This window comes from Brassica napus, chromosome C3 (genome assembly GCF_020379485.1).
Source record: "Brassica napus cultivar Da-Ae chromosome C3, Da-Ae, whole genome shotgun sequence".
Taxonomy (NCBI): Eukaryota; Viridiplantae; Streptophyta; class Magnoliopsida; order Brassicales; family Brassicaceae; genus Brassica; species Brassica napus.
Window position 1 is genome coordinate 60,758,363 of NC_063446.1, and position 72,089 is coordinate 60,830,451.

Below are 72,089 nucleotides of genomic sequence, written 5' to 3' on the forward strand. Positions count from 1 at the left end.
TGTTTTAAGCCCCATTTAGGTCTCGACCGGCACTGAGCAACAAAGGCTTTAAAATCAATTTTGTCTAAGAGGGATAGCTAATAATTAACTAAAAAATAATGCTTTACATAATTAGGATAAACATGTCTCTTAGAACATCTCAAAAAACGTTCTATAACTTCAAATATGAAGTTTTTTGCTTTCTAAAAAGAAATTTTAAAACTTCAGATTTGAAGTTTTTAGTAGTGAAAATTTAAATATAGAGTTATACTACTCATAATTTCAAATTTGAAGTTTTATTTTTATTTTTTGCATTTAGGTCCTTACAATTATATATTACATTTTATGATTCTTAAACATTTTGTTGTTTATCATTTTAATTTTTTTAAAAATTATATCTCATAAATATTTCTAATTTTTTTTTCATAAATTTAAATTTTACACATAAAACTAAATAAAAACCTCTAAATAAGACTTCAAATATTTTTAAAATAGAATCATAAAACAACAATATTACAAAAAAAACTTTACAAATGCACTAATTGATCATATAGGAAAGTATTACATTAATACTCTTACAGAATAATGTGATATTTTACTCATAGTTTAGTAGTTACCTATGTATTCTATGTAAAATTTTATATTTTTGTGTATCTTTATATTAATTAATATTGATGTAGTATTTTTATATATGTGCTAATTATTTATATATTTTTATTAATCTAAATTAATTATGATAAATAGAAAGACCATAATATAAAATATAAGTATTTTTGAAGTTTAGTTTGAAGTTTTGCTTTTGAAAAAGAACATCTTTAAATTTCAAATATGAAGTTTTGCAAACTTCAAAATAAAGTGTCTTTTTGGAGATGTTTTTAGTCTTTAGTTAACAAGTTATCAAATTTATTATTCCTTCTTGGTAAAGTATACTTTTTTGCTCACTATTTACTTCAAATTTGCAGTTTTTTCATTCTACAATTCTTTTTTTTCTATACTAATCATTTATATTTGTTTGAGTATGTCAATACAAAGAATTGAGTCATTTAATTGTTTTAGTTACAAAAACTAATAATTATAAAACTTTATTATGAAAATTTGGTTATGAATATTGGAGCATAAACGTAAACATATTATATTATATTTTAAAAAATTTAGCTAGTTTATTTCTTTATTTATTTGTTATATAATAATGTTATTTGTTATTCTAAATGTTTTTAATGATTCAACTTTTATGTTTTGATTCGGGCATATTTATATGTTGACATGGCACTGCTGGTTACACATGCTTTTAAAAAAATTAGATATACTACTGGGTAATTGGTAGTAAGGATTTGTTTCTAATTCATTTTAAAATAAGAAGTAACAAATTAAGACAGAACAGAAAACAAAAGAATGACAGCAAATATTTTTCTGTTTCTAGTGCCGAATTCTAATAAACTACTGGGTAATTGGTGAATATGTATAAAAAAAGGGTCCCCTACTAAATAAGTTTCTAAAAATAAACGCAAACTGTTGAGTTAAGCCCGAAGAAAAAAGAAACTTAAGAAACAAGCAATTTACCTAATCCTATCATGTTGAGGAAATGGAAGTTATAATATATTTAGATAAGTCTTCTAGATATGTTATCTAATAGGATTAGGAAATATAGCTCTCTATATATATTGATGTCGATGATAAGATGAGTGTGTGAGAGCTTGATCGAGTTGTTGTTTAAGCTTTGCTTGATTGATTGAATAAGAGAAGGACTTCTTATTAATTATTGCTTTGTGATTCTATATAGCTTTGTGATTCTATATTTGGTATCAGAGCCAAACAAGAATTCATTCGAAAGTCCGAAAAAAGGCACATACGACAATGGCAGAAGTTAAAGAAGAACCTACGGCAAACAAAGAGACTGGGCAAACCTCTATAAAGTTTCTGATGTTAACTACATCAAACTATACCGGCTGGTGTATGAGGATGAAGATAGCACTCAAGGTTAGCGAGGTTTGGGAAACAATTGATCCTGGAGTCAAAGATGAGAAGAAGAATAACATGGCGATCGCATTCTTGTTTCAATCTATACCTGAGGCACTGATTCTCCAAGTTGGCGACTTGGACACGGCAAAAGGCGTATGGGATGCAATAAAGGCACGAAATCTTGGAGCAGAGAGGGTTAGAGAAGCGAGATTGCAACGTTAATGGCGGAGTTTGATAGGCTTAAGATGAAAGACGGAGACATGATTGATACCTTTGTAGGAAAGCTATCTGAGATCTCTTCTAAATCCACAGCATTAGGAGAAGTGTTAGAAGAATATAAGATTGTTAAGAAGTTCCTTAAAAGCTTACCTAGGAAGAAATACATCCAGATCGTTACTTCGATTGAACAACTTCTTGACCTAAATTCGACAAGCTTTGAGGACATCGTTGGAAGGTTGAAAGCCTATGAAGAAAGGATCACCGAAGATGAGGAAGAAGAACAAGAGGACCAGAATAAACTTATGTACGTAGACTCTGGACAAGAAAGCATCGGAGGTTATGGAAGAGGTCGAGGACGGAGCGGTCGCTCATCTTGGAGAGGAAGAGGCCGTGGCCGTCAAGGAACGTTTCAAAGCCAGAGAGAGGCTTATAAACGACGTCTATCCGGAGATATTTCTCACATCACATGTTTCGGTTGTGATAAGCTTGGCCATTACGCTTCGGACTGTCCTGACAAGCAACTCAAACTCAAAGAAACGGTTGAAAAAAAGGAGGAAGACACTCGTGAAGCCGATGAACTGATGATGAACGAGGTAGTCTATCTCAATGAAAGAAAAGTAAATCTAAACGCATTCGAAGCCGACTTGGATACGATGAACGTATGGTATCTCGACAATGGTGCGAGCAACCACATGAGCGGAAACCGTTTGTTCTTCTATGAACTTGATGAAACCATCTTAGGAAATGTGAGGTTTGGAGATGATTCTCGAATTGATATAAAAGGAAAAGGATCTGTTCGTTTTAACTTCAATAATGACGAGAAGAAGGTACTAAACAATGTATATTACATTCCTGGACTTAGAAGCAACATAGTTAGCCTAGGGCAAGCTACTGAGGTTGGTTGAGAAGTACGAATAAAGGATGAGACGTTAACATTATTTGACCGCAATGGTAGGCTTATGGTGAAGACCACACGGACAAATAACAGACTATACAAAGTAGTCCTACAAGCCGATCAATTGCACTGTCTGCAAATAGCATCAGCAGGTGGACCATCGATGTGGCACGCTTGTTTAGGCCACATAAACGGTGAGAAGTTAAAGATGATGATCAACATGGAGCTCGTTGTTGGCGTACCTAAGCTCACTGATGGCGAAGAAACTTGCATCTCTTGTCTACTTGGAAAGCAAACAAGGAGACCGTTCCCGAAAGAAACTCAGTATAGAGCTTCTAAGCCATTGGAGCTAATTCACGGCGACCTTTGCGTGCCAATCTCACCTCCAACTCCTGCACAAAAACGATATGTTTTTGTCCTTATCGACGACTATACAAGGTATATGTGGACTATCTTACTGAAAGAGAAAGGTGAAGCATTCGAAAAGTTTAAGAAATTCAAGAATCTTGTGGAACAAGAAACGCAAAGTAAGGTCAAAACCTTTCGAACAGACAGAGGTGGAGAATTCTTGTCTCTTGAGTTTGAAGACTACTGTGAAAATAATGTTATTAGGCGACACCTAACGGCACCATATTCTCCGCAACAGAACGGAGTAGTCGAAAGACGTAACCGGACCTTGTTGGAGATGACGAGGAGCATCCTAAAGCACATGCACGTGCCAAATTTATATTGGGGTGAGGCAGTAAGACATTCTACTTACCTTATTAACCGTGTTTTGACGAGATCTCTGGACGGGAAGACACCATATGAGGCTCTACGTTTGTACAAACCGAACCTCACTCATCTCCGGGTGTTTGGATGCGTGTGTTATGCACGGACGGAGAGAGCTGGTAGAAACAAACTTGACGACAGATCAAGGGTACTTGTGCACTTGGGAACGGAACCAGGATCAAAGGCTTATCGCCTTTATAATCCATCGAGCAATAGAATCATCGTGAGTAGGGATGTTATCTTCGATGAAGCTAAAGAATGGAGCTGGAACAAAACAGAGAAAACAGAGCATAATGGCGAAGGAAAACTTATTGTTCCAATAAAAACAATAGGTGATAAAGAGGACATCACGGTCGAGGAAGAGAACGAAGATGTTGAGGTTATCGAAGAAGAAGAAGAAGAACTCGAGGAAGAAGGAGATGAGGTACAGCTTAGACAATCTCAAAGGGTGACTACAAAGCCTTCCTATCTAGATGACTATATTATGTTAGCTGAAGTAGAAGGAGAACGTCTATTGATGATGATAAACGACGAGCCTTGAGACTTCAAAGAAGCAAAGGAGATAAAAGTGTGGATTGATGCGTGTAAAGATGAGATCTTTTCCATAGAAAAGAATGATACATGGGACCTTGTTGAGCTCTCGGCTGGAGTGAAGCCAATTGGGCTTAAATGGGTGTTCAAGATAAAACGTAACGCCGACGGAAGCATTAGCAAGTATAAAGCTCGTTTGGTGGCAAAAGGATATGTCCAAAAGAATGGAATCGATTATGATGAGGTGTTTGCACCAGTCGCTCGTGTCGAGACTATACATTTGATTATTGCTCTCGCAGCTTTGAATGGATGGGAAGCTCACCAACTAGACGTAAAGACCGCATTCCTCCATGGAGAACTAAAGGAAGATGTGTATGTTGTGCAACCTGAAGGGTTTGTTGTTAGAGGAGAAGAGACCAAGGTTTATAAACTAAAGAAGGCTCTCTATGGTCTACGTCAAGCACGTAGAGTTTGGAACATCAAGTTGAACCAAATCCTGTGTGGGCTTAACTTCAAGAGGTGCTCGAAGGATCCGTCTCTTTACCGGAAGGAAGAGAGTGGAGAGCTTCTTGTGGTGGTTGTGTACGTAGATGACTTACTTGTCACCGGCTCTTCACTTGAGATGATACTAACTTTCAAACGTGGGATGGCAAAACAATTTGAGATGAGTGACTTTGGTAAATTGACCTATTACTTAGGAATCGAAGTTCATCAAAGAGAGGATGGCATTGTCTTGGTGCAAGACAGATATGCAAAGAAAATCCTTGAAGAAACCGAGATGAGTATATGTAACCTTACACATGTACCGTTGGAGATGAATGCAAAGATGTCCAAGGCAATTAATGAGAAGAGGATCGACGAAACGAGGTACCGTCGGAGCATCGGTTGTCTCTGTTACTTGTTACATACACGTTCGGACTTGTCTTTCTCCGTTGGACTACTCAGTAGGTATATGCAAGAGCCCAAAGAATCGCATGGCGCTGCATTAAAACAAGTCTTAAGATACTTGCGAGGTACATATTCTCTTGGGTTATACTTTGCGCGTGGTAAAGGTCTAAAGCTTGAAGGTTATAGTGATGCTTCTCACAATGTGGACGATGATGATGGGTCATGTATTTTATCTTGGTGATAGCCCTATATCTTGGTGTTCAACTAAACAAGAGATAGTTACTTTGTCAAGCTGTGAGGCAGAGTTTATGGCCGCGACCGAGGCTGCAAAACAAAAGATTTGGTTACAAGAACTATTAAGTGAAGTTCTTGGCGAGGCTTGCAAACGTGTGGTCATACGAGTTGACAATAAATCTGCGATTGCACTTACTAAAAATCTTGTGTTTCATGGCCGAAGTAAACATATACATCGAAGGTTCCATTTTATTCGAGAATGTGTTGAAAACGAGCAATTGGAGGTTGAGCATGTTCCGGGGAATGAACAGAAAGCAGACATCCTTACGAAGTCGCTTGGAAGGATTAAATTCAAGGAAATGAGAAGTCTGATTGGAGTACAAGATGTGTGTGAAAAGGAGTTCAAGCTTAAGAGGGAGAATGTTGAGTTAAGCTTGAAGAAAAAAGAAACTTAAGAAGCAAGCAATTTACCTAATCCTATCATGTTGAGGAATTGGAAGTTACAATATATTTAGATAAGCCTTCTAGATATGTTATCTAATAGGATTATGAAATATAGCTCTCTATATATATTGATGTCGATGATAAGATGAGTGTGTGCGTTGTGTGAATCTTAGAGAGCTTGATCGAGTTGTTGTTTAAGCTTTGCTTGATTGATTGAACAAGAGAAGGACTTTCTATTATTGCTTTATGATTCTATATAGCTTTGTGATTCTATACAAACAGCTATTTTTTCCTTTTCTAGAAAAGCTCCAATTACACCATAAATAAGTGCACTGAACTAAAGATGTGAACAGCTAATAGATTTATGGGTTGGCCATATTAATGACTCGCCAACGAAGTGTCACAGACTCCCATGTAAAACTTTTATCACTCTCTCACTCTCTCACTCTCTCACTTGTTGGGTAGGAAAGAGAAAAATGGTTGGGAACATATGTGATATGTGGGGGAGGTATGAAGATTGGAAGCACCTTTACTTAATAACCACGAGAGACGTGGATTGAAAAACGGCAGTATATTAAACTTGGATTTTTTTTTTGTGTGTGTGCACGATTAAACTTGGACCTATAAGTCTCGATCAATGGCATTGAATTCGTAATCGCTTAACATATTTTAAAAGGGGTTGGAGTTGGATTAAACCAACTCGTGAATTTACACACAGAAACAAAATAATTTATGGATAAAAATGATTTTGAAATAATGATGGAAAACTAAAATATTAGAACTTTATACTTAACATAAGAGGAAAGCTTAAATTTATTTTGAAATAATGTTAAATTGATTCAAATAAAATATGTTTTTTACAAAGGATGTAGCATTGTTTCTGAGTTTGTGGTCTACTAATTATTAGTGGTTCTATCTATAGCAAAGCCATTTTGACTGTCCTCCTAAATTATTATTTCTATCAAATCTAGTAGTGTACAGAAAGTAATGACTACCGTATTTATGTTGGTCCATGCCTTTACATGCATCTCACAAAAAAAATAATTAAATCTTAATGAACAAAATCATGCACTAATTGACTCTCAAATGTCAAATCTCTACAATTTGTAACACTTCACATGGACTATAAGCTTTTGTACACTTTTTTTTTGGCGTACGTACCACAAAGCTGAAAGCATGAGCCGCACGTGTCAATAGCATCTATGTACATAATTGATTCATGTTTTATTTATACATCCGAAATTTATATACATAATTATATTATTTTGATACATAATTGGTCAAGGAATCTAAACCACAATAGAACAACCAATAGAAAATAAAAAATAATAACTATAAATGTTTGAAAAACTCATATTAAATAAAAAAATGATGGTATAATATTCTTATTTTAAACCTAATCACAATAAATGTTTGATGAACTTCAACTAATACTAAAAATCTTGTGTTAGATAACTAAGAAAAAAATCAAAGTAGTGAATTTAAATTAATGTTAAATAATAAATTACTAGGTGGACCGCTGGCACGCATATGCGGACATTAATATGATTCATGTATTTTACGTATAGCTATTAATTATATATTACAAGTGAATAAGTAGATCGCAATTCTCTCTCACTCTCTGTGTATCTTTCTATCTCACTCTTTTAGGTTCTTTCTATCTTAATCTTTCAATTCTCTCTATTTCACTCATTTCAAGTCTTTTTATATATCTCTCTTGTTCTCTTTCCCCTGGTCCCTCTCTCTCGTAATATTTACTTTCTCTCTATTTCACCTCTTTATATATATTAGGGGCTTAGCTTCGTGCAAGCGCAGGGTTGTTAGACATAAAAATGTACATTTGTTTTTCAAGATTTCGATGGAACTTTATCTTGTTATACACATAACATAATTGATAAATCAAGTCGAGAAAATCCTAAACTATAAGTAAATTGGAAGTTATAAAATTCTTTTATCTCTATTTGTATTTTACTAAGTACACTAAATTAATTATACCATTTTAGTAATGAAAAATCACACAAACCCAACCTTTAAAAAAAAACAAAAAACAAAAGCACAAACCAAAGAAGCATGATTAATATAATTCCAAAAATGTCCCAGAATGTCCAACAAAGCAGAGTAACGAAACAAAAACATAGGAAAGTAAAGGTCATCATGAGGCTCACACTAAGACCTGCAACTTATTGAAGTGAAAAAATCAGTGAAGAAAATAGAACAACAATGCATAAAAAACACTAAAACCAGATAAGTAACAGAAGAACATTACCTCTAATTCTAAGATTCTCATGAAATTTGCAGAGTATCTACACAATGAAATAGAAAGACAGTCACAATCAGCATTGGAAACATATGAAATATTAAAGGAAGAAGCCAACTGATTACCTAATGACTCCTGATTCAATGCCCTCTCTAAGTAGTTCATCATTGTCTTCACAGCCTCACATCTACATAATAAGATGAAAAATTCAAGTTAGAGAGAAAGAGAGTATCAACAGACAAACAAAAGACACTTATTACTGACTAAACCTTCGACCTTAACCCACCCTAAACGTCTATCCATCCCAACTCATTATTCAAGACACTCTCACACTGCTGAGTAATAAACAGAACAACAATGAACAAAAGACACAAAAGCAGTTAAAAGACAGAAGAACATTACCTCTAATTCTTAGATTCTCCTGGAATTTGCAAATTCTCTACACAATGAAAAAGAAAGCCGATCTTTTCTTTCTAACAGAAGGATTTTCTCCTGATTCAATGCCATATCCAAGAAACTCATCATTGTTACAACCTGACATCAACATAATAGCGTAAAGATTTGCTATTGTACTGTCTATGTGGTTCTGCAGTAGGATTTGCTCTTATACTGTCTATGTGGTTCTGCAGTTAGGGAAAAAAATCTTTTGCTAAAAAGGAGAAACAGTAATAGCGTAAGCACAAGCTTCGAAAACAATGAAAGCTGCCTACCGTAAGATTTTTGGCTTTCTCATACTTCTCCTTGTCACTCTAACCTTTCAAGGCACTGCTAGCTGCCAAAAATACATACTTGAACTCTTTTGGGTTGATATTTGCGTTAAAGAGTTACAGAAAAGGGTTTTGACACATACAATAACATTTTTTAGACAAAGAAAACAAACCTGCCCATAAGCTTGAACATCAGGGAGATCATATCCTCTCTGCTTGATGTACTCTGAAAACTCGGGAGATGTAGTTTAGGAGCTCTTACAGTAGTCGCTGATGAGCACTTTGCCTCCTGGTTTAAGCCACTTGAAGAAAGCCTTGAACAATGCTGGTTTGTCATGTTAAAGAAGAGAGAATGAATGAGTTAAGCATTCACAGTGATAAACTTCAAGAGAGAACAACTTAGATTAAGTTTGTGTACTTGGATGTGCAGAATAGTGTCACGGAACGAATTCTCCGGGTAATGTTTTGTGGTGCAATCCGCAACCTTAAACTCAACCAAGCAGTTGAATCCAATAGCACGTTCCAATGCAAATAAAATCATGTTGACGAAGAGATTGATACCAACGACATGAACATCGAAGTTCTAAGCCATGTAGAAGTTACCTCCACCAGTGCCACAACCAACATTTAACACTTTCTGTCTTGGTTCCAGATCCATTTTCTCCATAAATTCTTTGGTTGTCTCTGCCACAATAAACATAACACAAACACACATAAATATTGATACATGCAGACACAGGACATCTCTCACACACAACAGAAGCAAAAGAAAATAGGGATTTTACCGATTCCACCAGTGCTCACATACCCTTGTCCAAAGACACGCTCATAGCGTAGGATCCCGCTGGATTTGTACTGAGCATTGTCCAAGAAACACTGGAAACCTTTGTCATTTTCTGAGCTGACTTTCTGCCAAATCCAACAAATCTGCATTCCACATCACAAAGAGTGTTATAAATGGTTAAGATCTTGGAGTAGTAGAAGACAATGTTGATAGACAGAGTCTTGATTTACAAAAGACCGTACGGACATTCTGGAACAGGAACACCTTTCCCAATGTCCATGGTGATATCAGATGGATGGATACCATTCTTTGGTTTTACCATCTGAAAAAACAGACAGCAGGCAGGTTTTGAGAGAGAAAACAAAATAGACAATGCCTTACCCAAACCCACAACAACAAGGTATACTGATCACAAAAATAAGTCGATAAGAAAGAGAAATAACCTTGGATGCTCTCCACGGCTCTGAAAAGATAAACAGAAGTTTGAGCGAGGAACTCTGACTTGGGAACATGACAACGCAATGGAGAAAATTACCTTCTCTTTAACACCGTCAACAACAACCCACATATATTTCTGCTCTTGCTTCAGTTTTTCTTCTTCCAAAGATTTTTTGTCCTGCAAATTTAAAATTTCAACATACTCTGTGCTCCTTTGTTTCTTTAAGATGGAATTATTTATGACAAAACCAAGGAAAACCACAGCAAGAAAAAAAATCTGTCTAACTACCTCTGTGCTCATTTGTTTCTTCTTCTCTTTTTCTCTCAAATGCCACTCATATAATCAGCGTGGAAGATAATACCCTATTGAAATAACATAAGAAAAGAACACTGGATATTAAGATGAACGCAGGAGACGGAGCAAAACCTCTCGAAATCAAAATCAAAATCAAAAACTTGCGAACAACCACAGGTTAGATACATTACAAGTACAAAACAGAAGACTTTGGTCATCAGTAAGATAATTTACCTGACGATGACTGTATCGAGATAAGGGCAATCGCGGCAAACTTCAATGCGGCGTGAATTCTTTCCACGAACCTTAAAGGCGTTATCTTGGTCGTCTGTGATATCATCCAGTTGTGGAGGTGATGAAGCAGCAGCCCACTCCTTCTCTCTCTTCCGCTTCAGCGCTCTCTCATCCTCCTCAACACCACCATTCTTGACTTCTTCTCTCTCACTTTCCATCCTAAGAATGTCCTTGCACAACAAACACTCTAGATTTCGAATGAGATGAGTTGATGGTGGTGAAGCCAATCGAGCATCAAAGAACTTCAAAAGGCTGAATAGTGTGAGATATGCAAAAACATTAGTGAGAGATCTCCAAAAACGAATCTTCGGTATTAGTTAAAAAAAAAAAAATCTGGAGAGGCCGAAGACGGTTTGGAAACGTAAGAGACTACACGTCATTTTTAGTTTTCCAGTCGATAGAGAAAAAACAAAAATAAATGTGGGGTTCACAATCTGCCACGAGCAAAAACTCAATTATTATATTATAGATTTTAATAATAGATGAGAAGCCCAATAATACTCAAATCCGTGTGTGACGTGCCAAAAAACAACCTCCCTATTGGACGATTTTCTAAGTTGACGTGGACGTCTTCTATGAGGCTCATATTCTCCTTTTATTACTTGTTTGATATATGTATCTCTTTTTCATTTTAGTAACTAAAATAAAATTAGAGATTCTAGTAATAAACTAATGAATTAGGGTTTAACTAAATTTTCTCCAAAAATTATTATAAATATTAATAATTATTTATAATAATTGCTTATAATATTCCTTAAGGTTCTAACCAGTGGTACGAACGCGTTGATGTGAGCAGAAATCAGAGTACACTACTGATTATGGCCGGGAAAACGATTCTATCGGAGCAAACTTGCATTGGCGTTTTTTGAATCTCTTAATGAACTAATTGTAAGATCATTTGGTATGATCATATGTTAAGGAAATTGTGAATAGGACCATTAATTAATTAGTCTATTTAAGTGGTCAATATTGTGAATAAGATAAAGATTTGAACATGAGTGTTATGAAACATTTATATGTGGATACTCTTTTTTAGTTTATATATATCGAAATTAGATATTCTGTATATTTAAAAATAAAATATTCAGTTAAAAAAATATATGTATATAGTAATTTTACACTAAAAGAATTAACAATATGTCATTCTATTTATACTAAAATAATATAATTTTTCATATACACTACACTATGTATATATATATGATGACAAAAAAAACAGTATATATATATAATTTATATAATACACAATATAACTATAGAATTTATATAAAAAAAGAGTAAATAATTTTTTTTTGTTTTATAGTAAAATTTTAATCAACAATGATTTATTATAATATTATATTAATAATTACGAAATTAATTAATATGCTATTTATAAAAATATTTAAAATTTTAAGTAAGATTTTGTTAGATTCTTTTTCAACAGATTTTGTTATAATTTAAAAAAAAACAAATTTATAGTTAGCTTATTATTAATGTAAATAATCAAATATGTCATATTAACTAACTTTTAAGTGGTTGTATTTTTTTTTTTGGTCATCAACATAAACAGACTCATACAGACTCTGTAAACCAAAACGGGAGCTCTCCATCCATATGAACGACGAAAGACGGTTGTTTCCTGGCACTGCGTGCTAGACTATCCGTCTTTGAGTTTAGCGTTCTTGATACATGGATGAGCTCAGAGCTAATGAAGCTTTCTTTAAGGGTCTTTATATATTCCAAATAAACTACAAATGATGGCCATTCATCAGGTTCCGAAACCATCTTCACCAATTGAGAACAATCTGTTGCAAATGTGACTTGATACTGACGCAAATTCCTCATACACTCCATTGCCCACAGTAAGGCTTCCATCTCTGCATGAAGAGGAGAGAGATTAGCCCTGACATTTCGTGCCCCTATTAAACCATCAAAACCTTCTAAAGTACTGTACCAACCCTGGCCTGAGAAGAAGTCATTTTCTTTCCAGGACCCATCTGTGAAACACCATCGTCCCAAGATCATCGGTAGGGTCGGAACGCCAGCCTGATGTATTGCTCCCTGTGTTTTAACCATTTGTGCTTCTGCCCAAAGTGTTGATTTTGTTTCTGCTAATTTGAGTGTTTCCCTCGGATCAATGTTTAAATTACTGAAGACTTTATTATTTCTTCCTTTCCAAATGTACCACAATATCTATGCAAACTGATGAGTGTCCATTTGGGGAGAGACCCTCCAAAAAAGGTGGTCCATATTTGTGAAGAGAGAACCAGTTGGAAAAATATTTGGATTTGATGGTATCTTTGAGAGCGCCCAAACCTGAAGTGCTGGAGGACATTCAAAAAACACATGGTTTACTGATTCCTCTGAGGCTCCGCATCTCGAACAACATATATCCCCTTGTAAACCTCTTGCTCGCAGATTCTTCTTAACTGCTATATATCCAGACACCAGTTGCCATAAAAAATGTTTCATCTTCGGTGGACACCAAACTTTCCAGCAAAATGCTTTCAATAAATCAACTGTAGGTCCAAACACTGCTGGTGGTTTTTCCTTATCTGGGTAAACCAGTTCTACTTGATATCCTGATTTGACCGTGTATTTTCCATTTTTTGTGAAATGTCATCCATCCCTATCCACCATCTGAGTTCTGCTTAGTGGTATATTTTCTATGATTTTCACATCCTGAGGGTCCACCAAAGCCTGAATTGCCTGTAAATTCCAAGTTTGCGAAGCGGGATCTATGAGAGAGTCCACGGTGAGGTCTGGGTAGTTGTCATGTTGATTTTTATTTGCTGGTCTGGGGCGAGTGGTTGGGAGCCTTGGATCATTTCATACAGATATAGATGATCCCGATCCCACCCTTTTGATTAGTCATTTGCTAACCAGAGATCTAGTAGAAACAATACTTTGCCAACCATATGACGGAGAGTATGATCGAATCGGTTCCAAGGGTGAGGCATTCATGTAGTACTGTCCTTTAAAAACTCGATAAAATAATGTATGGGGCTTCTCTATCAGACGCCATAACTGTTTAACAAGCATCGCTGTGTTAAAATCAGTGATGTCTTTAAAACCCAAACCTCCTTCATCCTTATTTGTACATACTTTATCCCACGATTTCCAATGCATACCTTTTGTACTACCCCCGGGGCTCCACCAGAATTGTGCTACCGCACTCGTCAGTTTTTTAGTTGTTGCCTTTGGTAACCGATAGCATGACATCACATGATTTGGTAAGGCCGTAACCACTGACTTAATGATCACTTCCTTCCCTCATTTAGTAAAAAACTTAAAAGTCCAACCATTGACCCGGTTATTTAAGCGTTCCTGAACAAATCCAAACACTTGTATCTTGGAGCCACCAAGATTCTCCGGCAATCCCAGATAGGATCCCATACTCCTAGATTCTGTATCCCCAAAATATCCTTCACTTCTTGTCGGCTAGATTCCTCAATCTTGTGTCCAAATTGAATCGAAGATTTTTGAAAATTTATTAGTTGCCCCGGGACAGCCTCATATTCCTTTAAAATCCTGAAAATGGTTTGACACTCGTCCTTATGTGCCTTACAAAAGAAAAGACTGTCATCTGCAAAAAGCAGATGAGATATCGATGGGCAGGCTCTGGCTACCTTCACCCGTTAATTGTTTCTCTCTTTCAGCCTTATTTATGTTTGCAATTAAGGAGATAGAGGATCTCCTTGCCTTAAACCTCGATGTGGAATTATAAGACCACGTGGTTGACCATTAAGCAAAAACCGATATTGAACCGATGATATACACTCCATCATTAGTTTAATCCAGTGAGGATCGAAACCCATTTTCTGAAGGAGCGCCTGAATAAAATCTCATTCCACCCTGTCATACGTCTTACTCATATCCGTCTTGATTGCCATATACTTTCCTTGACATGCTTTATTTTTTCTCAATCCATGGAACATCTCCTGAGCAATAAGGATATTATCCGATATCAACTTTCCTGGCACAAACGCCGATTGCGTTTCAGAAATGAGTACGGGAAGACAAATTTTCAATCTCTGACACAAAGCCTTTGAGATAATCTTGTATCCTAGATTACACAAACTTATTGGTCGTAGCTCTGTCATCCTTGTGGGCCTCTCCGTTTTTGGAATCATATATATGTTAGTAATGTTTAACCTTGAGTCTATTTCTCCAGAGACCAGAAAATTATTTACCATCTCAACTACATCGTTTTTAATAATGTGCCAAGAGTGCTGAAAGAAAAGAGCTGTCATTTCATCCAGTCCTGGAGCCTTCTCCGGATGCATCATAAACAGAGCCTGGAGAACCTCATCTTCCGTCGCAATCTTTAGCAGCCTTTGATTCATCTGAAAATTGATTGATGGTGTAACCTCAGCCAGGAAACTATCGAACTGTGATGGTGATGTTGTACTAAATAATTCTTCGAAATAGTCCACTGCCACTTTTTCGACTCATGTTTCCTCTGTAATCCAATTTTCAGCTTCATCATGTAGTCCCACAATCCTATTACGAACCCGTCATTGTTTTGTTAATGCATGATAAAATTTTGTGTTGAAGTCCCTTGATGAGTACCACATATTCCGACTTTTCTGATGCCAGTATTCTTCTTCATCCTTGTAGGCATCCTGCAATTTCCTGGATACCTCTAAAATTTCCTCCTGAGACCTGTTATCATCTATTTGTACCTCTTCAAGAGCTTTTTGAAGATCATTAATTTTATCCTTTCCATATGGGGGATTGTCTTTACGTCACTTAGCAATTTCATGGCGACAACTGCTAATTTTTGTAACAATATCCACTGTTTGACCCTCATTACAATCCGACCAGCCCATAGCAATTGATTCCATAAGACCTTCTTGTTCGATCCATCGTTTATCAAACCGAAATTGCCCTCTTCTCCTGGGAACTTTGTCCTCGAGATAGGCCACCACTGGCCGGTGATCAGACCCAACCAGCCGTAGATATTTTGTATAAGAGCATGGGTAAAGTGTGTGCCACTCTTCGTTTGCTAGAGCTCGATCTAGACGACATCTAACCGTCATAGCCCTTTTCCCTTTTCCTCTTCTTCCTTGCCATGACAGTTTGTTACCTCGTGCCGGAAACTCTAATAGTCCACTATTTCTAATCATGTTATTAAAAGGGATAAATGAATCTGCGCTGCGCAGCGAACCTCCCTCTTTTTCATGATTGCCCGTAATCTCATTTAGATCCCCAATGATAAACCATGGCTCAGATCGTGAGAGCTCATACCTAGTCAATCGTTCCCAAACTTGTTCCCTCAGTTTTGGAACTGGATCTCCGTAAACAAAGGTTAGGAAAACCCTTTTCCCAAGAGCCACAGCCTCCACATCTATCATACGATTGCTTGAATATAAAATCTGAACCTGATACTCGTTGTTATAATAAAGAGCTAAACCCCCACTCCTTCCAATTGGGTCCACTGTAACCACATTATCATAGGCGAAATGTGTTTGAAATCCTTGAACAAACCCAAAATCATGTTTTGTTTCAGATAAAAATAAAAAATCTGGTTTATGTTTATGTCATATTTTCCGAAAATAATTAATAGTCCAATAGCTTCTCATTTCCCTGCAATTCCAGCTTAGAACTCTCATATTAAAAAACCTTGATTGTGCTCATAAGAGCTAAAAACGCGGGTGTAATGATACCCTGTACTTCCAACACCGTCAAATCCCAAAGTTTTGGATACTGTTATGTCTCCTTCTCCTACATGAAGGCACGTACCAAACATTAATAATGTTTGAGAATATGAAACACATAAAGTCACTTGTTCTCCCGCATATTCACTTAAAGTCCTGTGACCACTCCACCTTAAATCCCCTTCCACTGTGTGACCCTGATGTCCCATAATTCTTAATAAAACCATAAAATTTAAGAAATTCTTTAAAACCTCGTCCACCCAGCTACTCATTGGCCACATTGTTTTCCTAGTACCATCTCTTGACCATAACACACAAACTATACCCACATGCTTACTCGCACGTATGAAAGAATATATATAAGTATATAGAACCGGTGGGAGTAAATATATGACGCTTCCTCTAACGCAACACCGCCGTAGTTCCAAATTCCACCACGGTAAAGACAAAGACCAACACTATAAAGGGAAGGAGGTAAAGATATCATAAGAAGATAGTGTTATGTTCGAAAATGCTATCTTTTACATAGCTCATAATTTAAAATAGCGTTTTTTTTTATCTCAGTGCTATAAAAAATCACATATATAAATTAAAATGCTATTTTTACCTAGGCGAAAAAATCACGCAAACAATTTTTAATGTTTGGAGCCTCTGAATATATAATTAAAACGCTATCATTTTGTGAAGCGGGCTAAAAAATTTAAAGTCCCGCTTGACTTATAGAAAAAGTAAAAAAGTGTTTAAAAACAAAAATTCTTTTGTTCTTCTTTCTCTTCTATTCTTAAACGGGGCAAGATGAAGGGAAGGCAAAGGGTTTTTCGCCTCCGTCGATGCCTCCACGTCTCCGTCATCGCATCTCCTCGTCTCCGTCACACCTCTGCTCTCTCTCTCGTCTTCGGTGGCAAGGCGGAGCTGCGTCGGAGGCAGCTGCAGCGAAGCTTATAAAGCGCAGGAAGCTTGCGAGTTTCTCCCTTGCCATAGATTTTCATATGTAAAGTCTGAAGCTTTTAGCTTGTTTTTGCTTAAAGCGTATAAATTTCTTCTCTCTGTTCTTTGTTAATGTATTGATGAAGAGAATGTTGAGAGCAGGGATGGAGATGGCTATGATTGATGCAGCTTCTAAGAGCGTTGGAGTGCCTTTGTGGAAATTATTTTTTGTCTTGAAGAGAGACCTATCTGCTTAGGTCTGTCTTTAGCTTTTGTTTCTTTCCGCATTTAGTAAGTTGAGAAGTTATATAATTTCTCTTGAATTTGTTGAGGCTGGTGATTGAAATCAACTTCTGTATGTTGTTGTTGCAGAAACTAAACTATGGCACTAAATGCTCATATCAAAAAAGCAATGACAGCTATGAAGGCTCTTGGAATAGAGGAGGCGCAGATAAAGCCTGTCTTGAAAAACCTTCTCAACCTTTACGATAAGAAGTGGGACTAAATAGCCTAGGACAACTACAGGGCTCTCGCTGATGCTATCTTCGAGAGCCAAGAGACTCAGGTATCTTTCTTCTCACATTTTATTCACTGACTGTTTATCTCTCTAGTTATTTCATTTTCGTTTGACATTCTATATTGATATAACACATGAAAGGCCACTGAAGAGAAAAAAGGAAAGGAGAAGAAGGCCGACCAAGCTGAAGGCAGCGTATGTTATTTCCCCACAACCTACCTTTTATTATTTCAATGACTGTATTTTGGTTGGTTCTTTTAATTTTTACTATGCCCTTTGATTTAGCACTGTTGTTTTTGTTTTTGGCTTTGCTAATTATGTCTTTGCAGTTGTTTTTGGTTGTTGTTATTTGCAACCAAAAACAACTCTGAAAAGGTTCTTCCTGAGTTTTAAGAAGCAGCAAAATCATTTAAAGGAAAGGTAAGAACATAGGTAGTAACTCTGATTTATTTTTGATATGCTTTGTTTCACATCAAGAAAAGTACATGAATATATGATCTTTGGAGGCAACGATGGGTAAGATTACTTCTGACAAGCCTTTGTTTCTTTCAAATTGCAACAGCTCATCTTTAATTTGTACATGTGGATGTGGATAATGAGGATTATGGGAAGCCAGTTGCTGACTACTTTGGTGTGTCTGGCGATGGTCCTAAAGTAAGTCCTTCTTTTCATATAAGAACACCACTAGCTCCATCACCACCATTGGCTTATGTATTGTGATACATGCTTCTTGACCTTTGAGTTGTACAATATTGTAGGAGAAGGCTCCCCAAGGCTGATAAGCGCAAGGTTGAGTATGAGAAGACAAGAAACTCTGTTTTTCCCGAATCATTCACAAGCAGAGGAGGAAAAAAAAAGAAAAGCTCCGGTGTTAGCCTAAGATTGACGGTGGTAGCGGCAGTATAATGTTTGTGTTTAGGTTTCTGGTTTTTTTTGTCACTTAGGTTTCTGGTTTAGTTTTGGTTTGGGTTATTTTGTAAACAATTTCAATATATAAAATTTATAAAATATTTATATCTGTATTTTTATATTTTATATATTTTTTTAATTTTTAATAATGTTATTACAGCAATTATTATCCGCAATTATAAGTTATATAATTGCATAACTAATAAATGCTATCAAACTAATATTTTAAAATTGCATACAGAAAAACGCTATCTAAAGTGCCTAAGAAAAGATTGTGGGGGAAGATACAGCGTTCGCCATAACGCTGCACTATCTTGTAATAGCGTTTTCCTCATGCTATATATGAAACGTTTTCTTGTAGTGCGAAACTTCATAAAACCATCTAACACCCGTCATTACCGAGTATCTAGAAAGACACTGCATTTGGTTTAATGAGACCAATTGCAGCATGTGTTGTGAAGAGTACAGATAACAACGTGTTTCCAAAGAAACCATAAAGACCTGTTAACTTATGAGATCCTGCAACACATAACTTACCCCATTGATCACCAAACCATAAAAAATTCTTCCCCAAATAAACCATTTCACAATAGAAGCAAACACCAAGTAAACCAGTTTTATTCCAACCAGCCTTAAGACAACAACTTGCAATGAAACAAAAGCCAACATATTGGCAGTAAAACCCCCAGGAGAAACATAAATAGATGCTCAAAGAGCTTATTAAACGATAAAAAAGAAAGACAAGATCTTTCGATTCCGTTTTAATGAGAATCGTACCATCAAGATCGAGTCATTGAAAGAAGATTGAAGAAAACTCTCCAATCCGGAATAAAACCAAAGATTTCTCTGATTCTATTTGCCTTGACCACCTAGACTTTCCAAATTTCCTGAAGTGTCTTCGGAGATCCAAAACATCCTTTATTGAAAAACCTTCCTTTTGCTTCCGTTCGCCAATTTCGGATCCGATTCCATCATAATAATGAAGATCTACTCTTCCTTTATCCCCTGAGACCATTTGCTCCCCAGGATCCCATCCTTGTCGAAACATCGTAACCCTAATTTTTCGCCATCGCCGTCGCCCAAAGAGAGAGAATTTTTATTAATCAAAAAGATTAAGTGGTTGTACTATGACTTCTTAATCGCACAAGTAATAAAAGGGCAATATACTGATCGGAGAGGACGTCCACGTCGGACAATAAAATCTACCAATCAGGAGATTCCTTTTTGACACGTCATCTCGGCTGGGGGTTGTTGGGCTTCGATTTTTTTTTTTAAAAAAGACAGAATGTTAATGTTGTTGGCCCAGTAAGCCCATCTCCGTTGTTTGGCTTCTTCTTCACGCCGTTCGCGATCTGAGAGGCGAGAGATTCGACGTTTCCCTTTCTCTTTTCTCCAGATCCCGTTTTGCTAGATCTAATCGTGAGACCCTTTGCTTTTCTTCTCTTCGTTTCCGTTTAACGATCTGATCCACGATCAATCAATACGTTCCCCATATCCTTTCTCCATTTAATCTGATTTATGGATTCTCTCATCCTTTCGCGTTCTGATTTCATTTATAAAACTTTTACTCCGAGTTTTATTTCGATCAAACTTGGATATCGCGATGAGTTCGAACGGAAAATTCACGTTGTCCGGTGATCCAAATTCGAAGAAACAAAGAGGCGTTGGGGCTGACTCCTTTCCCGGAACGAACAGGTCCATCGGCAAACACGGTGGCTCTTCCGGTCTCTCGATCGGCGATCCCCATTCAAAGAAATCCAAAGGCGATGTGTCAGTCTCCTCTCCCGGTCTGAACAAACCCATCAGCACGACGGGTGACTCTCCCGGCGTCCCCACCGGCGTATCTAACTCGAAGAAACCTAATGGTAAGTGAACCCGTGTCTTTCGTTATCTTATTATAAAATCTGAGGCTTTGTGTTTTCTCAGACAATGAGTACGATCATATTTATTCTGCAGGTCCGATAGTTGAAAGGACGAAGACAGGTGTATCCTCCGGCGTTAGGGGCAAAGCCGCTGTCTCCTCTCACATGCAACACATTCCTCAAAGAATCCACCAACTTCAGGAAGGGATTTCAGTGCACCCTATCACGGTATGTATAAGAAATGTTTGGTGATGTTAGGAGTTTTCAAGGCTCCTAATCAAATGTTGTAGTATAAAAGATTGTCGAACAATTCCTAGGTGATTCTAAAGCAAAGGGAATGCAAGTTCATGCTTAAGCTAAGTGAAATCCGGTTTTAAAGATGGTATGAACTAAGAACTAATAAGCTAATGCAATAAAGTAATGATCTTTCTTTCTCAATATGAAGCAAGAGAACTCATGGGGCTAGACATCTGATCTTGGGTGATATAGATCCAATCTAGAGGTGGCAGACTATCAATCAAACACTTTCCTTATGCCTAGACACTAAGCTAAACAAGCTCTATCTCTAGATGAATGTTCTTTTGGTAAAGCAACTCAAGCATCTAATCTATTAGGTTGAATGTTACTTAAGCAAACATGGAGAACAAGTCTAATAGAAATCTTAACTCCTTTAGCAACTAATCTCTTAGGTAAAGCAAGTTAAAAGCATTGAAGAGTTGGTTAACGCATTTCATCATACACCTTGTGGGCAGGAAATGCCTAGAGATCTATTTTATTATGATCAAGACTAAAATAGCATTGAGAACCCTTAACAAGCATGGAAACAAGGAGATCTAACACTAAACACCCTAGATCTTCTCTAATCACCCTTAATCACCCTAGCCCATGAATCCAAGATTAGTCTACTCACTAATAGACATGAATAACCCCAAAACCATGGATGATTCAAGGTTAAACATGATTAGAGAGCAAGATAATCAAACAAAAATAAGAAATTATGATCAAAATTAGGTCTTTTACCCAAAAGTGGCTTTTGATAAGATAGATAACAAGATAAGTCCTAATTTTAGGTTAATAGAGTATTTATAGGACTCCTAAAAACCTAGTGGGCTTAAAAAACAAGTCTGAGAAGCTCCAGCAAAACATGAAAAATCGACCAAATATAGATCTTGCGCGCGGGTTCGTGACCCCGCTCCAGTGGGTCGCTCCAGCTTCACAGCGGGTTCGCCACCTCATTCCGAGAGTCGCTCTTGCTTCCTTCGCACTTCATGGATTTAGCGCGCGATGTACCCACCTCGCTCCGTCTTGGTCGCTCCGGTTCTCGAAAGTTGTCGACGGGATGTTGGGCCCATAGCGGGTACGCTACATCACTCCACAAGGTCGCTCCAGGTCACAGCGGCTACTTGACCCCGCTGCACTTGCCCGCTCCAGATCATGCTCGTATCGCGATGAAATGCCGAGCGGGTTGATGATGTCGTTGCGAGAGGTCCCTCCAGGTTAGAGCGGGTTGCTCACCTCGCTCCAGTAGGTCGCTCCAGCTCCTCTACTCGCCCAATGATCATTTTCTACTTCTTTTTGAATCACAATGCTCCCAAACATCTCCAATCACTCCATAAAACTCTTCAACACCTAATAAAGAAAATGCATGCAATATGGACTCTAAAGATGCCTAATTCCTAATCTATATGATCAGAATGTACAAGATATGAAGGCTAAAAACATGTAAATATGCAAGATATCATTTGGGACATCAGAAAACACCAAACAGATAATACTCAAATTTACATTGGCTTCATGTGCTACGACCACCACGTAAGCCTTTTATTAAAACCTTAACATATACATATATATGTATTTTCCAACCCAACATATTTGGTTTAAACTACTCACTATTTACTTAATTGGTTCGGCACAACAAAATTTGTTCACATTCAGGGACAACTATTAGAAGGTCGGCTCATCGGAAACATTCAGCCAAATGACCCAAAAAATTTAACCGAGGGAGATATATATGAATTTTCAGGATTTTCTGTCATACATAATTCACGACATCGAAAACTCACCCAACTGCCGTATTACATTCAGATCGACCAAAAGACAATAACATCGAAAGTTACAGACATCGGTCCGATATTTCCAGTTCACAATTTCTCTCCTCAGAATTACAAAAATCTATTGTGCTTAGCCACTACACACACCTACTTATCAGGTAAGTAAGTCAGCTCAATATCAATTCAACAAACATCGATGTTTATTCTAACTCAAAATCAATGTGCAGATGTCGTCGGGCAGATACTCATAATACAAAAAAGAAATTTGTACCACCCAAAAATCAATATTGATGCCACGATTGGTCTACGGCTGAACAGGTAAGTCTAACACAATAGGTAAAAACAAAATCATAATTCTCTTCATACATACACCTCTATCTCAGGTCGACAATGGTTAAACTCATACTATGCGACAAGCAAGCAGCAAATTTTAGCATCCTACAAAGCAAGAAGAATAGGAAATTTAAAGTTGTCATCATCACAAGCATAATTCCTAAACTATTCCAAGGTAAATAATTTTTTTAAACACATCAAAAAATAATACATATCTAAATTTTTTTTATCAACATAACAATAATATCCAATATTTTCCAGGCAAACTACTACTCAGTTCATCACTAGCAACAAATTTCTACTTCAACAAATCAATTGATTACTTAAAAGCATTTCAAAAGGCGAATAAGAGATCATGCAAAAGCATGCAGCAAAGAGTGACTTTAATTCATGCATCATTCAGATTATTATCTCTTTCCCACACAACTTGATACCTAGGTTTATTTACTTTTTAAATAATTTTATCATTGTTTTTTTTAAATCTCTACTTTTCTATAAAATCTAAAACTCAACTTTTGTCTTTCAAACTTTGCTAAGCAATTTAAATATATAGAGAATAAATTAAAAAGACATAATCCGCGCGTAGCGCGGATAAAGGATCTAGTAGTAGATAGAAAAATAGGAACTTAAAATTAATAGATTAGATTTAAAAAAAAATTTAAGACATTATATTCAAAATGGGCGATAAGGATATACAAAAACATTAAGAGACTAAACCCACACATTGGAAAAAGTTAAGGGACTCAAAAATTGAAAACAAAGTAGCGGAGAATGGGAAGCTCGTCGAAGGAAGAAACGGAGACACAGCCAGTGGTGGCGCATCGCCTTCCAACGACGGCAGACTCCTCTCCGAAGGCGAGCGTGTTCGCGTCTACGGAGCCAAGACAAACAAACTCTCTCTCTCTCTCTCTCTCTCTCTCTCTCTCTCTCTCTCTCTCTCTATCTCGAGCCTTTCTCCGTGTTCCGTAGGATGTTGGCATAATTTGAATTCTGGAGATCATCACGCTCATGTTGGTTTAGCATTCTCTGTATTGGTTTGGTGATCGAAGCTAAGAAGATATTGTCCAAGTACCTTGAACTCAAAGGCCCTGTTCGTTTGTACATCTGGAAGATGCATCCAGATGGTCCATCTAGATGTCTTATCCAGATGCTCCATCTGAGTGTTGTTCGTTTCTTCATTTCGTCCATGCATCTAGATGAATCATCTGAATGCAACTATGTTCGTTTGCTTTTCATTTTTAACTTCCATCTACATCCAGGTGGACTTGTTAACAAAATGATTAAAATATAATTTTTTACGTTTCAGCGGAAAAATAGCATTTTAACGGTTTTGGTGGAAAATATTTTTGCGGTTTTTGAGGAAAAATGTGTTTTTGGCGAAAAAAATGCATTTTTGTTGTTTTGGCAGGAAAATACGTTTTTATGGGTTTGGCGGAAAAATACGTTTTGCGGTTTGGATGGAAAAAGTGTGTTTTCCGGTTTTGCCGGGAAAAGTTTTTTTCCACGATTTTGGCGGGAAAGTTTTTTTCGCGATTTTGGCAGGAAATGTTTTTTTCGCGATTTTGGCGGGAAAATTTTTTTCGCTATTTTGGCGAGAAAAGCATTTTTGCGGTTTAGACGAGAAAATACATTTTTTCCGGTTTTGGGTGGGAAAATGCATTTTTCCGATTTTGGCGAGAAAATGTGTTTTCAAGTTTTGGCGGAAAATGTGTTTTCCAGTTTTGGCGGAAAATGCGTTTTCCGGTTTTGGCGGGAAAATTCAGTTTTCCGGTTTTGGCAGGAAAATTCAGTTTTCCGGTTTTGGCGGGAAAATTGTGTTTTCCGGTTTTGGCGGGAAAATACGTTTTTCCGGTTTTGGCGAGAAAATTCAGTTTTCCGGTTTTGGCGGGAAAATGCGTTTTTCCGGGGCGGGAAAATGCGTTTTTCCGGGGCGGGAAAATGCGTTTTCCGGTTTTGGCGGGAAAATTCCGTTTTCCAGTTTTAGCGGAAAAATTGTGTTTTCTAGTTTTGGCGAGAAAATGCATTTTTCCGATTTTGGCCGGAAAATTGCGTTTTTCCGGTTTTGGCGAGAAAATTACGTTTTTCCGGTTTTGGCGAGAAAATGCTTTTTGCGGTTTTTGCCGGAAAATGTTTTTTGGAGTTTGGCGGGAAAATGTGTTTTTTGGGTTTTGGCGAGAAAATGCGTTTTTTTTTGTTTTGAAGGGAAATGCGATTTTTCGGTTTTGGTCGAAAAGTACGGTTTTACTGGTTTGGCCGAAAAATGTGTTTTTATGGAAATGTGTGTTTTACGTTTTTTGCGGAAAACGCATCTTGCGGTTTTGGCGGGAAAGTGTGTTTTTCAGTTTTTGCGAGAAAATTCATTTTTTGGTTATAGCAGAAAAATGTATATGCAAAAAATAGAATTTAGGGTTTGAAAATAATATTTTGATTTTAAAATGTCATTTTTGTCATTTATCATTTTGGACTGAACTAGATGCATCTGCATCCAGATGCACCATCAAGACTCACCTTCATTTGGGTGAGAATTTGAGATGAGTTTTTAAAAATTTAGCTGGGTGATCCATCTGGACATCTGGATGTAGCATTATAATTATAATGCACAAAACGAACATCGATTTGCATCTCCATCTGGGTGAGCAAACGAACAGGGCCAAAACCAAGAAGGATGGACTGTGAGTCCTGCATTCAACCAAAGAGTGTTGATTAATGCAATTTTATTATCTTCAGAATTCACATGAAGCAAAATTGTGTATTGTACAGGATAACTGATTCGGTCGGTGAAATCTTGCAAGGAATAAGGTGTTACTTCGACAAGGCATTACCTGTGCTGCTCTTATACAAGGACAATACCAAGAAGCGATCGTGGATGATGTTTCACCTTCAACTGTTTATGGCGCCGAGCATTTGCTTCGTCTCTTTGGTAAAATCTCAGTAAGTTCTTATTCAAACAGTGAAGACGTTTTATGATCTGAATCTCCTTTTTTCACCCTTGCAGTGAAATTGCCCGATCTGTTTTCATATGTAAACATGGAAGAAGAAACATGGAGTCGCATGCAACAAACACTATTAAGACTTCATCAAGTATCTAATTTAATCTCCTCTCCCTTCTCTTACCATTTCGGTCGAACGGTTAAATTTACAATTACTCTTAAACCTTTTACAGGTTCATTCAGAAGAATTTTAGAATTTCGTAATTTTCTGATGAATTCATAATTGTAAGTTTACAATTGTTGTAGCTGAATATGAAAGTTTTGACGTTTGCTTCAATGTTATAAATCATAAAATCATAATTATCGAGCCTGCACATTAGGTAACTTGCTCTTTTGTGTGCTCTTTTGTTTGTCTAATTATTGCAGAAGCATGTGAAACTAGCTGTATGTAATATGTATGATCTTGCTTCCTTTTAATTTTTAAATTACGAGAGATCATATGATTACAAAACATTTTTGATTTGCTTCCGCCTCTCTAACCATTGCTGCCTTGGCTCTATACATGACTCACTTATGAGTCATCATCACTCTACTCGATCTTCCCAATATCTATTTGGTTCACTATAAACTCTCTAAACCCGACACGACGGCTGTTTACGCTTTGCGGCATACACGAACCGCCGCCGCCGCCGATGTTCCCACGCTGTAAATCCGCCATGTAACTCCTCACCTCCGTCCTAATCATCTCCTGCACCACCGTCATGAACTCACCACCAAATCCTGATATCCCTTGCCCTTCTTCTACCTCTTCCTTTCTAACCGGAAATAGCTCCGCCGTGTAACCACCGTCAATAACCGTATCCTCGTTTAGTTGAGTTGACTCATTGACTCTAACCGTTTCCGTCTCACAACGGTTATTCCAAGGGGGAGACAAACTTAGATACGTCGGCGGATCTTCACCGGACGATGACGCCGTCATCTCATTCACAGCACCAGATCTAAACACGTGTGGACCACCACCAGATTGCTCGCTGACGTCAGATCCAGAAGGACTTCTGGGGCTCATATACATCTCAGTAGACACACCACCACCACTCGCCGTACGCTTCAACGGTTGCTCTTCTCCAAAATTACCGTCATGCCCATCAGATGTAACTGCGCTGCATTTTCGCTTGAGCGTCGAGTTCCAATGGTTCTTGATTGCGTTGTCGGTTCTTCCACTGAGGAGACGAGAGATCGTTGCCCACTTGTTACCAAAACGAGCGTGCGCTCGAACAATCGTCTCGTCTTCTTCCGGCGAAAAGGCACGGTGCTCAACCTCCGGAGATAGCTGGTTACACCACCGGAGACGGCAAGATTTGCCGGAGCGTCCAGGGATAGATTTGCTGATCAAAGACCAGTTTCTTGGACCGTGCTTCTGCACCAGACTCTGTAATAGTTCGTCTTCTTCTGGACTCCATGGACCTTTAATCCGCTCCATGTTCTTTCGGACCGAACTTGACATCGTTGGATCTTTTGTTGTGTTCTGCTTTTTGGTCGTTATAAGAGTTTTTGTTTTGTTGGGACAAAAGGTTTTAAGAGAGGATAAGAGCAAGCAAGAGAGAGTATTTATACGAGAAGGGAGTGGCGAAGGGGTTACCGCTTCAACGGGTAATCTTTCATACTCGATAAAACATAAAAGAAAATTATTAAAGTAGTTAAAACTTAAAACTATCCAGTTTGTAATTTTTGAATATTCCTTTAACTGCATAAAAAATCTAATTTATTGTAATTTATTTGTAGAAAACAAAGAAAACCGTTTTGTCTATAAATACAGAACTATATCAACGGATAAATATGATCGTTACTAACCTACTCGTTACGTCTTGACTAATTCAGTCAAAATTTTGATGAAATTAACTAATTTAACGCAAAAGAATAACTAATTTAACGCTTGCTTAGTTAATTTGTTAGGCAAGTTACTTAATGTATTATATAATAAATTTCATCAATCAAATTTTGAAATTGAAAGTAAGATTTTTGTTTCAAAATAAGTGTCGTTTTATAATTTCAATGCAATTTTTTTTTTGACATCAATGCAAAATTTATTGATTTTATATTTTAATCTATTTTTTAATTAGTTGAAATGTGGTTAAGTGTATTGGTAATGATGTTTTTATCTAGTAAATATACAAAATTAAATATTTTATTAATCTGTGTACCGAAGTCTAAAACGACAATTAATCTGAAACGGAGGGAATAAAAAAAAATCAAACATTGTTTTTTGTAGCAGGATTGTACTCATTCCGTTTCCAAATATAAGTAGTTTACATATTTCAATGCATCTTTTCATTTATTGGATATTGTGTGACCAATGATATAATGTTAGTTTTTTTATAATTGGTTGAATTAATTGATTAAATGATAGTATATTTTTTTTAAATTACAATTTTTAAAATATTTGTGTTTCTAAGCAAAACTAATTAAAATTAGAAACGAAACTAGTAACAGACATTTTAGAAAACGTCCGCGATTGAAAAGTGCATTGGTCTGAACAGCGCCTGTGTGAGGTTAATATCGAGCTTTGAGAGCAGAGAATCTTGCAGGAAAAACGGTTGGGAACTTGGGATACAGCTGTATATCAACACGTGTCAAGTAAGTATATGTACTTTGAGTTTGAGATTTGCTTTGTATTCATAACTTCAGAGATTAGTTTCTATAAAGAGTACGCTCGTACTGGAGCGTCTCTTCCACTCTCTGTTTTACAGGTGGAATTGTTTCTACCCAATCATTTCGTTTTCATAAAGTAAAGTTGTGAAACTCACACATTCGTTAACTTTTACGTTTATCCTTTTCATGTCTTTTAGTTTGTGAGCTTTGATGAATAAGTAAATTAAATTAACAAAATTCTGAAAATAATGGCATTTTATTTGAAACTCTGAATCTTCAGTTTGTATTTTTTTTTTTGTCACCTGGCTAAATTATAGATAAGAAACCATGATACAAGACCAACAGACGCGGGCATGTCCGTGATTAGCTAAGCCGACAGGCAACAGGATGTCTCCGTAGACCCACACGGGCAGCAGAAGCCCAAACATGGTACAAGGCAATGCAAATACAACCAAACTTTAAGCTTAGAGCACCATTAACCCTAGCACCCCATTTGGGATGCTTAATTTTTTTTTTTTTTTTTATAGTTTTTTTCTGATTTAAAAAAAAAACAAATTAAAAATGAACCAATCGCGGACCGTCATGTATCAGTGAGGCCCGCGAAACAGTGCTAGCACCGGTGCTTAATTAAGCACATGTGCTTAGTTTGTGTGGACCCTACCTATTATTATATTAATTTTTTGCTTAGCACCTCCCTCTAAGCATCTCTATTAATCCTGCTCTTAGTAACTAGGTTCCGAAACCACTAGCTTGAAAATTGGTAGAAATATTAAATATAGGAAATGAGAATATGCTGGCAAACACATATTGCTTTTGCAAAACAAAACAAAAGAGACTATATACAGTCAATAAAAAGTAGTTTGTTATGTTTTGCTTTCAAACTAAAGTGATGTGATGTGTTTTCTATCTTTTTATACTGCTTGTTGCATGTCACTGTCTTGTGTGTGTTGATATGTGTGGTTACAATAATGCACGTTGGACAGTCCAGTATCAAAATTTTGCTTAACTTCTACATTGTGTTGATGAATAAAAGATAAACAGTGACACACTAGAAACCAAGTTCCTGGTACATGCAACGGGTAATAGTTTTTTTTTAAAGTATAATAGTTTTACATTATAATGTGCGTGTGTAAGCAAACTGTTCAGGATGTGTTAACTTTTTTTCACAAAAGTGCAATTGGCAGAAAAAGGTTAAAAACCTATAGAACTGATATATATTGCACTAAACATAGATGATAGATGACATTCTGGAGCCAAAAATTACTAAAGAAGGTTAATTATATGAGATAATGATACAGAGAAGATAAAATGAAGATAAGGATGAAGTTTAGGGGTGTTTCAAAAAGAAAAAAAGGATGAAGTTCAGGGTTAGGTATGTGGCTTTAGTTCGATTCGGTGACTTTTCGACTGAGGAAGCCAGCCTGTATGCCATTATTAGTTTGATACTTATATTTTTGGATATTCTCTCGATCTTAACATAAATAAATTAAAAAATGCTTAAAAGATACAGTTGCTGATGTGGCGCAAAACGACAAGATAGATCGCGGGGTGATCGTTACCACTTTAAATTCGTACTTCCTCAAATTTATTTCAAAATAAATATCGTTTTAGAGTTTCAATGCAAAATTTATTAATAAAATTCTTCACTTTATTTTTCTATTAGTTAAAATATAGTTAGATGTATAGATAATTGTGTTTTTTATTTTGTAAATATACAAAATCATATGTTTTCTTAATTAACCATAACTAAAATGAAATTGAGGGATATGATATTTTATGGGTTTTTTCTTCATCTTTTATGGTTTTATAATTTGAAAGTCCCGAAGAAAGAAAAACAAACAGGCTGTACTCTGCCTTCCTTTAACGGCCACTCCCTCACCTGCCGGTCACTCTTTCTTTTTTTTTTTCTTTTTTTTTTGTCTAACACCTTCTTTTTGATTAACTTGTCAACACCTTCTTTCTTTCCTTTGTTCGACACTTTCAATTAATTAGTTCACTAATTAGTTAATTAGCATTCCTTTAAAAGCTGTGATGGAAATAAAACACTTTGGTTTGGTGATTGATCAAGAAACTCTGTTTAAAGCTTATATATATTGTTGTAAAAAACGAAGTTTAAGGCTAATTGTGCTGGTATATGGATTAATCGAGAACATAGTTAAACTCGGTTAGGCTGATTGCTAAACGGCTAAACCATGTTTATCTCTAACCTAGTGATTTATGAAAATTTGGATGTAACATCTTTGACTACGTAAGTAATAATATCACTGCGTACGTACGTAATTTTATACTATCTTCACCTATCATTGTCTCAAGCAACTTGATCACAGTAACGCACCAGTTACGTTTGAACCGCGGTGATTACACGAATCGAATCCAAATACTCAAGTGATTAAAACTGGGATCTGTCAAGTGCGAGGCAATGCTAACACACTAATACAGCCGTGCACTGCATAACACGAGGCACATCCTCAGAGTCCAAGAGCAACCACATCTCTGGGACATTTATGCAAGTCCTAAGATTTTTTTATTAATATTTGTAGGGATTTTCTTGTGGGACTTTTATGAAATTTGTGATTATTGGTAAGACTTTAGGTTGGTCCTTAGGTTAATTATTTTATTTTAAATAAGCAGAATTATAAAATATAAGAAAAATCATATAAGTAGTTTAAAATTGGATAACTAATAAGAAAAACAAATTTATTTATTTAATAGAAAATTAGAAACATTTTATTACATTCCATTTATTAAAAAAAAGACTTACTTAAAAGCAAACACACATTTTATTCATTTAAAAGAAATAAAAATATTACATATTATTATTTTGAAAATGTCCGAATTTATCTCATATATGTTCAATCAAATCTTTTTTTAATTGTTGATGGGTATGTGAATCCTGAACTTCTTTCCGACGACCAATTGCATTCCCGGCCTTTGTAGGCCTTTTAGGGTAAACGTAAACTCCTCATCTTGAAATTCCTCAATAGTGTCTGAATATCGTTCATCTTCAACAATCATATTATGGAGTATGATACATGTCTTCATAATATTTCCTATTTTTTCTTTGTCCCATAACTTAGATGGATTTTTGACAACTGCAAATCTTGCTTGTAGGACTCCGAAGGCACGCTCAACATCTTTTCGAACTGACTCTTGGTATGTAGCAAACAATGACTGCTTTTCGGTTTGTGGTAGTCGGATTGACAGAATAAAAGTCGCCCATTTCGGATATATACCATCTGTTAGGTAATATGCGAGATGGTACTCCGTTCCGTTGACATAATAGTTAACTTGTGGGGCGACCCCGTTAATAATGTCATCAAAAACAGGTGATCGATCAAGAATATTGAGATCGTTCATAGTACCTGGAGCTCCAAAAAAAGCGTGCCAAATCCAGAGGTCTTTTGAAGCAACAGCCTCCAACACAATTGTTGGTTTTCCGGTTCCCCGTGAATACATTTCTTTCCAAGCGGTGGGACAATTCTTCCACTCCCAATGCATACAGTCGATGCTTCCAATCATTCCCGGGAATCCACGGTCATCTCCATTATGTAGTAGTCTTTCCAGATCCTCCGGTGTGGGATGTCATAGGTATTCATCGCCAAACAAGGTGATAATTCCGGCGGTAAAATTGTGCAAACATTTTCTAGCCGTTGTTTCAGCAAGACGGATATATTCGTCTTGCTGATCGGCCGCACCACCGTATGCCAATTGGCGAATAGCTGCAGTACATTTTTGCAGAGGTGAGATACTTGTCCGTCCGGTTGCATCTTCTGTTAGTCGAAAATACGGTATTTCTGTAGAGAGACGATGCACAATACCCATGAACAAAGATTTGTTCATTCTAAACCGGCGCCGGAATAAACGGGTTGAATATGTTGGATTCTCGGAAAAATAATCAATCCAAAGCCTTCTATGCCCTTCTTCTCGGTCTCTCTCTATAAAAATTCTTTTTTTTCTCTCTTTTGGTTCTGGAAAAGGATCATTAAATCCTAAAAACTCAGCAGCCATTGAATCAAATTCATCATCATCACTCTCATTGTGGTAATGATAATGCGAAGATGAAGCCATTCCAATGTTTTAAAAGATGAGAAGAAATTGTCAAAGAGAGGAGAAGTTGTGAAAATTTTTGTGTAACAATGTCTTATATTTATAGAAGTGTGTCTACCTTGTGATACTAGTCTTTGTACGACAAGTGAGGAGATGTATTTTGGAAAGTTTGTCACGAGAAGTGTATCTTGTGAATGCGTCTTCCAAAATTATTAGCATCTTGTGAAGTGTATTTTGGATATATGGTCACGAGAAGTGTATCTTGTGATACTAGTCTTTTACGCTCTCGTGTTAGTAGCCTCTTGTCTTGTTATGTAAAATTATTAACATCTCGTGGTTGTTACAAAATATTACACAAGTCATTAAAAAATATTGCACAAGTCATTACAAGTCTCCATAATTCATTAAACAACATAACATTTCCGAGAGAGATAAGACCATATCCTAGTCTCCAAAATCATTAAACTGCATTACATATCCTAATACAAAGATCGCGAATCACTTAAAACAGATCACCACACCTAAGAAAACTAACACAGTGATCAGTAGGCCAACAAATAGTTCAAAACCAATGAGGTAACTTGATCTCTTCTTTCCTAACTCACAGACAAGGTTCTCAAGCCTAACCAATTTCTGCTCAGTCTCAAAGTCACTAAACAAGGTTAGATTGTCTACCTTTTCATTGAGTTGAAGTACATGTCTATCCCTTGCCCTCATCTCCTCCATCATGGCGACATCCCACCACTTCCATACATGGCATTCTGCATCGTCAGCTTGGTCACAAGTGAAGTAAAGTCTTCCTCTATCGTTAAGAGTCTTCGAAGTTGCTAGTTTTGGAGCGCCACCACAGTAGCAGGTCTGCGGAAATCCGAACTCAACTTCGGGTTGAGGTGGGTATTGAGGCGGCTCTTGGTCCCGACGGATGAGCTCTTCTTGGTCCCGACGGATGAGCTCTTCTGTAGAGCTGTATCCACAGTCTGATGAATCCCCACAATAATCCTCTGAAAGAGATGGCTGGCTGTAGTTATATCGTCCCATTTCCTGAAATAAACACACCAAATTCTAATTAAAACAGAAACTTTGATTCATGGTAAAACAGAAATAAACACAACAAATTTTTAATTAAAACAGAAACATAGCAAACACAGAAACAGAAACACATAAGAATTTAAATAAAAACAGCAACTTTCATTCATTAGATAGAAGGATACATCGTACTCACATAGAAAACAGAGACATTTAGACTTATTTCTAGCAAAGAAACATGGAAACAGTTGATTCAAAGAAACAAAGAAACATGGGAACTTAGATCTTAACAAGCTAATCCTTAGAAATACATCGCCAATAGCTTATTCTTGACAACTTCTTCAGCCTCAGTAAGTGGTTGATTCTTGGCTAGAAGTGTGTCAAGAATCGCAAGCTTTGTTAGTCTCTCCTTCATCAAGAGATCATCCTTCTTCATCTCCCAAACGGTCTGACACTCCTCCATAGACCTCACTGGCGCGGTATTCTTCCTTTTAGCTTTCGCCGCCTTGATACCTTCAGGACGGACCTCAGGATCACCTACGGGGCAGCTTGAAGCTTGGGAGCATGTCTCTTTTCGCTTTGAATTCCCACTAGGCTTAGGAGTGTTAAGGCTGAGCCATTTCTGCTCATACCTCAACACACACCAAGCATGGTCAAGCGTGAATTTTGTCTTCTGATAGGCGAAGTAGATGTCTTTGGCGAGCTTGAGAAGATCATTGTCATTCTGACCAGAACTCATCTGTCTCTCAGCTGCCGCGTATGCAGCACATAATTTGTTCGTGTAGTCATTGATTTTGTTCCACCTCTGCTTACAATGGAGATGCTCTCGTGATTCACCACTCGCTTTAGCATGGGGACTTGACGCATAGAACTCACCAACTCGTTTCCAGAAAGTCCCTGATTTTTGATCAACTCCAACTACAGCATCCTTGGATGTGTTTAGCCACCCACTTATTAACACCTCATCATCGGCTGGAGTCCAGTTCTTTCGCTCCCTAGAGGCAACTGGTGGGTTTTCGGGTGCAACTAGAGCCTGCGGTGGTTGTGAACTAAAAGCTGGGATGTCTGATGCTCCAAACTGATGAGGAGAACCATAACTTTCATAAGGAAAGGTCTGGCTGTTAAGAAAGCCGACGAAACTAGGACGAGGCTGACTAAATGGATTCAATGGATCACTTGAATCCATTGAGATTATACAAGATAGAAGAGAGGAAGAGAGGTTGTTGCGTTTCAATAAGTGAAAGATTGATGTGTTTTAATACGTGAAAAGTGAGGATGTAATAAGTAACCTTTTTAAAGACTTAACCACAAACTACCAGGGTCTAATCAGAACTTATTACAGTAATAACAACAAAGCTCAACTTTAAGCTTTATCTTAACCGAACGAGAACAACAACAAACGAAACTATAAAGAAGACAGAAGACAGAAAACAACGAAACTATAGTAAACTTGTTTTCCAACTACTTCCCGTTACACTCATCAAACCAAGCAAACATATCTCCACGCTATCTTAAACATTCTTACACAAAATCACAAACACAGTACGGTATCTTACACAAAATCACAAACACAGTAAGCTATCTTAAAGTTTTCACAGTACGCTATCTTAAATGTCCACACCAACTAAAACAATTACGTTTAAGTCATAAAAAAGATAGAAGAAATCAACTCAATGAAAACTTCTACTCTATAGGTGAAGAAAAACAAAGACTTGTCCGGTAACCAACTCTTTCAAACTACTAATCAAGTGTATGAAACAAAGAAATAACAACTTATGTAAACTACTCATCAACTTATGTAAACTACTCATCAAAGAAATAATCAACTCAATGAGGCACAGACTAATCAATAAACTACTCATCAAAAAAGAATTCTACTAATCAAACGACTAATCAATTAACTCCCTAATCAACCGATGTAAATTATCAGACATAGCTTCAGTTCTTAACCCATTGGTTCAGTTTAGAACCCTAATCAATTAACCCTAATCAATTAACACTAATCAACCGAGAAAGACAAACCTCGATTCGTTTCGATTCGGAGCACAACTGAGGCGAGATCCGTGTGGAGTGAGCGGGTCAAGACGGTTGTGGTCGAAATCGCCGTCCAGAGAAAGAGAATAGGGAGATGATGAGAAACGGCGCCGGAACTCGAGTTTCCCCTACAAATAAACATGCATAAACTAATCAAATCCAAATACGTCATAAACACAAACCCAGATCGATTATATAGTCTATACAATTCGAAAATCACAAAAGGGAGGTACGGGAAGGAACACGAACCTTCTGGGTGTTCGATTCGTCGGTTTTGGTACTCGATTAAACGAGAAAACAGAGAGGATTGCGACGACTTTCTTTTCTGCCGATATCGCCTTGTCGAGAGAGAGAGAAGAAGGAGACGAAGTGAATGAATCCCGACCAAACTCGACTCTCTCTCTCCTCTTCGGTTTGTCTTTCCCGAGCTGCCACGTACTCCTAAGGACTTTGTTAAAAACTTCTTATTCTGAAAACGTTTGTCCGATTTTACTTTATTTTTCATTTTCTTTTGGGTCAATATTGGGTCGGGACTTGGGTTTAGATACGCCTATATTGGTGCTCTAAGAGAAGTTTCTTGCGAGCTTCCTACTTTTGTCACGCAATTAAAATAATTGTATTTATGATTTAAGTATTCTAAAGCATTATTGAAGAAGGAAAAGGGATAGGATTCGGTCAGACTTAATAATGAATCCAAAATTTGTATTATGAAAGAGATTAGTGAACCAAGACAAGTGGAGATACGGTAAGAGATTTTCCGGTTTAGGTACATCGTACCTATTATAAACACACTAATATCAATATATGCTCACCTCGAATGTAGTTTCCCAAAACAGCTTATAATCTTATGGAGTACTATAATTATAACATTATTCCAGGTTCAGTGTATGTTTTGGGACCAATCAAATTAATTTTCGTTGATGCATCATTAGTTCCATCATTTTTATTCGAGAACTAGTAATCCAAAATCAGATATTTGTTTGAAACGATATTGTCTGGAATATCTCGTAATTAGGACCTAACCAGCATTTTTTCTGTTTTTAAGCCATTTGAATGTTTTTGGATATGCAGGTTTTTCAGATCTGGATTTAATATGCAGGTTTTTCAGATCTGGAAGACTTCTGGGACGACTTACCTGTTAGTCGTCTGGAAGTCGTCTGGAAGTCGTCTGGACTTCTTGGAAGTCTTCTGACAAAGTCGTCTGGACTTCCTGTAAAGTCGTCTGGACTTCCTGTAAAGTCGTCTGGAAGTCGTCTGAACTTCCTAAAAGTCTTCTGACAAAGTCGTCTGAACTTCTTGGAAGTCGTCTGGACTTCTTAGAAGTCGTCTGGACTTCTTAGAAGTCGTTTGGACTTCTTAAAAGTCGTGTGGTCTTGTCTATTTCTTAGAAGTATCAAATCAATCCACTGCCTATTTTCATCATCACAATCGTTGGAGAGCATTCAGGGACGTGATCATCTTACCCAGGATCACTTTACCTCTGATTCTGAAAGCCTAAACCACTGACAAAGTTCACATCCTCTTCTTCTTCCATGTCGCTGTTGACATCTACAGCTTCTACATCCTCTGTAAAGAAGACTTGTTTCTTGACAAGCTTGTGAACACTCTCCAGCTTGGCTTTGACATCTTCCAACTGCTCCTTCCATAGGGCAGGGGCTTATTTTTTTCTCTCGAAATCAGTGTTCTTGGTGTTGTTGTTGGATGCCAAGTTCTCAATAAGTCTGATCGCCTCCTGTGATTCCTAGTGATGAAGTTTTCATCACTAGCTGAGTCTACAGCCATCTGATATGCCAGCGCGAAAGTGTTGAGTAGCTGCACTTGATTGAATCCATGGTGTGGGCAATCTCCCTGATATGACTTGAATCTGATCCTGAAGCTTCTGAATGACTCTGTAGGCTCCTGTGTGAATGTTGTAATCTTGCTCCTCAAGTCTTCAGCGCGTGCCTCATCAAAGAAGTGGCATAGGAATGCATTCTTTATTTCGGCCCATAATGAAAGAGATCCTGGTGGTAACTGCTTAAGCCTGTGCGAAGCCTCTCCAGCAAGTGAGTACTTTGAAGAACTTGCAAAACAGATAATCCTCAGGGACTTCATTGGCTTTGATAGCAGAAACTAGATCCTCGAACTTCTCCATATGGTCCATAAGATGCTCGTGTGATAACCCACAGTAGGGTGTCTGTCCCACGAGTTTAAAGTACTAAGGCTTCAACTCAAAGTCTTGCCTCTGTGTGGCTGGAAGACGGATGGCAGATCTGTTCTCGTAGTACTGATATGGCCTGTTGTAATCACCTAATGTCCTTGGTCTAGCCTCGTCTACAGCTTGAGAAGCTGCAATATTAGCATCAATATCAGGGATTACAGTCCCCTGATCATCTATCTTCTGACCTGCTGCATTGCGCAGATGACCCTCCTGGTCATGCAGGTTTCCAGTTGCATCATGAATTAGTACTAGTGTCGCAACCATGTTTCGCGGCTTAGTGTCGATCGATGTTCTAGGTAGAATGTCGATCGATGTCGGGTGGGTATGGGAGGTCGACAAAAGAGTAGTCTCGGTTGACAGTGGAAGGCGAGTGTCGGTCGATGGACAGATGTTGTTGTCAATCGATGCGATATGTTTGCCTTTGCGGATGGTGCGTTCTAGTATTGCAGGATCTGAAAAGAGAAGTGTTTGTTCCTTGTTGCTTCTGATACTGCTGGGTATGTACCTGAAAAGACAAGAAAATATTTTATCAGTTTTTGCAAGTAACAAAAACCTAGACTAAACCTAACTAAGTTTGATCTAATGGCAATCGAAGCTCCCCGACAACGGCGCCAAATTTGATATCAATCAAATCACCTTATAAGTAATTTGTACTCTCTCAAATAAGAGGTTTAATTGTAGTACTTATGGATCGAATTCACAGGGAGCTAAGGCACACAGTAGATCTATCTAGTTATGTAATTAAGCTAGATTGAAAGGTTTTAAATCAGTAAATAAGCAGTGGTGAACAAGTAATTGTTCAGTTGATTGATTGGGTTTTAAGGTTAATATGGGAGACGTTAGACTTAGGGTTTCTATTCAATCAATCAAGATTATAGAGATATAGATTACTAAGTATATATATGGATATTTTAGAACTCAAACAATTAGAATAATCGATCAACTTCCGTATATTTGGACTATCTATCGTCGGATCTAGGACATCAGTTGTCGCTTGTTGGTCCTGAGAAAGTGTCGATCGATTCCAACAATGGGGTGTTGATCGATACACCTTTCATCATGTCGATCGATGCAACTAGTGAGTTGTCGATCGACGTTCCTTCCAGGGAGCGTTACGAACGGGTTAGAACGTGTTCACTAGGTTAACTAAATCAGCTTCTGCTTGTTTCTAGCAATCCTAGCACAACCTAAACTATTACAAACAAAGAACCAATCTTTCGAATGCGCCCTAATGTCTATAGGCAATGTCCTAGGTAGCTATTCTAGAACACATGCATTAAGAAAAGTTTAGTTGATTAATATCCTGACACATAGCAATTCTATATTTTAGGCTAATCCCTCCTGAATATATGAACTCTAAATCTAACAAGATGAACTACTCAGACATGGCTAAGCAATTCATGATAATAAAATAAGTAAATTGCATAAATAAAATAGAATAAAGACACTTGAGTTCCAATCACAAAGCTCTGAAAGAGTTCTTGGATCTTCTCTCCAAACCTAAGACTCTAAGTATTTTGCTGTATGAAAAGTAGAAAGTATGACAGCGTGTGTTGCCTAGAACAATCTCAGTGCACATAAATATTAGTTTAAAACTTGTTAGGAGAAGGAGAAGAATGATAAGTGGGTCATGCTCGTTGAAGGTTTGCATATAAAGAGGGAAGATAAAATTCCGAGACAGTTGCTTGACTACATTATGGTAGAGGGTGATAAACAACATGGATCTGGAGAGCTGAGCAGAGCAGAAGAAGCTGAGACTAGTGATCTGACCTCAGCATCGACCACCACCACTACCTCAACATCGGTCAACACAGCACCTCAGCAGTGATCGACACAGATTTTTTTCATCGATCGATACCAATCGAAATCCCTGAAAGATCGAGTTGTTCTCAGGACATTACAGACTCGACACAGAAGAGCATTGATGTATCAAGTTGTTACATGCCGTAAATGTAGAAAAAGAGATCACCATGGAAGATTTCTTGGAGCTAGAAGAATTCTTGGAGTTAGAGGATGGAGAACAACTTGGAGATTTGGATTCGAGTAGAGAGGTTACTATGGAAGACTTCTTTGAGCTGGAGGAATGGCTTGAAGATGTAGATCAGATTTGGATTTGGATTCAACACCGCCAACCAGTTACCGATCAACAGCACCCACCTGATATTGATCGATGCCCATTGCTGGAAGAACCACCAGGTTGCATAGTTGAGCTGGCACCAATTGAGGAAAGGATGCACAAGTCTGAGGTCTCACACTTTACTATCCATGAACATCTGAGACCACCTATCTGCGTAGAAGAAGCTACTGGGTTTCACAAAAGAGTGAAGAGGATACATTACCCTGTGAAGATTGTGGTCCCATGCGCTTGTAATTTGGTTGCGAGACCTTGGGACTGTGAACGAAAGAGATCTTCTCTTTGATATAGTTGTTGGGTTTATAGATACGACACACGTGAAAACTTTGATTCCCACCAAGTACCCACAGTCTCATTTTTATTCTCTATAGTTTAGTCATTCGTTATATGGCCCAAATTTAACATCATACACACGTCGGGGGATATATTTTCTTTTACATTTCATGTTAAATGCAGAAGGATAACTTAAAGTGTTGCTTTGGAAGTGAAATCATTGTAAAACGTTAGTGGTTTTAGCGAGACCAACATCTCTACACGACGTCTTTTGTTCAGAATTCTGAAAGCAAAAAAAAAAACTACACCTTGTAAATTAAATCTGCACTTCTCGAGCATCGCTGATATTATATTTAACAGCCCATTAATACATTTAAAATCATCTCTGATCCAAAACTATTTTTTTCAAATAGAATATAAAGTTAAAATGCTCCAATCTTACTCCATTTCATACTCCACTATGAAATAATGAACAAACAAAAAATAGATCATTTCATTTATAGAATAAATCCCATTATAGAGTGAGAAATGAAGTAAAGTTAAAATATTTTTTACTCTATACTCCATTTTAAAGTAAAAAATAGAGTGGAAAAGGAGATGTCATAAAACATCTTCATTGATGAGTTTCTTATCAAAGTCTCTCAATAATTATATTAATGTTTAATTGTAATTTTCTTAAAAAATTTAGAGATTCATGACATAATCTCTCATTTAATTATTTTACATAATTTTTATATTTTAAAGATTTTTTTAACTAAATATTAATATGATTGGTGGAAAATTTTGATTAGAAGTTCACCAATACAGATGACCTTTATAAGTATGGATGAAATTTTACTTCGACCGCAGTGTGGAAACAAACCTTATAGCTTAAAATAAAAGTTCACCCAAATATGTTGTGGCTGTCGTAGCATTTTTAACAGCTATTTATTCTCTTACTTTTAAAAGGTTTTATATTCCAACAGTCTTTTATCTTTTCATATTTTGAAAAAGTAAATAGTATATCTTCAAATTTAAGAATGCGCTATTTACCCCTTTAAAATACTATTATTTTTTACTTTAGTCCCTACAACTATATATCACATGAATAAGTTTTATATACTATTATATTTTAGCTTCTTAAAATTATTTCTATTAAATCTTTTTATTAACACTTGTGTACTATTTACAGTTATATTTGACTACATTTTATTATATTTTTCAAAAATATTTTTTTTAATATGTTTCATTTGATTGGTTTTTGAAAATCTAGTGACTATAATTAATTATTAATAATATTGAGGAGTAAAGCGTAAATTACTAATTTTTCTAAAAATAAATTTGAGAGTGAACTTTAGAATAACACACCTTCATCTCTTATTTTGAAGGTCCTCCATCCAAATGAGAGGCATTGTTAAAGATGTTGTTAGTCAATAAAATGGTAATACAAATATGCATGATGTCATGTTAACAGACGTTATATTCCCATAATATAAATATAAACTATGTTTATTAGATTTTCATTTTTAAAAAAAATTAATTCTTTTAGTTAACCCAAAAACGGGAATCAGATCCGGTTATAAACTCGCATTGAACAAAAGCTCCAAAGTCAAACTATTACAAACTAGCTTCGTCCGCCCATTAAACCTAACATATTATGCGAGCCCGTTTTTCAAAATTCTCTGGAATCGGTTACCGTTCTCAACCTTTGACGAACACCATGGGAATGTGAGGTTCTCCTTGTTGTCTCGGATGCCGGAATTTCCCATGTCGTCTCCGGAGTAGCTAGTTCCCGATGAATTCCACAAAGCTTATAACCGCCACTGTCTATGAAACACTAGACGACCAATAGAGGAGATTTTCAGGTACTTACTGTAACGCCAAAGCCGGGCTTGCACACAATGCCACACAGTGCTTGAAACCGAATCCCAACTCGAGCCGAACAGCAAAACATGTCGAGTTTGCTGCACCACCAGACAAGAACACCGCCATAACCTGCAGAGAAAGTCAAGAACACCACTTCGGGAAGTGTTCGATGACCAAGTGTTGACACCAAGCCGGTCAATGACTCCTTAGAACCGACTCGACACTTGTGGACTTCGAGAACCAAAACCAATAGCTGAGCTGAGAACCCCCTAACTGGTGTCGCCAGAAGAGGTACTTCTAGAACAAACCAAGAGACAAAAACTGATACGAAACCTCTGTTTCGCCACGGTTGAAATTGAAAGGTGGCTGTCAGAGGAGAGAATGAGATGACGTAGCGCGACAAGCACGCCTAACTACACGCCTAACTATATTTTAATAATGTTTGGTAAGTTCACTAGATTTCTGTTTTATTTGTTCTATCGGTAGTTTTTCGTTTTTTAATTAATCTAAATAAATTATTACTATATTTTTCAAAAAAATATTTGTTTGTTTCTTTAATACTAGTAAATTGTTTCACATATTTATGTGGATTTTCAAACAAAATTTTGATTCATTACCCAAACTAAATACATTATAAAAGGTAATAATATTTAAACGATATGCATCGGATTAGTCAAAGAAAACAGACAGAATTGATCCATACCGGCCACTATTGTGTTCCTAGTCAGATCAGAGTGTTCGTTCTGAATTCTTGCTCCGTTAGCAAAAAGGCACGTGGAATGTTGAAGTGAACTTGAAGTAGCTTAGGAAACAAGCTACCACTTTCTTATGAGATTAGGAAAGTCATATGATAGAGGTATCTATAAAAGTAGTTTCCTAATGAGTTTAAGAACTTAAGATGTATATATATAAGGATATGCAAGAGTGTTGCATAACTTGTGAGAGTTGAGAGCTTTAATTTTTTTTTGAGTTATTTTCTAAAGCATTGAGTGATTAATAAAGTGTGAGTTTGAGAGTTTGATTCATTAATTGGTATCAGAGCATTCATTGAGTCAAAAGGAGGAGAGAAGAAGCAATGGGAGAAATCGTTGCAACCAACATCACAAAAGGCGGTGGATCGTCATCCATCAAGTGTCCAATGCTCAGCGACACAAATTATACCGTGTGGACCATGAGAATGAAGGTGGCGCTAAAGGTTCACAAGGTATGGGAGACCATTGATCCAGGAGAAGACGAAGGCGAGAAGAATGATATGGCAAGGGCACTTTTATTCCAATCAATCCCGGAATCTTTGATCTTACAAGTAGAAAATCTAGAGACTGCAAAAGCAGTCTGGGAGGCAATGAAGACCCGACATATGGGAGCTGATCGAGTCAAGGAAGCAAGGCTGCAAACCCTTGCGTCTGAATTCAACCGACTAAAGATGAAGGAAACAGATTCAATAGACGAGTTTGTTGGAAAGCTATCTGAACTATCAACCAAATCAGCCTCTTTAGGCGAAGACATTGAGGAGCCAAAGCTAGTAAAGAAGTTTCTTAATAGCCTACCTCGAAAGAAATACATACATATTATAGACGCGTTAGAACAAGTTCTCGACCTTAATAAAACAAGTTTCGAGGACATTATAGGGAGACTGAAGGCGTATGAAGAGAGGATCTTTGAAGAAGAAGAAGAAAAACATGAAGATCAAGGTCAAGATAAACTGATGTTTACTAATACGCCAGACTCTCAGCAAAATCATGACAGGTACGAGTCAGGAAGAGGTAGAGGCAGAGGCGGTCGGTATGGATTTCGAGGAAGAGGTAGAGGTCGATATGGCTATCAACAAAGTTATCAGCAAAACGGAGGTTATTATAGACAAGAGCATGACGTGTCAAGAGTTGTGTGTTATAGGTGTGACAAGATGGGACACTTTGCGATGAACTGTCCCGACCGATTGCTTAAACTACAAGAAACACAAGAGAATGAAGAAGCTACTCAAAAGGCAGAGGAACTTATGATGCATGAGGTTGTGTTTTTAAATGAACAAAACGTCACACCAAGTAAACTCGATCAAAGTGCAGCTGATGATCATCTGTGGTACCTAGACAACGGGGCCAGCAACCATATGACGGGGAACTTGGGCTACTTCTCAACATTAGATCATCGAATAACGGGAAAAGTGAAGTTTGGGGATGATTCCCGCATTGATATCAAAGGTAAAGGATCCATATTCTTTAAGACAAAGAACGGTGAAAGAAGAGTGATATCTGATGTCTACTTCATACCTAAACTTAGGAGCAATATTATTAGCCTTGGTCAGGCTACTGAGTCGGGATGCGAGGTTAGTTAAAAAAAAAACTTACCTTGAGGTGTTGCCACGGACCACATTTTCCACCAAGTTTTCTTAACTAAAATGAACGATTGGTCCCTTCACTCCAAACGTTTATTCAGTTGAACGCTAGCTTACAACATTGCTCTCCTCTTAAATACTACTTAACCGATCACTCTGTGAATGTCTAGAACATGTATGTTTATGATTCGGTTCAGTCCATACTTTGATAAATTAACCAACGAAACCAATGAGGTTAAGAGAAATATATCATTTTATTATACTTCTCTTAATACATAAACAACCAAATCAATCTTTCTTTGAACGAAATGATATTGATCGACATAAGGATTTATACAGACTAAATCCGTATGCTGGATCAAATACCTTCTTTTTTGATATACTATACATACAAACAATAATATGAGATTAAATCTTAGTTATAAAACTCCCAATTGAGTTTTATTTTAAAAACTTCAAACACTGCTGGTTCCACGAACCGGGTTTGGACTGTACTTAACCGGGTACGAGGCTTCAACCGCAATTCCACACTTGCCGGACTTGGACCTTGCCAAGTTTCTCTCCATCCTAATGTAACCATCCTCTCCCCAACGTGTACCCCACGAGTTCCTTACAATCCAATAGTCAATACCGTTCTCTGAACCATAACCAACAGCCACCACTGCATGATCTAGATTTGTCCCACACTTTCCAGTGAAGATCCCCTGCCAACATAACCAAACCGGTTATTAAATATCCAAAAACGGGGTTTTATTACCTAAATTTATACAAAACAATTAACCCCGGTTTAAGGTTGGTTCGCTTACCGATTGGTAATGTTGGAAAACTCTTCCACCAGCTTCAATGGCAACACTCACGGGCTGGTATGAAACTGCTCTCTTCAACGCCGTTTCATCTTCAGTAGGAACATCTTCGTAACCATCAATAGTTACAACTCTTGAATTCTTCTGCAAACACGACGAAACAGATTTTGAAGCAGTACTTCTTTAAAATGTATAAAGAAAAAACAGAGTTACTCTGTTTTATGTCCCTTACCAGTAAAGAATTGCATTTTCCATTGGAACCACGGTAAGGATAATCTTGCTCGGTGTTCAAACCGCCGTTTTTCATGATGAATTGAAAAGCATAGTCCATTAAACCACCGTTGCAGCCTTGGTTGTAGGATCTGTCGCAGTCGACAAGTTCTTGTTCGGACAGAGATATGAGTTCTCCTGTTACGATCTTGTTTATACCTTCTACTGCTGCAGCTGTCGAAAACGCCCAACAACTTCCTGTTTCCGATCAACACATAGTAAGATCAGTACTCAATACACAACTTCATGTGTTGCATGCTAGATTAGAGTCTTAAGCTTTAGATGAAACAATGACATTTGTAAATCTAAACACACGCTAAGATTATCAACGTCTTGAAATTTTAAACAAAGTTGATAATTATATATTGACATGGAAGATTACTCGTAGAATAGGAAGTTGATACCTACTAAACCAAAAAAAGCAACGTTTTTTTTTTTGTTTTTTTTTACATAAATATACTATCTAATATGTAAATATCAAAAATTTATGAGCCATGGTCAAAATTTAGATATAAACCTACTCTGTAATCTGAATACAAATATACTTTCATAAATTACTTAGAATGAAGAAGATAAACTGTGTTAATTATAAAACGGATTATATACAAATTTATAAATGATTATGTGAAGCATGTGCATAATATTAATTACCGCAAGTTCCTTGGTTTTTAATGGCATTAACGGCTCCTTTCCGTCTCCAATCAACCGTCTCCGGAACCTCCACGTCGTTTACTGCGGCCGAGTATTTCATGTTAACGTTCTTGGCCTTAGTGATGCGGCGGACAGACTCGGTTCTTGCCCCGAGGTATAACCTCCGGTACTCATCGTTAGTGAGATCAGAGAATATGGTGAGACCAAGCTTGTAAGTAGCGTTCTTGTTGTTCTCATTGTGTAGATCAATGAACCTTAGGTTGTCTTTGAAAATATTGAACTTTTCGTCTTGTTGGTTGACGATACCGTTGTTGTTGCTAGTTTTCCCGTGCTCCGCACACCACTGTAAGTAGATGGACCTCACTTCTTCATCGGTTCTCCATGAGCCGTCCGATGGAAGATTGAGATGGTTGTTAATGGTAGTGGACTCATCACCGGAGGCTAATGAAACGACGACGTATAGGAGAAGTAAAGAAATGAGTTTTGTTGAGGAAGCCATATTGTATGTTTGGCTTGGTTGTTCTAGTTCTGATAGTTGATATGGCTTGATTTCGTTGGAGGCTGAGAGGAGCTATTTATAACCAAATTCTTGGAGTTTTAATATTTCAAGTTGGTATACTTTTCTATTATAATAAAATGCAGTAATGGGCATGCAAGATGGTGGACGGTTCAAATGGATATTGCCGGAAATATGAATGAAATTAATTTTACACCTTAAATATCTTCATTCCCCACGTAAGAACGTTGTGTGATAATAGGCAGGGAGATATTTATGTATTTTCTAATAATTTCAGAAAATTTAGTTACTTATATACTATATCAACTATCAAGATAACAATAAATACGGTTTGCTGATCTATAATATATACCCAAGTATAATTAGACGATTTTTCCATAGTTCTCTATGATGGTATCTTCAGTGATGGTGGAGATAGTGAAGGTACGGTGATTGCTATTAATGGCTTCCATCAATTTGAGAGCTCTCCATGTTTTGGGCTGGATCTTGGCAAGTAGCTATGAATACATCAAACACTATGTTGCTGGCATGAGATTTGAATCGACCTAGAGAGCCTGCAACAACATAGACGGTGAGGTTCTTGAGTATATTGAGCTCCACCAAGCCAGACACACTCGTTTTCAACACCTTATTCCCTATCTCTCTTCTAATTACTGCCATGTCCCTCGATGCAGTTCACCGCAGCAGGTTTATTAATGTCGGAGAATAAGTTATCTGACCAATAAATTTCAAGTTTTTAAGTCTCAAGATGATACTATGCTAAAAGACATTGTTTTAAAATCAAACCAATAACATACAAAAGAAACTCACCAGAGATTCCGATCACATCCATGTTAGGGGAATCATCGCTGAGGAAATCAATAACATTATGCACACCTTTGGTTACCATGTCCATCCTCATTGCACCACACCGGTGTTACAACTGAACCATACATAGCCATTTTTTCTCTGCCAATGTACAATGAACAGTTTGTAGACTCGTAAATCTAATTGTCATGCATCCACAAAATCATTATTTCATCAGCAAAAGTTTCAATCTTGAGCCGAACCACACCACAAACATAAAAAAATTTACATCATGGTGGTACCTGTTGAAAATGACAGCCGACGTTTCGAAGTGATCTGGATTCTCCAAGGAAGGCTTAAGTTTCATAGCACGTTGGCACGACAAAAACCAGACAATAGGCGCTCTAGTTGTACCGTCCTTCAGCTCCGCCTGAGACGTACCAAGCCTTGCAGCCTCTGTTAGTCATAGCAACCAAATAACTTTCCGTTATAGCTCATCAGAACAGAGTTTACATCATATTAGTTAATCGGACAACTTCAAAGCGATCAATCAACTTTCACAATCGACCCCCTATCGTAGCGATGGATGGTAGTGATTCACAAGAACTGGGATAGAACCGTGGATCTCAGAATTCTGCCCAGAGAAACATACGCTTGAAGTATTAAAACTGATAGCTTGAATATTGATTAAACAAATATGGTACATAGTATTCCATAGAAAGTCAAATTGTCAATACCTTTTCCTGGGTACTATGTTCTAGGCGAAGAAAGGTGGCGGGGACAACGACCGATTAAGCAACAACAACACTGGAGGCTGACATCTTCGAAGGTTGGCTAAAAGCCGCGACAATTCAATTTAGGAGTAATTTAATAAGAGATATGGGTTTCAAGGTTTGTTTGAGGAATTATATATACTGAGACGGATCGTTTCAGAGGTGAAACGGTACCATAACTGATCGTTGGAGATATAGAGAGGTGAAAATGAAAAGTTTCAGAATTTTTTTTGATAAGCTAAAAGGGTAACGCTTCGGTTTATCGGTGGAGACATAGTACTATAAAAATCCTAGATACATACAAAAGAGATTTAGCCCACTTATAAGTTTTATTGGGCCAGAATGCGGATTTTACTAAATAGGTTTCGATGATCAAAGTTACACGTGAGTATTGAAACATTACAGTTATGTGTGGGATCCACTATAATAAATCCTTCATAAATATATATTAGTTTCGGTAATCAATGTACAAAGTATCTTTTAGTTTAGTGGTATAAATGTTGGTGTTTATATCATAGTAACCCGGGTTCGAGCCACAGACTTGACATTTTTCACATTTTTTAAAAGTGGGACCCACTTACCTGCTGACGTGTCGCATCAGAAGTGATGAAACTGGCTCATTATAATGTAGATTTATCTTTCTTCCTATACAACATTATAATGTACTTAGTTTCAATCATGTCAGTATAGAATTTTTGTTTTATAAAAGTAAGTTTTCTGGTGCTTGTTATTGATAGATAGATTGATGGGAGTTTAGAAAATTGGATTGACTTTTATAGAGAATATATTATAATATGTATAAATTTATTTATTATAAACAAACATAATTTACTAAAATAATATTTGAAATAATATATTATAGTTAACTAATATATTATAGATAATGCTACATTTTGTTATAAAAGAAGACGAAGCTAGTGCTACATTTTATATTCCGAAATCTTGATTATGTATCCGATTGGTAATGACTATATCTTTAAAACTTTTGATGTAGAAAAAAATACAGATTTTTTGTTGTGGTTTTAGATTTTATTATTGTAGAATTTTATGGAAAATCTCAAAAAGTTGATGTGGATATTTGGCTCTACAAATCAAATCTAAAGAGTTTACCAGCTTGCCAAGCACGCAGTATAATTTGACCACACTTGTGTAATTTTTATTGTAACTATCTTAATCAGTTTAAAATTTTAATATCTATTATATTAAAACATAATCATGACCTATTGATAAATGTTATGTCTAACTATTTATATTATTTATTTTGTTATCACTTTTAAGAAAGTTTAGTTACCTTTTACTAATGGCATAAAAATAATCTAGTTATTGAACAAGTAAAAAATCTAAAACATTTTATTAAAAAAAAAATAATTTAGTTATTGGACAGTTGAACATAAATATGATTAAAAAACACAAATATAAAATTAAATTTCTCAATAAATTAAAACAAAAAATATATCCGCCATTTGAAAGAGCGGATCAGAATCTAGTTAAAAATAAAATAATTAAATTATTTAATTTACCGTCTTGATCATAATATCTAGGGTTATTTCACACATAGTTATGAGTGTTTACACAAAAGGTTACCAACCACCTTTTTTTTTTCTTAAGAAAAATACAAAATAATTCTCCTTCTATTGCGACATATGTATTTGTATGAAAATACTCGGGAACAAGCAAAGAACTTGTAAATTAGAATTTGTAAAGAAAGCAGAAAGTTGGTACAACCGACCAAAGCAAAGAACTCGGGAACATAACTATCCTTTCCATTACGACATAGTATTTCACCAAAAATTCAAACTTCAAAGATCTATGGGGTCAAATCCTTCGTCTGTAAATCAAATAGTTTACTATTCTTTTCTAATTTTATGGTGATATTATCTAGTAGCAAAGTTGGCCCTGAAATTTTAAGGCTATTAGCAATTTAATAAAAAAAATTAATAGTTTAAAATTTTATTTTTTCTTTTCAAATGCAGAGAGACTTATTTATATATAATTTTTTGAAGATTTTAAACGAATGTTTCATCCTGGTCTAAGTCTTGCTCATAGTTCGTAATTTCTCTAATTTCAAACTATAATAACACCATTTTATATATTTCTTCATATAAATAGTTCGTGGTCATTAATTTTATTATATTTTTTTATGAAAGATTTTAAATTTATTATTTACATCACCATATATCGATTCACGAGAGACTTTGCGTATATTTTTATTAAACTTTGATATATTATATTGTAGAAGATATTCATTAAAATACAAGATATACATACGTTAATATTGGGTTTGTAACTTTTTATACGTACATTTTCTTATAATGACCTGAATTTTATATTTTTTCTTTATTCAGAGAACTTTACTACATATGTAGTTTTGCTTCAAGTATGTCTTTATAATTGATTTTTTATATATACATATACGTATTTTACTACAGTTATCACTCATAAGTATTGAGTTTAGCACAACAATATTAATGGTGTTGTAATTTTTCTTTTCCTTTTGGGTATCTACTCTACACGTATGCATAATTCGTTTCTTTTAAAATGGTTCGATGTTCATAGCAATGCCGCCTTGACTTGTTAACCAATTTGATGTTTTTTTTTTTTGAACACAAGTTAACCAATTTGATTAAGTATGCATGTTTGCGAACTTGTTGAAGTTGATGGAGTATTTTTCAAGGGTCCAAGATCAAATCAATGTAGTATAAAAGATTGTCGAACCAATTCTAGGTGATTCTAAAGCAAAGGGAATGCAAGTTCATGGTTAAGCTAAGTGCGATCCGGTTTTAAAGATGGTATGGACTAAGAACTAATAAGCCAATGCAATAAAGTAATGATCTTTCTTTCTCAATTTGAAGCAAGATGACTCATGGGGCTAGGTATTTGATCTCGGGTGATGTAGATCCAATCTAGGGATGACAAGGTATCAATCAAACACTTTCCTTATGCCTAGACACTAAGCTAAAAAAGCTCTATCTCTAGATGAATGTTCTTTTGGTAAAGCAACTCAAGCATCTAATCTCTTAGATTGAATGTTATTAAAGCAAATATGGAGAACAAGTCCAATATCAGTCTTAACTCCTTTAGCAACTAATCTCTTAGCTAAAGCAAGCTAAAAGCATTGAAGAGTTGGTTCAGACATTTCATCATGCACTTTGTGGGCAGGAAATGCCTAGGGATCTATTTTAGTATGATCAAAACTAAAATAGCATTGAAAACCCTCAACAAGCAGGGAAACAAGTAAATCTAACACTAAACACCCTAGATCTTCTCTAATCACCCTTAATCACCCTAGCCCATGAATCCAAGATTAGTCTACTCACTAATAGACATGAATAACCCCAAAACCATGGATGATTCAAGGTTAAACATGATTAAAGAGCAAATAATCAAGCAAAGATAAGAAATTATGATCAAGATTAGATTTTTTTTCCAAAATGGTCTTTGATTTGATAGATAATAAGATAAGATCCCAATTTTGGGATTACAAGAGTATTTATATGTCCTAATGGTTTCCTTTAGAAAGTCTAAAATACCCTAATGGTTTCCTTTAGAAAGTCTAAAATACCCTAAAAAGATGTCTAAAATCGCCAAAGTAAAACCCGCGACTCGGGTAGAAGTCATCAGTCGCAACCCGCGTCGTCCAACCCACGTCAGCTCCTCGTCCAGCTTCTGGTGAGGCCGCCCGGGTAAGCTAACCCGCGTCCATCTACCCGCATCGGCCCTCTCGTCCATCTTCCTCTTCTCGCGCCCGGGTAAGGGAACCCGAGTTGGTCCAACCCGCGTCAGGGTTGATATGCCTCCAGTAAATCGATCATAACTCCTCCAATACAGATCCAAATGACTTGAAACCACTTCCGTTGGAAAGCTAACTCAATTTACTATGTCTTCAAAATTATTAGCAACAGAAGAGATCTTTAAGACCTCCATCCACGATCATCTTTCACCCTTTTTCACCACAAATGTCTCTAAACACCTCCAAGAACTCCATAGCACACTCTAGCCTCTAATAAAGACTCATGTATGCAAAATGGACCCTAAAGATGCCTAATTCCTGATCTACATGATCATTATGTACAAGAAATGATGGTTAAAACCATGTAAATATGCAAGATATCAACTCCCCCACACTAGTCCTTTACTTGTCCTCAAGTAAACTTTTCAAAAACTCAAGAAGGAGAGATATAAAGATGGGAGCTTAGCCAAAAGAAACACTTTCTAGCCTTCAATATGACATCCCAAAGAAAACATAGCAAATAGCATGAGCAACTCCCTTATTATACTCTAGCTTCTCTAGGCCTATCCATACTCTTATGCCTCTACTCAAGTTGCAATACTCATCAACTAACAAGTTCCTTCAACCAGCTCTCACATTGATTCACACACACACACACATGGTGAATTCTCACAAATGGGCACATGATCTCAATCATTTGGCTAGGTAAGCAATGGTCTAATATGAATGAAAAGAAGGATTCAAATGTTATTATTCCAAGGTGGTTATCACTCAAGAACAAAGAACTTGATCATTATGCAAAATTTATTTAAGATTAGAAGCAACTCATGCATACATAGATTCATTTTCATCATTATACCATTTTCCTAAGTGATTACAACTTCTACCCTTTTATCATCATCTCAAAACCAAAATAAAACCCACTCACATCACTCGCCCAATGAACAACTCTCTTTTTCTTTTGACTCAACCAACTAGGGACTTTAATTCATTTTCTTTACAACACTTAACTCTAACTCTTTCTCATTTCCTTCCCCACTTTCTCTTTGATTCTTTTTCTCTCTTTTTTTTTTTTTTTTTTTTAAGGGGGAAGGTTCTTTTGTACATAACCTAGAGCTTCATATTTTCCTTTTGTCCCTAGAATTTTCTTTTCTAATGACACTCTTTTATTCATCTTTCTCATATTTCTCACTCCCCAAACCCAAGATATTAACATTTAGAACACATAAAACCCCTCTCACCATCCCCAAATGCTAGCTCATTTTGTTAGCAAGAGATGAGAACAAATCTATGTCGCCTCCAATACTCTCAAGATTTTGCACATGACAAGCTATCAAAAGAGGCCTCACTCATGCAATTCAATGTTTGGTCTCAAAGAATGGTTAGGGTTGTAGGGTATGGAGTGCCATTTGGGTTAACAAAAATTGGTATAATGGAATAAGATAACCCAAATGTGTATGAGATCCATGATCAAGTATGCAAGTGCCCATATGCAAGAGAGATTAAGTTCATTCAAGGCAAGTTCATTTTGGAGCTGATTTTAAGAACAATGCCAATATCAAGCAAGCAAACAAGTTTCAAGAAGAGTTTTCAAGGCTCGAAGCTTACAAGTTTTTTCAAAAGATGCTTAAGCTACTTGATATGTTTAGCTAGGATGTCAAATTGAGTTCTAGACATGTGTTCTTTACAAGGTTTCTCCCAATGCATGAATGCAATCTAAATGCTTCTAGACTCAATCCTAAAGATGCAAATGATGCAACTAAATGCTTATTTTTGTGATTTTCGAAAATTTTCAATTTTTGTGGATTTTCTATGCAAATAATTATTCACAATGCAATGCATGAGACTTAATGACAAGTAGACAAAACAAAACACAATGTGAGATAGTAAACTCTCCCCCAAACTTACTTCACACAGTCTCTTGTGTGAGAATAAGCTCAAAGGAGAGATCTAAGGGAAATACATAAACATGATAACTAAGTATTTACAAAGGTAGAATGCACTTACTTGAAGTTGGCTGTCATAAGAGAAGGGAAATGAGGAGGGAGGACTTGTTGTCACCTTGGAATTTTCGACATGACCTTTGAGAATTTTTTAGAATTCCCCCAAATTTGTCCCTAAGCTTATTCAAACACACTAAAGCAAGAAAAAGATATATAAAGATATATACAAAGGATACCATGGGACTTCCTCCCAAGTGAGCTTGTTTTAAGTCTATAGCTTGACTTTCCTTCCAATTGGTTAATGAAGAGGAGGATCTTTCCCACCTTCAAGAGTGATGGTGAGAACTTGAGAGAGAAGCTCTTGAAGCTTGATTGGATCATCTTGGAGCTGTGAAGTGATGATGGCCTTTGCACTTGAGAATGGTGTAGACTTTCTCTTGCATTTGATCTTGTACTCAATAGCTCCATCCTTGAACTTCATTGGGTGAAGAGTAAGAGTGTGTGGCATTATATCAAGAGGTGAAGGGTAATGTTCTTTCATCATCTTCTTTTTGCCATGAGCAGCCTTTGTGGCTCTACTCACCTCCTCCTTTGTAGCACTTTCCAAGTGCTCATCACACAGCTCTTTAGAGAACTCTCCAGCAAGACCTTCTTTCTTAATACCAACCCCTTCAGCCTTGGTCTTCTCAATGGAGGATGCTCCACAAGTGATTGTTCCACAATACTCAGCAATCATCTTTGGTGATTGTAGTGGATAGGAGACATCTTTGTTCACATTTACGAGTGTGATCTTTTTGTTGGCAAAGTCTATGCAAGCTCCTACTGTTGTAAGGAATGGAGTGCCAAGGATCAATGGGACTCTCTTCTCAGTTGCCATATTCAGAACAGTGAGGTCTATAGGAATGGTGCATGCTCCAATCTTTAAAGGGAAGTCCTTGATGAGACCAATAAGAGTTGTAGAAGAGGAATCTCCAAATTGTAGGGAAGATGTGTTTGGCTCCATGCTCTCAATCCCTAGACTCTTCATCATTTCCATTGAGATCACATTCACACTTGCACCAGAATCAACAAGAGCATCATCAAAAGTGAGCTTACCAAGGTAGCAAGGCAAGGTGAACATCCCTTGAGACTCAAGCTTAGGGAGGGACTTTGGAGGGATTGGTGGATTAATCTTCGTAATGGAGATGTCCAAAAGCTCGGCCACTTCAGCTTGGTGGTCTAGAATGTCGTTGATGAGCATCATCTGGACATGAGCTTCACGCATACCTGAGATTTCTGGAAGCCTGACCCCAACATCACTAAGATCTTTCCTGAACTTGGAGAGCACCTTCTTCTGAGCTTTGGTGAGAACTCTTTGGGAGAAAGGAAGCTTATCATAGGGTGATAGCTCAACCTCAGTGGCTTCCTCTAGCTTAACCTTTTTCAGCTTGTTGTCAGCTCTCTTCTCAACATGTTTCTCAGCCTTGTGCTTAGCTCTTTGCAGATTCGTTGCTTCAACCTTCCTGGCAGCGTCCTTCACAATATGTGCTTCAGTTGTGGCCAAAAAAAATCTCTCAACTTCCCCAAACTCAGTTCCAAATACCAGTCTTTCAATCTCATCCTCCTCTTTCTCATGATCACTCAGCTCAATCTCTGGAGAAGTAGTGGAGAAGACAACATTGCAAGACTCCTTGGGGTTCTTTTCTGGTTTCCCTGGTAGAGACCCCATTGGCTGCTTGGAGGATGAAGGCATAAACCCCATTGGCTGTCACCCATCAAATTGGCGCCGTTGCCAAATTCTAAGTTGATTGTGACATTGGGATTTAGTCATTTGCTTGAGACTAAGTCAATTTTTATTTAATTGTGTGATTGCTTCTCTTTGTTCTTCTCCCTTTGCATTTCAGGTGTATAAACACAAGGAGCAAAAGTCCAACAAACCTAGTTCCAAGAGTTGAAGACATTAGAGCACTTGAGAGGGAGATTGCAAGACAGAGAAGAGAAGTAGAGCAACAGGCTCGCTTGCAAAGGTTGGGGTTTGATATGGAAAATCCGCCTCAAGATGGTGATGCCCTAGGGAGCATTGATCCAAGAGTTGATCATCTTAGACCACATCATCCACAACGCCAAGCTAGAGCCATTGGAGCCTATGATCAACCTCACATCCATGTTCATAGGTTGGGAATCAGAGCACCAGCTGTGGAGAACAACAACTTTGAGATCAACTCAGGGCTGCTTAACACCATAGAGAACAACAAGTATCATGGCCTCGCTGCTGAAGACCCTTTTGATCACTTGTACAAGTTTGATAAATATTGTGGCTTGTCCAAGACCAATGGTGTTTCTGAAGATGCCTTCAAGCTCAAGCTGTTCCCCTTTTCTTTGGGAGACAAAGCACACCAATGGGAGAAGACTCTTCCAAGTGACTCTATCACAACTTGGAATGAGTGCAAGAGGGCTTTCCTAGAGAAGTTCTTCTCTATCTCAAGGACGGCCAAGATCAGGAATGAGATCTCTAGCTTTCAGCAGAAGAACCTAGAGGGCTTTAGTGAAGCTTGGGAGAGGTTCAAGGGCTATTGGTCTCAATGCCCACATCATGGCTTCACCAAGGAGAGTTTGCTCAGTACCTTTTACAGAGGTGCTCTTCCAGAGATCAGGAGCAGATTAGACACAGCCAGCAATGGTTTCTTCTTGGGTAAAACTGAAGAGGATGCAGAGGACCTGGTGGAGAACATGACTAAGAGTGACTCAGTCTACAGTGAGGAGTATGATAGAAGCAACAGAGGTGATGATCGCCACACCAGGAAAGAGCTGAAGTCTCTCCAAGCCAAGTTGGATCTACTTCTTGCAGAAAAGTCTAAGCAGGAGAAGATGAACTTTGTTGGTGACCAGAAACAAGAGGCACCTCCAGTGATCAATGAGTTTGATGGTTTAGAAGGCCAAGAGGAGTTGTGCTTCATCAATGCTAATGGCACATGGTACAAGAAAGAGCCCAACTTTCAGTACCAAAACAACTACCAGCAAAGGCCACTCTACAACAATCAGCAAGGAGGTTACCAAGCCAACCAGTCTCCTCATACTCAAGAAAGCTCTTCTCAAGCTCAAACTCCAGATTCAAGTGTGGATTCTATGTTCAAGCAACTCTTGGAATTTCAGGCCAGAAATGAGAAAACCATGATTTCTGAGTTCAAGAACATCCATGCAAAAATTGATGGGAACTATTCTGACCTCAACAACAAGTACATGCAACTTGCCTCTCATCTCAAGGCTTTGGAGAGTCAAGTTGCTTCTATGCCTTCATCCTCCAAGCAGCCAATGGGGTCTCTACCAGGGAAACCAGAAAAGAACCCCAAGGAGTCTTGCAATGTTGTCTTCTCCACTACTTCTCCAGAGATTGAGCTGAGTGATCATGAGAAAGAGGAGGATGAGATTGAAAGACTAGTATTTGGAACTGAGTTTGGGGAAGTTGAGAGATTTGTTGTGGCCACAGCTGAAGCACAGATTGTGAAGGACGCTGCCAGGAAGGTTGAAGCAACGAATCTGCAAAGAGCTGAGCACAAGGCTGAGAAACAAGTTGAGAAGAGAGATAACAACAAGCTGAAAAAGGTTAAGCTAGAGGAAGCCACTGGGGTTGAGCTATCACCCTATGATAAGCTCCCTTTCCCCCAAAGAGTTCTCACCAAAGCTCAGAAGAAGGTGCTCTCCAAGTTCAGGAAAGATCTTAGTGATGTTGGGGTCAGGCTTCCAGAAATCTCGGGTATGCGGGACTTTTCAAGGGTCCAAGATCAAATCAATGTAGTATAAAAGATTGTCGAACCAATCCTAGGTGATTCTAAAGCAAAGGGAATGCAAGTTCATGCTTAAGCTAAGTGCGATCCGGTTTTAAAGATGGTATTAACTAACAACTAATAAGCTAATGCAATAAAGTGATGATCTTTCTTTCTCAATTTGAAGCAAGAGGACTCATGGGGCTAGGCATTTGATCTCGGGTGATGTAGATCCAATCTAAGGGTGGCAAGGCATCAATCAAACACTTTCCTTATGCCTAGACACTAAGCTCTATCTCTAGATGAATGTTCTTTTGGTAAAGCAACTCAAGCATATAATCTCTTAGGTTGAATGTTACTAAAGCAAACATGGAGAACAAGTCCAATAGCAATCTTAACTCCTTTAGCAACTAATCTCTTAGGTAAAGCAAGCTAAAAGGATTGAAGAGTTGGTTCAGACATTTCATCATACACCTTGTGGGCAGGAAATGCCTAGAGATCTATTTTAGTATGATCAAGACTAAAATAGCATTGAGAACCTTCAACAAGCAAGGAAACAAGTAAATCTAACACTAAACACCTTAGATCTTCTCTAATCACCCTTAATCACCCTAGCCCATGAATCCAAGATTAGTCTACTCACTAATAGACATGAATAACCCCAAAACCATGGATGATTCAAGGTTAAACATGATTAAAGAGCAAATAATAAAGCAAAGATAAGAAATTATGATCAAGATTAGATCTTTTTTCCAAAATGGTCTTTGATTTGATAGATAATAAGATAAGATCCCAATTTTGGGATTACAAGAGTATTTATATGTCCTTGGAAAACCTAATGGTTTCCTTTAGAAAGTCTAAAATACCCTAAAAAGATGTCTAAAATCGCCAAAGTAAAACCCGCGACTCGGGTAGAAGTCATCAGTCGCAACCCGCGTCGTCCAACCCGCGTCAGCTCCTTGTCCAGCTTCTGGTGTGGCCGCCCGGGTAAGCTAACCCACGTCCATCTACCCGCGTCGGCCCTTTCGTCCATCTTCCTCTTCTCGCACCCGGGTAAGGGAACCCGAGTTGGTCCAACCCGCATCAGGGTTGATATGCCTCCAGTAAATCGATCATAACTCCTCCAATACATATCCAAATGACTTGAAACCACTTCCATTGGAAAGCTAACTCAATTTACTATGTCTTCCGAAAATATTAGCAACAGAAGAGATCTTTAAGACCTCCATCCATGATCATCTTTTACCCTTTTTCACCACAAATGTCTCTAAACACCTCCAAGAACTCCATAGCACACTCTAGCCTCTAATAACGACTCATGTATGCAAAATGGACCCTAAAGATGCCTAATTCCTAATCTACATAATCATTATGTACAAGAAATGATGGTTAAAACCATGTAAATATGCAAGATATCAGAAGTCATAATATTAATGGAAGAACAAAACTTGTTAAATCAGATAATTTCTCTTTGATTCTTGAGATCGGTGCTCACTTATATGTACATTTGGAAAAAGTATGTCATGGCTTAGGACTTATGTAGTTATTGTTCACTCGGAAATTTTGAATCCAGTTATTACTGTATTATAAGCGATTATTTTACGTATATACACATATATTTTTCAAGCGGTTAGCACAATCTTGTGAGCCGTTTATTTTTACTTTTTAACGTCATTACAAGCGAAACAAACGATTCCAGTTTTTTGGCTACCGACCACAGCATCAGTCACAAATAGTGGGCTTTTCAGTACCGGACACACGGGGATAGGCCTGGGCATTTCGGGTATCGGTTCGGTTCGGTTCGGGTATTTCGGGTTTCGGGTAGTTCGGATAGGGGCTAGAGGATCCATTTAGTACTTGACCTATTTTCGGTTCGGTTCGGTTCGTATAGTTTCGGGTTCGGTTCGGTTCGGATAGTAAATGTAGGAACCGGAAAATATCCGGAAAAAGTCCGGTTCTCATTTGGATCCGGTTCGGGTTCGGATAGTTCGGGTAGTTCGGATAATTTGGATAAAATATCGGTTATTTAGGGTAAAATATCAAATAATTAAGATGATTTACATAAAAATTTTGGATATTTTGGATTACTTTGGATATTTCGGATAAAACTATCCGGATACTTTCGGATACTTTCGGGTAGTTTGGATACTTTATAATAATTTAGTTATCATCAACTATTTTCAGATACTTTTAATAGAATTTAAAATTTAAAATATATATTTAATGATGTTATATGTATATATAATTAATATTTTTATATATTCGGGTACCCGTTCGGTTCTCGGTTCGGTTCCGGTTCGGTTCGGTTATTTCGGATATAAAAATATAGGAACCGTTCGGGTATTTGAGGGTATTGGTCCGGTTCCGGTTTCGGGTATTTCGGTTCGGTTCCGGTTCGGTTCTTCGGTTCCGGTTATTTTGTCCAGGCCTACACGGGGACTTGAAGACCATTCAATCTGCCAGTAATTCGAAACAGAATGATGTCACTTCAGGAGCAAATCTTTACCAAACCAAACAATTACATTTTTTTCGTGTGGTTGTTTTACTTACGTCAAATTAACTAAGTTGATGTATAATACTAGTGTTTTGTGTTGTAAATCAAGAGGATACGATGTGGAGTTCTTAGGTATTTATTAAGTTGGAGTATACTTTAATCAACAAACATGCATATTGACAGTTTTGTTTTGAGAACCATATAGTTAGGTATATGGATGTCTGTAAACTTCTGAATTTACGTTAACATCAATTTCCAAGAATATATATGAGATGAACGAAAGCTAGAAAACAATAAATACGAAGAAGAGTCGTCATTTTCTCATGCATATAGTTTTAATCCGGCCCGTTTGTGAAATTATATGTAGAAACAATAATAACTGTATCATCTCTTGTTACAAAAAAAAAAAAAAAAAAAAAAAAACTGTATCATCTCTTTGAATATATATATAGACCACTAGAACATATGCTTCCATCTTTCTCGCCCATGGAAAAATAATATATATATTCTTATAAAATGGATAATAATAATGATATATGAGGAAGACCATCGTCTATCTATATACAATTTATACATGATTGTTCAAAGATGTGGTATTTTTCTATAGTTTTGACGGCTAATAACTATGATTTACTCAAAAATAAATTTTGGAGTATTTTTTTTTTTCAGTTTCACTATATCCTATAAAAGAGTAGATATGTATTTACTCAACAAGTAGAGTAAATTTTATATGTTTATTATTCTATTTTTCACTTCAGTTATTCTATTTTTCACTTCAAAATAAAGTAAAATTATACTATTAAACTCAACTTCAGTTATTCTATTTTTCACTTCAAAATAAAATAAAATTATACTATTAAACTCAACTTCATTATAAACTTATTGCATTTTGAAAAAAAGGAAAATGAAAATTACGTTGAAGATGCTCTAAACGATCGTGGTCTTTCTTTTTCTTTTCCTTGGGCATCAATAGTGCTATCTTTTTATAAATATATATATATAGCTCTATAAATTTACTCATAAATTTAATATATCAAGAAAAAATGAAGATTCATAGAAGAATCTTGAATGAATGGGTGGATGTCACGTTCCGATTTCACGGCAGATTCTCTTCTCACGAGGCGACAGCCCATCCTGACTGTTGATTTTGTTATAATATGAAGTAGTAAATTTGAATCTACAAAAAAAGAAAGAAGAGGAAAAATGATGATTGGAGGAAATGGGAGGCAAATATGTGTCTTTAACCAAGCTAAGTATCAAACCGAAGTGGGTGGCTTTTGACAAGGTCTAAGAAACAAAAATGTCCCGCTCGTGCTTCTAGCATGTGACAACTGAAGGCGCCCGTTTCTGTTTTAAATGTTCTGTTCAGTTTTGATATCATTTTGTATGGCAGCTTTAGGCTATGAAGCATGGAAGTTGCACCGACCGTTTTGATTTTCGCTTTAAAGTTTGAATTAAAACAGTCCCAAATAATGTTAATTTTGTCTTTACTAAGTCAAAAAGTTCGATTAAATAGGGAAGACAAAGTTCAACTGGTTTTTGTTATTCAACGTTAGTGTATGTCCATGATCCTCCTCTACCGTTAGCAATCTCATGTATGTATACCGAACTACACTCAATTAATAGAAAACAAATCTAAAATAGATATGAATTTTATTTCCACGTAATAGTGAAACCACCTTTATTTTTAAAATATAATTCTTAATTTTAGAAGAAAATAGACACCATTCAGAAATCGTCTTAGATCATCTCCAATGTATTCTTCTATTTTTTCTTTTATAATAGAGGAACTCTATAATAGAGGTGGAAATCTCTCCAATGTATTTCTCTATTTTTTTTCTATAAAGGAATATTTTTAAAAGATTTTTTTTTAAAATTTTTATAAATAACACATTTAACTTATAAATGTTGCAAATTAACCCATTTATTATAACTTTTATTTTTTTTTCATAAAATTGCAATATTATTTAAAATTAACATTTTATTACAAATGACATTAGAAAATAATAATAAAACAAAATAGACATTATCTAAACATCTCATTACTATATTTTTCCCATAAATGGTCAATTAATGCATTCCGAAGTGAGAAATGAGCTTCCTTATCCTTGATTTTTCTGAATCATTTTAGAAACCCTTGGAACCGATTATCTTCATCATCTAGTATTTGGACTTCTGGTGGTGGAGCTTCTCTTCCAATACACTAGAAGAATGAAATAAACAATTCTTAGAGAACCTAAAGAAGTCAAGTGAACAAAGACAAACATCAGTTGAAGATTCAAAAAAAAATTTTTTCTTTAAAACAAAAAAAGAAAAAAAACAAATTTTATTTTGTGACATAAATTCCATAGAAAATCCAAATGTCGGTGAACATTTCCAAGTAGAGAAAGCACATATCTTACAAAAGCGTCGTCACCAGCAACAAAATCAGCAAACTCCTCCTCCGCCCACGTCGTTTGGACAATATTTTAACAATTTTTGTGGATCCGGAAGTAATTTACCGGAGTATTAAGTTGTTTCAACATGTTGTATTGATTAGTATTTAAGTATTAAGTTGTTTCAATATTTAAGTTTAATTTTAATATGTTATCAATATGTAAAATTATGTTAAACTTTTAATAATTAAATTTTAATTAATAGTTTTAATTATCAATATAAAATTTTAGATATCATTCATTAAATAAAAAGTCTGACTTTAAAATAAAAAAAATTAGTATGTAAACATAAAATAATTAGATATATTTTTATTTATTTTATTTATAATTATAAAAATTAAAAATTAGTATGTAAAATTGTATTTCTTCATAAACATGTATTTTAGTTATAATCACAAAAGTTAAAGGACTGTTTTGTAAATAAAAAAGTACATCTCTATTATAGAGGAATGCTATTTTTTCCGCTAAACATAGAGGAAAAAATAGCAATCTCTATTATAAGAAAAGAACTAGGGGTGGATTGGAGTAAATTTTCCTTTATTATAGCCCTTGTTCTAAAAATCGGCCGCCTAATCTATTTTTTTTTATTTATTTTTATTTGTTTATTTGATCTAAAATTTTATAAATATCATTTATATTCATAATTTTTATGAAAATTACACTATATTAAGTTTATATATTCTATTTGTGTGTTTTATACAATCATAAACATGAAAATGTATTAATGTTATACACAATTAAAGATTAACATGTTTTATAACATAGTAAACCATCAAAAAATTTCGCCCCGCATAGTTTCTGATTAATCCCCAATTTTTTCTTTAGGCGCAAAGTCCAACCCGACCGCCCGACTAGCGCCTAGCGCATTTCCGAACAGGGATTATAGCATATAGAGGTAAATATATGATGGGTTGGAGATGCTCGTAGAGTAGGTTCCTTTGTTTATTTTTTCGTGGTTAAAGAAGTCACGTGATGATCTGACAAAACCGCCCAATCTTCATCCTCCATTATTTCAGTTATGAGTCTGTTTGCAGTCTTTGTCTCCGTTTATCTTTTTCTTTAATATTCTCTTACTCAACGAAAACATTATTATGTTTTGTATTTACTTTCTTCACAATACCTTCTCATGAAGGTATCTTTTCCAATGTCTTCATCTCCAATATTTGTTTTACATATATAATTAACGTCACTCGTAGCTTCCAACATCATTCAATTCTACGTGAACAAGTCATGCAGTTATCAGTTTCTCTTTAACAAACCAACTTGCGGATAGATTGATATGACATAATCTATGACCCAAACCATTTCAATTCATGTATGTTTTGAAAGAATTGAGTTTAAAGGTCAGAATTTTTAGATGCTTCCTATTTTAAATAAAAACAAATTTCTATATTTGATTTCTAAGAAGTGAACTTGTAGAGTAATTGGTTTACATAATTCACAAGCAAAACTGAGCCTTTGAAGTTTTGTGTCCATGAGATGATTTTTTTTTTCTTTTCCCATGAGATGAGTTCTGATGATTCATTGGTGAGAAAAAAAAAATTAAGAAATATCAATTATGCTTACCAAAAAAAAACTACACAACACAGTTTTGTTTCTACACTTTAACCTCATGAACATTGAAAGTTGAAACACACAATGTTTGTAACTAGTAAAGGCAAGTTTTTTTGTAAGACTCAGAATGAAAAAACGAATGATCACCATTCCCCTAAAAAAAACCCGTATACCTTTTCTTTGGAAGGTCCAACATAATATTTGCGCTATCAAGAGGAGAAGATGATCTCTGAGATTTTAAGAACTTTGGCGACAAATGAATAATAATGGTAGAAGGATGTTCTTATCATGTGATCTCTATCATTTCTCAGTTTCTTGGTGATGCCTATACTAATATGAAGAAGAAACTTGTGTTGTATCAGTAGGTTTAGGTTCATGTGTATTTTTTTTACTTCTGCGTTTAGGTTTTCGGGTTTTGCTTGAATGTCTTTGCTGCTGTTGCTTACATATTCACCACGACTTTGTTGCCTTGAGATACAAGAATTTGATCTTTCTTTTTAAGCAGGTGGCTCAGGAGAAAGCTCTAAGCATCGAGTGCGCGTTTAGCCGTGACAGTGATATCTAACGGAGTTAAAAACAGCTCTACGCGCAGGACTATCCACACCTCCGTTCTCATTCAACAACCCATCCTCTTGGCTTATTCTCACCTTCCTCCCAAAGCAAACTCGAGTTCACAACAAACCCAGACCACTCTAGTCTCTGAGGCAGAACCACAGCAATATCATCTATATAAACCGCACTCTTCCAGTCTTCCTCGTTCATCGACGTAACCATCTCTTCAGCATTCGCCAAGATTCCAACACAGACAGCACCTAACCACTTCACGTTCTGAATCTCATCAAAGAACTCCATACTATGCATATTACTATCATCCACAAGCACCACAACTCCATCAAGCTTCCTTCCTTCACAGCTCTAATCACAAACCAAAAAAAATAAGAACTTTACTTCCATCTCTAGCAAAACAAACTAAAGCCAACAAGAAAGCGCTAGACTTGGCCTCAAAGCTTGAAGATCCTCCCAAAGTATTAGGCATCCTCTGATCTCACTGTTAAGATCAGAGATCGGATCTTATGGAATAACAATGTATATTGATGAATCAACTCGAGAATTACAACTGTATTGATACTCTGTCACCTAAGTATCACTCTACTCTCATCACCTGAGTAGATCCTAGCTCATATGCTAAGTTTTACAATTGGAATCTTCGATAACTCTATAACAGAAACAATACTAGTATTTATACTCCTTTATTATACAAGCACGTGCCATCTTCTTATTTGTTTTAAAAGACTTCAAGCTTCATCCCTCGTTTCTTCCACTCCACTCTTTGCTTCATTCTTCTTAAACCTCCTTCTCTCATAAGTGTGCTTGTATCTATCAATACTCTCCCCCATTGAGAGTAAGCTTGCCCTCAAGCTTATAATCTGGAGAATGATCTTCAAACTCACGCAAAGTCATCCAAGAATTCTCATGATCCAATGAGCTCTTCCAACGCACCAACAACTCAACACTACCATCATCACGCACATGCGACGCCAGTATCTCTGCTGGTTCCATCACAATATTCTCCAAATCAGTACACGTTGGTGGAATTGTCTGAATCAGTTAAGCATAACCCAAAGCTGCTTTCAGTTGTGAAATATGGAAGATAGGATGTATCTTTGACTCTGCAGGTAGTCTTAAGCGATACTCGCACCGTAATCTCATAAGGGCCAAAGAACTTTGATGCCAGCTTTTGTCAATAACGCTTAACCACAGTATTTTGGTGAAACGGTTTCAACTTGAGATATACAAGATCGCCCACTGCAAATTGCACATCACGTCATGCTTATCCGCCTAAGCCTTCATGATCGCCTGAGATCGTACTAAATGAAGTTTTATTTGAGACAACATCGCATCACGTTCCCTCAAAGCTGTTTCCAAGTCATAATTTTGAGTTGAACCCTCTTCAAAACGCACTAACTGTCACTACAAGAATTCATTGAAATAGCTATGGACTAGCGAAAGAATTTTCGTAGCCAAATATATTAGCTACAGAAATGGCGAAAGATGGCGACGAAACACATAATTTTGTTTTTGTATCTAAATTTGTAGCTAAATTGTAGCAATCCGTAGCTATATGGCTAAGGATCGATTTCGTAGATATTCTGTAGCTAATTAGCGATGTATTAGTTAGAAATAAGTTGTTGCGAGAAAAAAACTAAAAAATCTAAACTAATACACACAACCTTAAATATATCATTTTGTTATGAAATAACTTATAATTTATAGTATCGAGAAATTTAAATAAGAGTAGAATTTAATACCCGTATGAAGCAAATAACACTACTATAAGTGAGAGAGTTTATTATAAGTAAGAAGAAGAAGATGTAATGGTGTACAAAAGAGTGAGATGAGTGATGGTATTTATAGTGATCAACAATACATAAAATATCAAAGATGGTGCTTGATTTGGTAAATGAGTGGGTGATCATAGTGCTTGATGAATAGATGATCATAATGCTTGATGAGTAGATGATCATAATGCTTGATGAGTAGATGATCATAGTGCTTAAGTTGGTAAAGGAGTGGAGGATCATTTCAAAGTTTATCTTATAACACTCCCCCTTGATCATCCATCTTGTATTAAATTAAGTTTCGTAACACTCTCCTTGGAGACCGGTGTTACTCTCCGCTCTCGCTTAACGTCTTTGTTGCCTCGTTAAAAACCTTTCTAGGAAAACCCAATGGGAAAAACCATAGTTAGGTAAAAAGAGTACAACTACGTAAACTCCCCCTCGATTGAGCAGTCATAGATCCTTCTGATGACGCATTCCAATGTTATGGACATGTTTTCTGAATAGCGAAGTAGGAAGTGCTTTTGTGAAGAGATCGGCTGCATTGTCGCATGATCGAACATATCTTACTTCAATCTCTTTCTTCTTCTCGAGCTCTTGAGTATATGTGAAGAACTTCGGATGTATATGTTTTGTTCTATCACTTTTGATATATCCTTCCTTCGTTTGAGCAACACATGCCGCGTTATCTTCATATAGAATGGTTGGCTCCATATTTTTGTAAATCCCACTGCTTGAACAGATGTGTCGACTTATTGATCTTAGCCATACACATTCTCTACTTGCTTCATGGAGTGCGATCATCTCAGCATGATTTGAAGAAGCCACGAGCGTCTGTTTCTGAGAACGCCAAGAAATAGCAGTGCCTCCGATCGTGAAAACGTATCCTGTTTGTGATCGGGCTTTGTGTGGATCTGAAAGATATCCTGCATCTGCAAAACCAACCATTTGACCTTTTGAACTTTTAGGATAAAACAAGCCTAAATCAATGGTCCCTTGGAGGTAACGAAAAACATGTTTAATCCCATTCCAATGTCTTCGAGTTGGAGATGAGCTGAATCTTGCCAAAAGATTCACAGCAAATGATATATCAGGCCGTGTACAATTTGCAAGGTACATCAGCGCTCCAATTGCACTTAGATATGGTACTTCCGGACCAAGTATCTCTTCTTTCTCTTCAGGTGGTCGAAATGGATCACTTTCAATATTAAGTGACCTAACGACCATTGGGGTGCTAAGAGGAGTTGCTTTATCCATGTTAAAGCGTTTCAATACTCGTTTGGTATATGTAGACTGATGTACAAAGATACCCTTTTGAGAGTGTTCTATTTGAAGGCCAAGACAATACTGTGTCTTTCCGAGATCTTTCATCTCAAATTCTCCTTTTAGATATTCTGATGCCTTTTGTATTTCGTTTTGAGTTCCAATAATATTAAGATCATCAACGTACACCGCGATTATCACAAATCCGGATGTTGATTTCTTTATGAAAACACAAGGGCATATAGGATCATTCGTGTATCCTTCTTTTGTCAAGTGTTCGCTCAGACGATTATACCACATTCGTCCAGATTGTTTTAACCCATATAATGATCTTTGCAATTTTATTGCACATAACTCTTTAGGTTTGGAACTTAATGCTTCTGGCATTTTAAATCCATCAGGGATTTTCATGTAGATATCAGTATCTAATGATCCGTATAGATAAGCTGTAACAACATCCATGAGACGCATCTCAAGATTTTTATCAGCGGCTAGACTCATCAGGAATCTAAATGTGATCGCATCCATTACAGGAGAATATGTTTCCTCATAATCAATACCAGGTCTTTGAGAAAATCCTTGGGCTACAAGGCGAGCTTTATACCTTGTAATCTCATTTTTCTCATTTCGTTTTCGAACGAAAATCCATCTGTACCCAACTGGTCTCACATCTCCAGGTGTGAGTACAATAGATCCAAACACTTTTCGTTTGTTAAGCGAATCAAGTTCGATTTGTATTGCTTCTTTCCATTTATTCCAATCATGTCTCTTTTGACATTCATATATGGATTTCGGTTCTGGATCATCGGTATCTTCATTTACCTCATTTGACATAAGATATGAGAAAACATTACCAATGTCATCATTTTCATTCCTTTTCCATATCTTTTTATTATGGATGTAATTAATAGAAATCTCATGATTATCTTTCGATTCATGATGCTCTGATTCATCAGAGTCCTTATCATTTATTTCTTCCAAAATATTTTCTGCTATTTTGGGTGCATCATATATTTCAGCTTTCTTCTGTTTCCTAGGATTCTTATCCTTAGAACCAGCAGGTCTACCACGCTTCAGGCGTGTTTTTGGCTCTCGTGTGTCATCCTCCTTTTCTTGTTCATTTGGCATTTTGATACGAGCAGGAGCATTTGCAGCTGGTATATGAGATTTAGTTATCGTCTTGGTATCTGCAAATGCATCAGGTAGCTGGTTAGCTATACTCTGTAAATGCATAATTCGTCGAAATTCTAGTTCTGACTCTTTAGTAGGAGGATCAAGATACAACAATGATGGTACACTCCATTTTATATCACTTCCAACATTTTTGTTTTCTCTCCCTAGAACTGGGAATACATTTTCGTCAAAATGACAATCAGCAAAACGTGCTGTAAAGACGTCACCAGTCTGTGGTTCTAGGTATCTTATAATTGATGGAGAATCACAACCAACATATATTCCCAACCTTCTTTGTGGTCCCATCTTTGTTCGTTGTGGTGGTGCTACAGGCACATATACTGCACAACCAAAGATTCTAAAATGGGAAATGTTTGGTTCTCGACCAAACGCTAACTGTAGTGGGGAATACTTATGGTATGCACTCGGTCTGATCCGAATGAGTGCTTCTGCATGCAAAATGGCATGTCCCCATACAGAGGTTGGAAGTTTTGATCTCATGATCAATGGTCTTGCAATCAATTGCAGACGCTTAATTAAAGATTCAGCCAAACCATTTTGCGTATGAACATGAGCAACCGAATGTTCAACTTCAATTCCCATTACCATACAATAGTCATTGAATGCTTGGGATGTGAATTCACCAGCGTTGTCTAGTCTAACTCTTTTAATAGTGTAATCAGGAAACTGTGCTCGCAGTTTGATTATCTGAGTTAGAAATCTCGCAAATGCCACATTTCGAGATGATAATAGACAAACGTGTGACCATCTACTGGATGCGTCAATTAATACCATAAAATAGTGGAATGGTCCACATGGTGGATGTATCGGTCCACATATATCAGCTTGAATTCTTTCAAGGAACTTTGGTGATTCTTTATCGATTTTGGTTGGCGATGGGCTTACGATCAATTTTCCTAGAGAACATGCAACACATGTCATTTTATTCCCTTGAGAAATCTCCTGGATTTTCAGTGAATGACCATGTGAGCTCTCGATGATTTTTCGCATCATTGTAGTGCCTGGATGACCAAGACGATCATGCCATAGTGTAAAATCACCAGAATTTTCCTTAATCACCAAATGTGATTCAATGGCACTTATATATGTATGATGCAGACCAGAAGGGAGTTTTGGTAATTTTTCCAATATTTTTTGTTTTCCCGATTTCTTAAGAGTAATATACATATACTTCTTTCCATCCTCAGTTGCAGACTGAGTATCAAATCCTTGAATATATATGTCTTTAAAACTCAACAAATTCCTTTTAGAATTTGGAGAAAATAGTGCATTATTTATCGAGAATTTTGTCCCATTAGGTAATGTGAAATGGGCTTTACCAATCCCTTCAATCAAGTCTGCAGGACCCGATATTGTGTTAACAGTGATATTTGTCGATTTTAGTTCAGAAAAATATTTTCTGTGTTTCAGAATAGTGTGCGTTGTTCCACTATCTGGTATACAAATATCTTTAGTATTGATCTTGGTTGATGTTCCATTTGTAATGTCCATTTCTGAGACAAACAAAAAGAATTAATCATAAGATAATAATATTCATAAAATATTATACATCATTAGGAAACATTAAACACACAATAATTATACATAAGAAGGTGAAAAGCACACAATAATTATACATTAATCTTCCACAAACAACAATTATTTATGGTATAATTGTGGAATTTCAAGAGTCACATGATGGGCATTTAAACTTCCGTGATAGCGGTCTCCTCGAAATCATTCACAAAGTCAGACGCATCAAGGTGCGTTGTACCCTCAGAGTGTTCCGCAAAGTTTACTTCTTTTTCTTTCCCTTTGACGGACTCCTTATATAGAGCACAAAGGTGTGCAGGGGTACGACATAAACGAGACCAATGTCCCTTAGTACCGCATCTGAAACAAGCTTCTTCTCGCTTCTGGGAGGTATTTCCTTGGTGTTCTTTGCCCTTAGGGGTTTGTTCAGAGCGGACCCACTGGAATGACTTCCTATCTTTTGGATTGTAATTTTGTCGTCGTCCACGGTAGTTTTGACGACCGCGACCGCGAGCCCGAAAGGTATTATTTTCCCTTAGTGGTTTCTTCGCATCTAATGCGTTTGCTTCAGGAAACGGTTTAGAACCAGTTGGACGGGTCATGTGATTCTTGATCAGAAGCTCGTTGTTCTTTTCTGCTATGAGAAGAGCTACAACCAATTCCGAAAATTTGGTATATCCCCGCAATCTGTACTGTTGTTGCAGGGTGATGTGGCTCTTGTGGAATGTGGTGTATGTCTTCTCAAGCATTTGAGATTCGGTGATCGTTTCACCACAGTATCTCAATTTAGCCACAATTCCTAATACAGCAGAATTGTAATTCATCACTTTGTCGAAATCTTGGAATCTGAGACTCTGCCATTCATCCCGAGCAAGTGGAAGTGTTATGTCTTTCTGATGATCAAAACGATCTTTCAGAGACTTCCATAGCTCTTTAGGGTCTCTCATGTTGGCATAGTCATAAATAATACTTTCATCAAGGTGTCTTCTAAGGAAGATTACCGATTTAGCCTTTTCTTGAGGCGTTGAAGTATTATTCTCTTTAACGGTCTGGGATAGACCAAGAGATTCAAGATGAAGTTCAACATTTGTAACCCATGAAATGTAGTTGGTACCAGTGATGTCTAAAGCTGGAAATTGGAGCTTCTCTACTTTTTCCATTTGTATTTCTAAAACACAAAATAATAATTTTATTAGAAACTTCATAATTTAAAAACCGTTTACATTAATCATACAAGAAATTACAAGGAGAAGCGATGTAAAGAAAATTAAACCGATAATCATCTTAAATTCACTCGGAGTAAATTCTCCATCGAATAAACCATAAATAGAAACACAAATAAAAATGGCACATAAAAACAAAAGTGCGCGAATCATCTTTCTTGAAAAATCGGAGGAGAGCGATTTTGAAATTTTTGAGAGAAGTTGAAATGTTTTGGATGATGAAATGAAGTGAAAATGAGTTGTATTTATAGATGAAAATTACTGTTCATGACCGTTGGAGAAAGGGGAAATTTTTGAAACATTTTCTTTGTGACCGTTGGGTTAAATCGAGTGCACCAAAAATTAGTCTGAAAATATCGTATTAAACGGTCAATCAAATCTATAAAATTTCATAAAAGTGAAAAATTATGACAATGAAATATTTATGTTATATGACAACAAATCATGCGACGG

The 72,089-nt window shown here is 36.7% G+C and overlaps 5 protein-coding genes, 1 long non-coding RNA gene, 1 other non-coding gene and 1 pseudogene across 10 annotated transcripts; 1 reads left to right on the plus strand and 7 right to left on the minus strand.

Moving 5' to 3' along the window:
- Window positions 1–10,394: 10,394 nt before the first annotated feature.
- LOC106391653 lies at window positions 10,395–11,059 on the minus strand. The gene is made up of 2 exons (XM_013832348.2): window positions 10,636–11,059; window positions 10,395–10,469 (listed from the first exon to the last, which is right to left on the minus strand). Exons 1-2 carry the CDS (start codon window positions 10,851–10,853, stop codon window positions 10,442–10,444), a joined length of 246 nt encoding a protein of 81 aa, XP_013687802.1. The 5' UTR covers window positions 10,854–11,059; the 3' UTR covers window positions 10,395–10,441.
- Window positions 11,060–17,070: 6,011 nt separating this feature from the next.
- LOC106394924 lies at window positions 17,071–18,803 on the plus strand. Of its 3 annotated transcripts, XR_007320945.1 has the most exons (6): window positions 17,081–17,333; window positions 17,422–17,521; window positions 17,637–17,829; window positions 17,923–17,976; window positions 18,111–18,435; window positions 18,540–18,803. It is a non-coding gene; the product is annotated as an uncharacterized LOC106394924 (long non-coding RNA). The 3 variants fall into 3 exon arrangements; XR_007320946.1 differs by having other exon boundaries at window positions 17,071–17,328; window positions 17,427–17,521; window positions 17,923–18,435; XR_007320944.1 differs by having other exon boundaries at window positions 17,079–17,333; window positions 17,923–18,435.
- Window positions 18,804–26,305: 7,502 nt separating this feature from the next.
- Window positions 26,306–27,455, minus strand: LOC106390652 (transcription factor MYB73-like). The gene has a single exon (XM_013831162.3). The coding sequence runs from the start codon at window positions 27,368–27,370 to the stop codon at window positions 26,456–26,458; it is 915 nt and encodes a 304-aa protein (XP_013686616.1). The 5' UTR covers window positions 27,371–27,455; the 3' UTR covers window positions 26,306–26,455.
- A 6,434-nt stretch (window positions 27,456–33,889) lies between these two features.
- On the minus strand, window positions 33,890–34,774 carry LOC111205628 (glutathione S-transferase T3-like). The gene has a single exon (XM_022701739.1). It carries the CDS (start codon window positions 34,772–34,774, stop codon window positions 33,890–33,892), a length of 885 nt encoding a protein of 294 aa, XP_022557460.1.
- Window positions 34,775–44,638: 9,864 nt separating this feature from the next.
- On the minus strand, window positions 44,639–46,692 carry LOC106374705 (cysteine proteinase COT44-like). 2 transcript variants are annotated; one of them, XM_022695051.2, is made up of 4 exons: window positions 46,131–46,692; window positions 45,442–45,677; window positions 45,213–45,350; window positions 44,639–45,110 (listed from the first exon to the last, which is right to left on the minus strand). In XM_022695051.2, exons 1-4 carry the CDS (start codon window positions 46,627–46,629, stop codon window positions 44,862–44,864), a joined length of 1,122 nt encoding a protein of 373 aa, XP_022550772.1. In that variant the 5' UTR covers window positions 46,630–46,692; the 3' UTR covers window positions 44,639–44,861. The 2 variants fall into 2 exon arrangements, with proteins under 2 accessions (XP_022550772.1, XP_013670126.1); XM_013814672.3 differs by having other exon boundaries at window positions 45,213–45,353; window positions 46,131–46,691.
- Window positions 46,693–47,034: 342 nt separating this feature from the next.
- On the minus strand, window positions 47,035–47,548 carry LOC111201947 (annotated as a pseudogene).
- An 8,803-nt stretch (window positions 47,549–56,351) lies between these two features.
- Window positions 56,352–56,458, minus strand: LOC125584601. The gene has a single exon (XR_007321513.1). It is a non-coding gene; the product is annotated as a small nucleolar RNA R71 (small nucleolar RNA).
- Window positions 56,459–70,586: 14,128 nt separating this feature from the next.
- Window positions 70,587–71,573, minus strand: LOC106355822. Its single transcript, XM_013795700.2, has one exon. The coding sequence runs from the start codon at window positions 71,571–71,573 to the stop codon at window positions 70,587–70,589; it is 987 nt and encodes a 328-aa protein (XP_013651154.2).
- Window positions 71,574–72,089: the final 516 nt, after the last annotated feature.

Excerpts from the sequence above, each read along its gene's own strand:
- LOC106391653 (XM_013832348.2), bottom strand. The coding sequence starts at position 10,853 with ATGGAAAGTGAGAGAGAAGAAGTCAAGAATGGTGGTGTTGAGGAGGAT. Across the intron at positions 10,470-10,635 it reads CTCGATACAGTCATCGTCAG|GGTATTATCTTCCACGCTGA; the intron begins GTAAATTATCTT and ends TTATTTCAATAG.
- LOC106390652 (XM_013831162.3), bottom strand. The coding sequence starts at position 27,370 with ATGTCAAGTTCGGTCCGAAAGAACATGGAGCGGATTAAAGGTCCATGG.
- LOC106374705 (XM_013814672.3), bottom strand. The coding sequence starts at position 46,629 with ATGGCTTCCTCAACAAAACTCATTTCTTTACTTCTCCTATACGTCGTC. Across the intron at positions 45,354-45,441 it reads GAAAATGCAATTCTTTACTG|AAGAATTCAAGAGTTGTAAC; the intron begins GTAAGGGACATA and ends TCGTGTTTGCAG. Across the intron at positions 45,111-45,212 it reads TTTTCCAACATTACCAATCG|GGGATCTTCACTGGAAAGTG; the intron begins GTAAGCGAACCA and ends TTATGTTGGCAG.
- LOC111205628 (XM_022701739.1), bottom strand. The coding sequence starts at position 34,774 with ATGGATTCAAGTGATCCATTGAATCCATTTAGTCAGCCTCGTCCTAGT.
- LOC106355822 (XM_013795700.2), bottom strand. The coding sequence starts at position 71,573 with ATGGAAAAAGTAGAGAAGCTCCAATTTCCAGCTTTAGACATCACTGGT.